This window comes from Brienomyrus brachyistius, chromosome 2 (genome assembly GCF_023856365.1).
Source record: "Brienomyrus brachyistius isolate T26 chromosome 2, BBRACH_0.4, whole genome shotgun sequence".
NCBI lineage: Eukaryota > Metazoa > Chordata > Actinopteri > Osteoglossiformes > Mormyridae > Brienomyrus > Brienomyrus brachyistius.
In genome coordinates, this window is record NC_064534.1 from 26,256,676 (window position 1) to 26,328,764 (window position 72,089).

General features: G+C 40.3%; 2 protein-coding genes and 1 long non-coding RNA gene across 4 annotated transcripts; all 3 read left to right on the top strand.

The window, feature by feature from the left end:
- Positions 1–5,220: 5,220 nt before the first annotated feature.
- LOC125724982 (PHD finger protein 24-like) lies at positions 5,221–30,363 on the top strand. Of its 2 annotated transcripts, XM_049001488.1 has the most exons (9): positions 5,221–5,679; positions 15,045–15,463; positions 17,330–17,515; positions 20,427–20,505; positions 21,869–22,071; positions 22,722–22,888; positions 25,300–25,335; positions 26,468–26,569; positions 26,818–30,363. In XM_049001488.1, exons 2-9 carry the CDS (start codon positions 15,047–15,049, stop codon positions 26,912–26,914), a joined length of 1,287 nt encoding a protein of 428 aa, XP_048857445.1. In that variant the 5' UTR covers positions 5,221–5,679; positions 15,045–15,046; the 3' UTR covers positions 26,915–30,363. The 2 variants fall into 2 exon arrangements, with proteins under 2 accessions (XP_048857445.1, XP_048857453.1); XM_049001496.1 differs by lacking the exon at positions 25,300–25,335.
- A 13,206-nt stretch (positions 30,364–43,569) lies between these two features.
- Positions 43,570–46,755, top strand: ela3l (elastase 3 like). The gene is made up of 8 exons (XM_048993219.1): positions 43,570–43,654; positions 43,806–43,894; positions 44,271–44,368; positions 44,646–44,774; positions 45,275–45,411; positions 45,711–45,856; positions 46,411–46,563; positions 46,682–46,755. Exons 1-8 carry the CDS (start codon positions 43,615–43,617, stop codon positions 46,697–46,699), a joined length of 810 nt encoding a protein of 269 aa, XP_048849176.1. The 5' UTR covers positions 43,570–43,614; the 3' UTR covers positions 46,700–46,755.
- A 7,913-nt stretch (positions 46,756–54,668) lies between these two features.
- On the top strand, positions 54,669–66,078 carry LOC125726319 (uncharacterized). Its single transcript, XR_007388149.1, has 2 exons — positions 54,669–55,549; positions 65,621–66,078. It is a non-coding gene; the product is annotated as an uncharacterized LOC125726319 (long non-coding RNA).
- The last annotated feature ends 6,011 nt before the right edge of the window (positions 66,079–72,089 follow it).

Below are 72,089 nucleotides of genomic sequence, written 5' to 3' on the forward strand. Positions count from 1 at the left end.
TAACTGTTCTCAGCCTCTTAATGCTGACTGGTTGGTCTAAGTAGCCAGGCCTTATCAAGGTAGCTTTGAATAATAGTTCCCACACTCATGTACGGAATGCCTATACAGTACATCCATAAAAAGTTAACACCTTACTCTCCAAAGGGAGCACACAATCCATGCTTGGTTGTGCAAACTGTTATACAGTAAGTTTGGATGGGGAGTTTTGATAGGTAATTCTGTGGAAGAAGGAGAAGACAACTACAAATTTCTTGTATACAGTATGTAGAACTGGTGAGAAAAAAAAATGTCAAATTTCAGATTAAGATAAGATACACAAACATATGCATGCGAATGCAAAAACACTCAGTTAAGAAAAGGCTACAGAATTAATATAATATTTTTATTTCACTTTCTCTTAAAACCTTTTTTTTTTGTGGTAAATGAATGATATCAATATTTTCTGACAGCTAACAAACCTTTATGTTTCAGTAAGACTCCAGGAAAAAAAAAACTTTTTTCCATCCATCCATCCATCCATCCATCCATCCATCCATCCATTATCTACCGCTTTTCCGGGTCGGGTCGCGGGGGCAGCAGCCTAAGTAGGGAAACCCAGACTTCCCTCTCCACGGCCACTTCATCCAGCTCCTATGGGGGAATTCTGAGGCATTCCCAGGCCAGTAGTCTTGTAGTCTCTTCAGCGTGTCCTGGGTCTTCCCCGGGGCCTCCTTCTAGTGGGACATGCCCGGAACACCTCACCAGGGAGACGTCCAGGAAGCATCCTGACCGGATGCCCGAGCCACCTCATCTGGCACCCCTTGATGCAGAGGAGTCCCTCCCGAATGACAGAGCTCCTCACCCTATCTCTAAGGGAGAGCCCAGCCACCCTGCGGAGGAAACCCATTTCACCCGCTTGTATTCGCAACCTCGTTCTTTCGGTCACTACCCATAGCTCATGACCATAGGTGAGGGTAGGAATGTAGATCGACTGGTAAATCGGGAACTTGGCTCAGCTCCTTCTTTACCATGACGGACCGATGCAGCGCCCGCATTACTGCGGACGCTGCACTGATCCTCCTGTGGATCTCCTGCTCCATCCTTCCCTCACCCGTGAACAAGACCCCGAGATACTTAAACTCCTCCACTTAAGGAAGGACCTCCTCCCCGACCCGGAGAGAGCACTCCACCCTTTTTCGGCTGAGGACCATGGTCTCGGATTTGGAGGTGCTGATTTTCATCCCAGCCGCTTCACACTCGGCTGCGAACTGCTCCAGTGCGAGCCGAAGGTCACGGTCTGATGAGGCCAACAGAACCACATCGTCCTGCCCTAAGCCGCCAGATGGTGGACCAGAATCTCCTCGAAGCCATCCGGAGGTCATTCTCCATGGTCTCACCAAACTCCTTCCATACCCGAGTTTTTGCCTCAGTGACCGCCGAAGCCACATTCTGCTTGGCCCGCTTTTACTCATCAGCTGCTTCCGGAGTCCCACAGGCTAAAAAGGCCCGATAGGACTCCTTCTTCAGCTTGACGGCATCCCTCACCACCGGTGTCCACCAGTGGGGTCGGGGATTGCCGCCGCGACAGGAACCGACCACCTTATGGCCACAGGTCTGGTCAACTGCCTCCACAATGGAAGCGCGGAACATGGCCCATTCGGACTCAATGTCCCCTGACCCCCCTGGCACATGGGTGAAGTTCTGCTGGAGGTAGGAGTTGAAGCTTCTTCTGACAAGGGAATCCGCCAGGTGTTCCCAGCAGACCCGCACTATATGCTTGGGCCTACCAGGTCTGACCAGCTTCCACCAGCGGAGCCAACCCACCACCAGGTGGTGATCGGTTGACACCTCCGCCGCTCTCCTCACCTGAGTTTCCAATATTGCGGCCGCAAGTCCGATGACTCGACCACAAAGTCGATCATCGAACTGCGGCCTAGGGCGTCCTGGTGCCAAGTGCACATATGGACACCCTTATGTTTAAACATGGTGTTCATTATGGACAATCCGTAGCGAGCACAGAAGTTCAATAACAAAACACCACTCGGGTTCAGATCAGGGGGGCCGTTCCTCCCAGTCACGCCCTTCCAGGTTTCACTGTCATTGCCCACGTGAGCACTGAAGTCCCCCAACAGAACAATAGAGTCCCCAAGAGGAGCACTTCAACTTTTTTTAGCTTTTTAAATTTTCTGACTCAGATTTGCTGAGCCCTCGGGGGGTCCGGAGCCTGTCCCGGAAGCAATGGGCAGGAGGCAGTGAACAACCCAGGATGGGGGGCCAGCCCATCGCAGGGCACACTCACACACCATTCACTCACACATGCACACCTACGGGCAATTTAGTAACTCCAATTAACCTCAGAATGTTTTTGGACTGTGGGGGGAAACCGGAGTACCCGGAGGAAACCCCACGACGACATGGGGAGAACATGCAAACTCCGCACACATGTGACCCAGGCGGAGACTTGAACTCGGGTCCCAGAGGTGTGAGGCAACAGTGCTAACCACTGCAACACCATGCCGCCCCCTATAGTATTTTAACTAATATAATTTTTTTGGATTTTGCTGCAATAATGTCTATTAAATATACTCATAGGAAACCCATCTGTCCATCCAACCATTTTCCTCATCCACTTGTCCTATGCAGTGTCACAGGGGTCCAAAGCCTATCGTGGAAGCTATTGGTGCAAGCCAAGGAATAATTCAGGATGGTACGTCAACCCCTTACAAGGCACACATGCACATTCACACCTACAGGCAATCTGGCAACTCATAGGAATGTGCTGTACATACCTGTCAAGTTTTGGATTTGAAAATAAGGGAAATTTTCCGGCGCCCACCGCGAGCCTCCCACCACCCCAACCAAGCTCCAGTACATTTTAAGACAGGTGTACAAGAAATCTAAAATAACCACTTGTCATTTACATTTTATTTTCATTACACATTTTCTTTTCATTTCTCATGATCACGCGTGGCTCTCTGGCATTCACTAATGATTTTTATTGCTGACTGATATTGTTCCTTCCCCCGTGGGAGACACTAAAATCGAAGTTACAAATCTTACAGAACGCGTGACTGTGCCCCATCCTGCTCCTCGTTAGGACAGTGAAATTCGCTGTCCCATTTTTCCAAATATTTTCACGACTTCTTTGTTTTTTTGGCAGGAATGCCTTCTCCTTCTTCACATCCATCCATCTCTCTCCTTTGTTGTTCTGTTTTTTTTTCCCCGCTGTCGGCACTAACCTTGTGACAACTGGCACCCAGGCTACTGCAGGTGGCAGTTCTCGCGAGGTTACTGACAGAGTTCAGTTTGGAGATGCAGAGGATTTTTTTTTTTAAATGATATTATAATATGGGAGATTTGCAGGAAAATACTAATACGGGAGGACGGCGGGAAAGAAACGTAAAATACGGTAGTTTCCCGGCCAGAACAGGAGACTTGACAGCTATGGTGCTGTATCATTCACCATCAGCAGTCCTCTGCTGTATCATTCACCATCAGCATGCGCAGTCCTCTGCTGTATCATTCACCATCAGCAGTCCTCTGCTGTATCATTCACCATCAGCATGCGCAGTCCTCTGCTGTATCATTCACCATCAGCAGTCCTCTGCTGTATCATTCACCATCAGCAGTCCTCTGCTGTATCATTCACCATCAGCATGCGCAGTCCTCTGCTGTATCATTCACCATCAGCAGTCCTCTGCTGTATCATTCACCATCAGCATGCACAGTCCTCTGCTGTATCACTCACCATCAGCATGCACAGTCCTCTGCTGTATCACTCACCATCAGCATGCGCAGTCCTCTGCTGTATCATTCACCATCAGCATGCACAGTCCTCTGCTGTATCATTCACCATCATCATGCACAGTCCTCTGCTGTATCACTCACCATCAGCATGCACAGTCCTCTGCTGTATCATTCACCATCAGCATGCGCAGTCCTCTGCTGTATCACTCACCATCAGCATGCACAGTCCTCTGCTGTATTACTGACTGTCAGCATGCAGTCCTCTGCTGTATCATTCATCATCAGCATGCACAGCCCTCTGCTGTATCATTCACCATCAGCATGCGCAGTCCTCTGCTGTATCACTCACCATAAGCATGCACAGTCCTCTGCTGTATTACTGACTGTCAGCATGCAGTCCTCTGCTGTATCATTCATCATCAGCATGCACAGCCCTCTGCTGTATCACTTATCATCAGCATGCACAGTCATATGCTGTATCACTGGCTGTTAGTATGCACAGTCCCAGGGGTGCCAATAGAGACAAATCAGTCCAATCCAATTGCGTTGTAATTTTTTAGTGCCCCTGTCATTCAAAGGCCCTTGGAATAACCCTGAGTTTCAGTACCCCTGTACAGTACTGAAATACTGCAATGTCCAGTAAGATAATGGCACTGACAAGGGAATATGCTTCTGTATAACACAATAAATGAAAATTCATTGGTAATGCACTGTCCAATTCAATCACCCAGTGGAAACTCACCAGGCCCTCCTGCCCACCCCCAGCAGCAGTGTGCAAATCCCACCTCCACGGAATAGCTGTTACCATGTGCTGCATTGCCACAAACACTAGAAAGCAGAAAAACACAACAGAGTAAGAAAATAAGTGTTGAACACAAGCAACTGAACAACATCAACAGTTCACCTCCCAGAATGCCTCTTACCGCCAGAACACAATAGCCCTATAGCGATTGGGTCGGTATAATATCAATAGACTCATGCTTATAGCATACAGATTTGCTTGTGCACTACTAACCGAAAGATATTTAGGTGATGTTCATATTCATCAATAGCATCTTCAGTAAACACAGAACAATACTTTTATGGTCAAAAATATAAAGAAATGTACTAAAGTGATGTTCTTAAAGTGTAATGCTTAAAAACACTGACAGACAATATGACATGGAATTATGCGCGAGGTTTTTTTTTTTACACACAAAGGGAGGTTCGTGTGAAAACTGCAGACCTCCCCCGGTCCGAATACTGCCTATTTGGTTATGCGTATTCATTCATTCTGGCACATTTTGCGTAAAATAGAACCATCAAAAAACAAAATGCAGCATTAAAACACTTTACACAGCAACATAATATGCTGCAATTAGATTAAGGACTTTAAATATCGATCACATGTACTTTCAACACCATAAATATGTAAAATGTGAAATTGTGCTCTGGAGAGCTGAATTGTTATTGGTGTGTGCCGGGAGCAACGTCACTTTTTTCTGGCGTAGTCCAGATCCAGTGAAGAACACTCGTGTTCTACATTGACTACAACTTGCTGAAGACCTCTGAGCTCCCCGATTAATTTGCAAGGCTGTTAGCATCGATCACAGGCGTACTTATATATATGTGCATTCCCTTCATTTCTATACGTGCATATATTTTGTGTCTTTTTTATGCCTGCTGAGCGATATATCGATAGACATCGTAGCCTGGGTGCAGTATCAGCACGGGAGCTGTCCATACAGCGCGTGTATCTACAACATACTTCAACCCAGCAAAACGACGGCATCATTACTTATTATTTTCATTGCAGTTTTTAATTTATTCTCTTTTGATAAATTTTTGGGCTGCCACGGAAAAAACATATGATTATATTTACAAGGCGACTGAAACCTTGAAATGCTGTGGAGACGTCTGTAAGAAGGAGAGAAGAAACCACAAGTCAAGTAGTACGGTGTGAACTATTCACAGGTACGATTTGTTTAATATTACATGCACTGAGTGATTATTTAAAGTCTGATTTTCAGCATGAGCATTGCATTTTTGCAACTGCAGATATTGTCATCGGTGGGCATGTATGACATAACTGTCAGTCATTGGATATATTTTTGCGCTGTGAATGTTGTTTTATTGTATTAGGCTATGAAATGAGAAAACGCAGTTGTCCTGTGTAAATACTGCCTAATTATCTGTCTGAGAGATTCGATACTGAAAAAGCAGTATCAAACCATCCTACACACACTGCCTTTTTCCATACTTTGAATGAATCGTTTGGGTTTAAATGTGTAGTCGTCAATCTTTAATGAAAGCTCAAATGTAAAATTGCGAATCTACGTCTGATGTTTAAAATTCTTTATATCTTAAAAATCATATTTTCTCCACTCGGTTTCAATGACATTTAGATGGTCACTTTTCAGTACCTTTGTTGAGGTCACAGGTTTACACTGACGCCTGTGAGCTGGTTTTGAAGATGCGTTATGACTAATTTAAGGATGTGCCTAACTGGTCAGTTCTGTTCTCTAGATGCGGAGGGTGACAGTTACATTTGGTTACGTTGTGACATACATCAGTTGATATAAACTTCTGGCTGATCAGTTTTGGAAATAAACCAATTTAAACGCCTTTTGTTCTGATGATCATATTCGTCATATGATGTGAACACAAGAGAGGAACAATAACAAAACGTGATCTAATTGTGTTAAAGAGTCAGATGTGCATATTTCAAGTAAAAAAAAATTGAAGTGTATTTAAAGGATGTTGTTGTCAGGATGTTACACTGCAGGGTGTCCAGTACGAGGGGCTAGAGGTGGCATCTCTGCTCTTTACAGATAATGTTGTTCTTTTGGCCTTATTTGACTGGGACCTTCAGCACTCTCTTCAGAGATAATGTACCTACTGGGAAGCAGCAAAGATGAGAACCATTAGCTCCAAATATGAGGCCATTTTCCTCTGTAAGAAAATAGTGGATTTCTGATTTCAGGTTAGGGGGGAGAGTCTGCTTTAGTGAAGGATTTTAATTATCATGGGATCTTGTACGCCAGTTTTTTCCAGACTCATTCCTTGGGGATCCCTAAACAGTCCACGTTTTTGCTCCCTTCCAGCTCCCTGCCAGTTAGTCCATGTTCTTGCTCCCTCCCAGCTCCTGTTAGGTCCTGAAGAACCAAGTTGGGGAACACTGTCATATAGCAGTGAGAGTAAGACGGAATGTGACAGATGAAATGGCTTGAGGGCTACAATTTTGCAGTACAGAGCAGGTCATATTGGTGAAATAGGAGCTAAGTCACTGGACAAAGCTCACATCTTATTGGTCAATGTTTACGTCTTCAGGTACAGTGATAAGCTGCAGGTAATGACCGAATCAATATGGTTGTGAGAGCAAGCATTTGAAATGAGGTTCCTCCGCTAGGTTTGCCAGGTCACTCTCTGGGTGCTTCTGAAGAGTGCTGGGTATATCCCATTGGGTGGAGACCCCAGAGCAGACATCCCATTGGGTGGAGACCCCAGGGCAGAGCCAGGATACACTGGAAGGATTGTATCTCCTGTAGGCTTGGGAACTCTTGGGGATTACCTAGAATGAGCTACAGTCTGAGGCCTTAGAAACATAGGTCTGGTCTGCTCAGAATGATATCATCAAGACCTTCACCCAGAGAACCTAATGTCAGTGAAGTCTGGACTTCAAATTGTATTATAAGCCAGGTTCTCCAATTTCCTTTGTTTTATAACCTATTTATACTGTATTTCCAGACTATATGTGGGTACTCAGCAGAGTTAGATACTCAGCAGAGTCATTGCCTCACAGATTCAGTTTGAATTTGAATATGTCCTCTGCTCTGCAGTTGTCTATCACTCCCCATTGTTGCGTGGCCTCCTTCCTTGACCGAGCACTACACTGTCTTCCATTCACATGCATGTGACACAATCAGCCACACAGACATTGCTGTTTAGGTTATACCAGTGGTTGTAAATTGCCTTTTTTGAGTAAATTTGTATATATATGGAGTTTGTGTGGTGGTTATGTATATATTGTGGGGAACAAAACCTGTTATTTTGACGTTGTTGGGGACCATTTTGCTCAGACCCCACAAAAGGGAACCGGCTTTTATAAGAATCTGCAAATTCAATCAAAACCCTAAAATGGACAGTCCCTACAGAGATAGTGTGTGTGTTTTCTAAGTATTACATTGTGGAGACCAGATTTCCTCACAACATGATGAACACCTCTAACTTTTTACCTTGTGGGGACATTTTTCTGGATTAGCAATTAATGAAAATGTGCAGCTGGACATACAGTCGGACATGTGCATCTGTTTCAAGTTTATTAAATGTTAAGTTGCGAGCATGTGAAAATTTATATTGAAACACTGGGTTCTTACTGGCCCTGGATGACCAACAGCCTGAGCAGAATGGCTGCCAGTGACGCTCAGATCCTGCACCGTCCAGCGGCTCTCCCACACTCTTGCTTCTCTCACATATTTTGTTTTGCTGGAATCTCTCACAGGCTGTGTGCTGGAACACTGTAGCGTAACTGTATGCATTTTCTGCTCCCCCATCACCCCTTCTGTGCACCCCAGAACACAATGAGTGACAAACATCAAGCTTCTGGCATGTTGTGAACAGATTCAGTATGCTGGGCTCCTAAATAATGATGTATCCCCATTACACCTACTACAGCCTCCTTTAGAGCATATTCTGTTAAATAGCACAGAGGAATCATGCATATATACTTAGTTTTCCCTAACTGGATGTGCAGTGTCTAGACATTTTCTTACAGTGCAAAATTAGGTTATGCAGTGGTTAACTTGCCATGAATGATTGAAGATTCTGAGACCAATCAGAAATGAAACAAACCTAAATAAATCAAGTACATTAAATGAATGGTAACTTGTGTTATGTTTAGGAAATACTGTTCTTGACGTTAATATGAACATTTACGTGTTATGCAGTCACTCAGATCCACATTCAGCTGTAGTGAAGGAAAAGCAGTCAGGACAACATTAAAGGTTATTCCAAGGGTTTCGTATGCGAGAACCCATTGGAACAAAATCTACAAGGTTGCAAACATGAAGATTGTGGAACCACAGAATTTGTTTTTCCTCTTCTGTTTGTCTTCACTGTACTTACTTCTGGTACCATATTTCCTTTTTATGTACATGTCTAAGTTTATAGCTTTTTATTTTATATTATCTTCTCTATATCTTTTGCACCCACTTTATTAATTGATTGAAATATACTGTAAACTGGAGCAATCTAATTTATTTAATTCTTATTCTGTTTATTTGACTGCTCCTTTACCTTTTTATTTAGGACATATTTGTTTGTTTCTTGTGTAGATTTACTGAATTGCTGCACTATTCTGTCAATGCTCAGCAGTGTCATGCTGCTGTAACACTGCAAGGTCTACTGCACTTTGACATGTTCACGGTGACATGACCTGCGCAAAATATTGAGTTTCCCTTTAAGGATTAGCAATCTACCTAAATACCTATCCTGAGCTAAACAGTTTACTCTTGGCAGAGAAGTACATGGAAAAGGAAAACTTGGGAATTAAATGGACTACCTCCAGATAGGAATAATCATATATTATATAAGTGCTACCCACTTAACTCTGCAGTATTGGGTTGGTACCACCCCCCAACTTTCAGGAACTCTTTTTAAAAACTGTATTTATTTATTATTCTTAATATTTTTAATATCTATAAATATTCACAATATAAATACACTGTAAAATATATCAACTGTTGTTTAATGTAACATCAGATTCAAAAAATATAAGCAGTAGACCACTACAGACAGATTCTTATAAAAAACACATAGTATTATGATTTGACTTCAGAAGTTTACATAAAAGAAAAAAATCATTATAGCCATTGATTTTATTATTGTGCCAGTTATTTTTTTCCACAATACACTCATCCTTGAATACGTTGTTGTAGTGTTGCTGTCTTAAATGCCAGCTTTGCTTATGTAAATTGATGGCAGGTTTTTTAGTGTTTGCATGGCCTGTCGTCACAGTCATCCCTTGAAATTTTTGTATTGCTTTCATCATTGTGTCTCATGTTTCATGCAAAATTTGCATCAGTTGAACAGGTTTAACCATACATTGAGTCCCCTGACTCTACAGTTCTTAAGAAGTCTATTTTTGGCTTGCATATTAGATTAAGTATTTTGTAATCCTAAATATTCTGACTTACATTGCTTATCCAAGAAAAAAAAACATTTTAATATTTTTATAAGGTTTCTAAACATTTCTAATCATTATTGAGCTTCTAACTTGAATGTTCATCTAATAGTCTTCCATGCTGTTTTGATGTGTAGCGTGGGCTTGGATTCAGACTCGCTAATATAACTCAGACATGCACTTATTTGTGATAAACAGTATATTGTTCTAAGCCTATTATGAAGTATATAGTATTTATGTAAGAAAAAAAAACTTAACATTATGCAGTGTTATCAAACTAGCCTAACAAGCTTATGGTATCCCATCATTCAAGCAGGCGGAGGTTATTAGCTACACTGTAATCAGAATCAGAATTGGCTTTAGTCAGCAAGTACTTTGTTGTGTGCAGGTTCTCAGGGCTAAGAAATATACCGATATTAAAAGCTAACAAGATCTGTATAATAATTGATGCTAATATCCAGAATACTAAGACATCAGCAATCTGCAATACCTGCAGAAAGAAGATGGATGAAAAACATCAAACTACATCCATTTCTTCTCTCGAGATCATCCTGAAAAGTACTTTGTGGATTAGCAATATCAATTGTATGCTGGTGGCATAGAATGCCCAAAAGATTGGCACTTTTAGCCAACCATATGCAGGAAAAAAATAAACAAATTTTATCAATTAAGATTTTTAATATACAATGTAGAACCTTCAATGTGAACAAACTTTAAAGATTTTACATTAATAAATTTAATTTTGAGGGCTTATTCTGGTGATGGCGACAGTGAAATTTACTGATCAACATCCTACACTTAAGCTTCTGAGATAAATTATTTACTGTCCATCCACCCCCAGTACAAGATCAATTGAGGTGATAAATAGAAGTGCATAATCTCATCAAATGCTCCAAGAGTGCATGTGTAATAACAGACATCTAGAGTGATGAAATCTTTCATAGGTGTATCAGCTTACATTATGCAGACTGACCCAAAGAGACAATAAATGCAACTGTGCTTCCATCTGCTTCCCTGTTAAAGGATCCAGGACAAACACAGGGACATGACTGGAGCAGTTTTTGGGGGAATTGCAGAAGAAGAAAAGAAAGAAAGAAAAGTCACATATATAATTACAGACAATGGCACTAACACGAAGAAGGCTTTCATCAATTCCTTCTCTTTAAAGCAGGGGCTTTTTTGTAATAAACCAAGGACCTAAAAATGAACCTAGATCAAAGCTAAGGACCTTCGGGCCCTTAATGTGTGATGACATAAGTACCGTACTTCACTTCCACAGCCTTAAATGGCTATGTGGAGGATTGGGGGGTCAGATGCATTGTGTTATTTCGAGCAGGAATGGCCTAGATGGATAAGACCTTTGCAATGGACACTGGCTTTGAAAATGTGAAAAGTCACCTCTCTGTCAGAGAAGTAGCCAGAGGAAGTACAAGATATAGAAAGGTATCGGCCAGATGCAGTCAGCCTCACTTCCATGTACAGTGTGGGCTCTGGCAACTTCAGTTAGGAAACTGATAATGAGACCACTAAAGAGGAGAAGGTTGGAGAAATCTGGAGAAACTAAGATTCTTGTGGTCTCATTGGACGATTTGTTATGACTGCCTTCAGATCTGGATGCTATAGATGAAAACAACCCCGCATTGCCCGCATGAGGTTTGGCTTTAAAGAGTATATTCGCACCAGTTAAATCACTGAGTCCATACTGGCGCTGAGATGCAGCTGGTATGTTTTCAGGAACAACTGTAGCATTTCCCCACTGTTGTGGATGGAGTGCTTTTAGTGTTTATAAATTTAATAATGTTCTGGGTGAAGTGTGTTCTCGGAATGGGTGACAGAAAACTCTCGATGAGTGTACAGCAGGAAAAGTAACCTCTTTATGTGGTTGATGCATGTCTTCAATGTAGCATGGAATGCAGTACTGCTGTACTGAAAAAGGGGCTGGTGGTTCCAATTTATAAAGCGGAAGACCGGAGGAACTTGGCTTCCTTGGGAAAGCCTGTGTCTGGCTACTGGAGAGGAGACTCCACCCTATGGTTGATTCAGGAACAATGTTATTTTTCCGTGGCCCTGGAACAGCAGACCTAGTCTTTTCCCTCACTCAGCTATCTGAGGGTGTGTGGGAATATGTTAACACAGTCCACCTGTGCTTTGTAGGCTTGGAGAAGGCATTTGACTGCAAGCCCCAGGGCATAGTATGGGAGATGGGATTCCAGGGATGTGGGATTCCAGGACCAGTACCGTGTGCTGTTTGGTCTCTGTATGAGTGCAGTATGAGATGTGTCTGCATCCTTAGCATAAACCTCAAGCCGTTCAGAGTGAGTTTTGATGTCCATCAAAGGTCATACCAGTCATACTTTTTACGTCAACCGAGAAGGATATCAGACAGCGCTTGAGTAGAAGTGGATCATGTTTGTGGCTGCTTTGTGAGCACCACGGAGGCCTGCAGTGGTAAAGCGGGAATTAAGCTGTAAGACAAAATTTGCAGTTTACCAGTCAATCTACTGTATGTTCTTATACTCACCTGTGGTCATGGGCTGTGGGTAACGATTTAAAGAACAACGTCACAAGTATAAATGGCAGAAATGAGGTTTCTCTGCAGGGTTGCTGGACTCACATTTAGTGAAAGGGTGCGGAATTCAGTCCAGAGTGACCTTAAAGCAGAGCTGCTCCTTCCTCCAGCTGTAAGGATTGGAGCTGTTCTGGGTATATCTCACTAGGCAGAGGCCCCAGGGCAGACTGAAGGCACACTGGAGGGATTATTTCTCCTGGCTAACTTGGCATCTTCTAGAGATCCCCGGAATGAGCTACTCTATGAACATAGAATCAGAATTTGAATACTTTTACTAAATGATGTATAGAATGAAGATGTTTGGCAGGTTGCCGCATCCCTCACCTGGAGAAGTGGAGGGAAAATGATGATTTTATATTCATTACATGAAATTCACTTCCTTAGTTGAGAAGAATATGTCAGATCAACCATGTTGACTTTGATTCCGGATTTGAACTAGATATTGCAGAAATGTAAAGCAAATTAAACGAGATAGCTTTAGCTTTAAAGTAATCATTACTGCATGGATCTGCAAATATTGTCACTTAATATGAGTGAGCTCAGCATGTGCCTTTGCTTCAGTACTTACATCGTTGTCATTCTGAATGTCATTCTGAAGTCACCCAGAACTGGAGATGTTTACAGGGTCGGATGAGTCATACACAGAATACAATCATTTCCATTTCTTGAGTATTTTTTTTTTTTACACGAGGCACTTCGGAGTATACATAGGTTATGTATAATTAAGGAAACTCTGACAACCTGCCAAATCGCTGCCCTTTGGGAAACCTAATGCAATGACATGACTGAGATAGATCAGAGGAGACCGTGTCCCTAATTGCTCATCTCAGACTGCACAGAAATGCATTAGGGTAAATTCTAATGGCTCAGATAAAAATTATGGCTCCGGGACAGAATGGTTACATAATCTGTAAATATGCAATGTGCAGCATTACAGTGGCACAAGTGCAGGCATTGAATGAGACGTGTTTACAGGCTGTTTACTGTAGTTTATTTCACAGTAGAGCTGTCATGGTGTGCATCCCTTATCACTGAAGCAAATCTTTAATAAAATTTAAAAATAGACTTTGATTCAAAGTCCTCATTCAGGTCTCCTGCACTCAGCTCTGGACACATACTATGTAAGAACTTTCTTCAAAGCAGGAATGTAATTCTCCTTGAAAACACATTGAGGAAAGATAACAGTCAAGAGATAGTAAGCAATGGTCATCTGGTCAATCTACAGTATAGTTAGTTTGTTGAGTAAAGCTTATTGAAATATTTAAAGGTGAGATGCAGTGGGGTTTAGGCAAGGTAAGGTGCCACTGACTTTAAGCCCAGTCACTGGAATGTAACTCAGAATGTTTCCTTGTCTCTGTGATACTTAGTGGCTGTGAGTAAACTGTCCGATGAACTTCAGTGTTGCCATAGAAAGGATTCACAGCATAGTGAGACAGCCCTAGGCTGTCTGCTGAAATAGAATGACTGCACATTACTGTGATGTGATTTTAAGAATGTTGCACATTTAAAACCACACTATATTGCACATTATGTTTTTTTTAGCTTCTCAGCGTCAAATCTATGACCTTCAGAGTGCCAGGTTTGTACAGTAAGAGCTGGTATTTAAAGGAAGATACAATATGTATTTTACGTTATGAGTGATTAATACTTGTATCATTAGATAGTAGCTTATGACTGGGAAGTACCCTCTTCAGTACCTTGCACTGATATTGTCTTCTTTACAGAACATACTTTGAATTATTGTGTACCTGACTGCCATGATCTAAACAAACTCTACACATAAAAGTTTCACGTATGAAGTTGTGCTGAATTTTGAATGCAATTAAAATGCATATTTGTGGGAAGAAACATATTTATTGACTAAATAATGGTGAAATATAATCTCATTCAAAACTTCAAAACTAGGGCAACACTGGGTTATTAAAAATTAAATTAAATTTTATTATTAAATATAAGAATAACAATGTTCTCCACAGACCCCACCTCTACCAATGGCTATTATCTGGCTGCCAGTCCAGCATCTGCCAGCCTTATTCATTTATGGTGTCATTTCAAGTCTTAGCAACTTCTAGTGTCAGGATATATTTTTGATCCATCTCAAAGTTTGGGAAGGGAGGCACAGAGACTGACATTGTTGCCTTACGACGCTGAGGCTGATTTGCTGGGCTTTCCGGTTTCTTCCTGCGCTGTGTGGGCAACCTCCCGTGCTCCAAAGACATGCAATTAGATGGACAGTCGTCTTAAAATTGCACTTTCTGGGTGAGTGTGTCTTGTGATGGATTCACATCCTGTGCAGGGTGTCCCTGTCCTATGCTGTCTGGGATTGTCTCCATGTTTCCCTATGTACTAGCTTGTATTGGCCAAGCGGCTGGAAAATAGATGAATTAAAGTTAGTTTCACAGTCTCTTTGCTGTCCTAAAAAAACAGAGTTATTTGGATTCATTGTGGAGATGCATGAAGATAAATGAGTGTGCTGGTTCTCCCAAGCCTGTTGTCTGTTGAGCTGAATGATGAATGATGGTAAATGTATTCTAGATGTATTCCAGATGTATTCTAGATGTGAGCCGCTCCATCTTTTCCCTGTTTCAGTCATGGGTGTCCTGATGTCGAAAAAGCAGCAGGTGGATAAGGTGCAGAAGTGCAGTGCTGTGGTTTCCGCTTTCAAAGAGGGTTTGAAGGAGCGCCCTCTCCCAGCTCACCGGGCCCAGAACACTGCAGAACCCGAGGAGGATCCTGTTGAGTGCTCTGCTGAAACCGCATCCTCAGGGAAGGGGCGGGAGGAGGGGCAACTGCCGGAACAGGGCAAAAAGGTCTCCGCTTCCCTGGAGAAGGAAGGCGACTCTAAAGTGAACCAGGAGGCGTGGTCCCGGCTGCGTGATGGAAAGGGGGTGGAGCCTGAAGATCTCAACAAGGCGGCTCATCAACTCACCCCTCCGGCATTTGATCGTCCCAAGAGAGAAACTAATGACGATGAACCTGTGGAAATTGTACTGGATCAGAGAGAGCAGGTGGGCAAATTACTGAGAAATAAGTGTTTTTTTTCCTCATTTCATTTTTTCATTCACTGTCTACTTATATATGTATATTTATATTCATAAATAAGGCATGAATTATACATGCATATGAATGAAGCTCAATATTATTTCTGCCGTTTTTATTTGGTTTGGTAATGCCATCATGACATTGAACCTGACCTAAGAATTTGATAAATTAATAGAAAATTGAAAAATTTCAAATTATACTCTACTCAACATATACAACTCTGGAAAAAATTAAGCAACCGCTCTATTTGAAAAAAAATCTGCATTTTTATATCCTGGTTTAATCCTGCATGTGCTGTTAGAAGACTAAATTGCACAGCATACTGCTTCGAGGCTCAAAATATCTAAGACCGCAGTATGCAAGAACAAGGTGAAGCAGGAGACACTGGAAACGACCAGAAACTAGCCAGGTAAAGGGCAGAAGCAACTTTCTAAAGCCAGAGATGACCTTATCAACCTATACGGCAGTGCCTCATAAGTCAGAGGGTGACCTCAGATGACCTTCAAAAAGAATGGGAAACATTAATTGGTTTGAAGTGCACTGCTAGGGCAACTCATAAGGCTCCTAGAAGACCCAGGATGAAGCCCTTCATCATTGAGAAGCAGAGAAGAGCCAGAGTTTCCAAATATATGCATATTTTACACAGAAGCACACCCATAAATTGAGAAATGAGTGAAACTGAAAATTTTGTTGTGGTCTCTTAGTTTTTTCCAGAGCTGTATTTTCCAGTGAGACAATTTTTTACAGTGCATAACTTAGATAACTGACAGTGTAATGGCTTCAGCATTCCTGTATCTGGGTATCTGCTGAAGAAAACTAGTACAGGTGCCTTACTTAAAAGTTAGACTTGCTGTGCTTTCACTATGAATGAAACATATTTGTCTGTCACTCCAGATGCTGAAATGGCACTCCAGAACTACCCAAAAGTGCACTTAATTCAAGAGTGCACTTTATTGATTTTAGCTCTGAATGTTTCGCTGTACAAACCATAATACTTTCAGATTCCAGTCTCTGTCCATTATTTGAATTGTTGGAGAAAATTTGCAACCTTTTTCGTGTTCTTCATGATTAGACATGCACGGCGCAACAAATTTAGAACTGTCAAATGTGCTGCAGAAAATCTGGGCTTAAGATTTAAACTAGCCAGTCTGCATTATTTACATTTTTGCTACACTCGGTATTGATAACGTATCTTGTATTTAATATATTCCGAGCACAAATTGATTCTTACATGTTGGCATGATTCTCATATGATTTACTATAGAGTCATCTTGGGTTTGTATAAAAAGAGCAAATATGGGTAAGATCTAGTTAGAGAGAATTTGTGTTTTTTAGATCTGTTCATTTTTTGTCTATACCTACAGACAATTGCCATTATCTCCCAGTGGTAACACATTGTAATTGCGTTCAGCACCCTGCTTACAATCGAGCTGCCCATTCCAGTAACAGCATCATTCTTTAAGCACATGCCTCATACATCCCATAATGAGACTTTGGTTAATAGACAGCCATTGCTCTCCAAGAAGTGCCAGCCTTTATCTCTCACACTTCAAAAGGAACATAAAGGAGGAGATATTTGCCTTTGTAGTTACACATTTGCTTTTTACACTGCATCATTAAACCAGCAAGGTCCAGCAGGGGAAGAGTTTCACTGCATAAAATTCTACAAGATGATCGTGGTTTACTGTTAGCTGCAGTAGTTGTAAGTGCCATATATTTTCACACCAATGTTAATAATTACAGGAAAATCCTGCATGATAAATGGCAAACCTCCGTGTAAGTAAAAAACCTGTGCAGAATTCACACCCTCACTGTGACGGCTCTTCCTGTAGCCGGCCAATGACGAGATGTGCGAAATCTGTGAGGTGTGGACGGCAGATGACTTGTTCCCCTGCCGGATATGCACGCGAGTGTTCCATGATGGCTGCCTGCAGGAGATGGGCTATCTTTGCAAGGACAGCCTACAGCAGATGAGGGACACTGCCCACACTTCCACAGGCTGGAGCTGCTATTATTGCGTGAGTCTTTGCAATGTCGTACCCCTAGGCTAGGCCAGCAAAGTTACACTACATCAATGCCATTTACTAAAATTTTATTTAAATTAAAAAGTCAGTTCAGTATGAGGACAGATTAATAGCTGTTGTATATTGTATGTATAAATTATTTGTGATGCATATATTACCTGCATTATACCCGTTTGTCAGACGGACAAGGATTTCAAAATGTAAAGGGTCAGTTTGGGAAAAGGAGTCTATGCTAAGAGAAGCTTGTGGCACTTAGAGGAACATCAAAAGTCCCTTGCTGTCATAACATTTGAATGGCATTACATCCTGGGAGTACGGCCAAATGGTCATTAGTGTATTATTGCTGTCAAGGATCCACGCGGGTTTGGCACGAGGCGTGGCATCATACAGGCAAGGAACAGAAAGTGGATGACCCACTTGCGGCTCACGGGAATATAGGGGTTTATTAAACAAAACTGAAGACACTCGAAACACTTACAAAAAACAAACACAGACCACAAGGGGTCAAAAGTAAAAGGGGGTAAACAAAAACTAATTACAAATCGGTCAAGGCAGGCAGGCGGGCTACAAACAACACAACTAACCAAACTAACATCAAACAATGACCCACTGGGGAACTGATGTCAGGCAGAAACTTAAATATGAAAACTGAACTGGGTAGTGAGACAAGTGGGAGTGAGACATAGACAATCAACCAATCAGGGAGGGTGCAGGACAAGGAGCAATCAGGAAAACAAACAAGATCAGGCACAAGAACAGGCAACAGGTCGAACTAATAATTAACTCAGCGAGTGGGAGGGGAAAACTAAGACACTGACAGAAACAAGGAAACAGAATCTACAATAAAGGAATAACGGACAGGTAAAAACACAAGCATGGGCACAAACAATGAAACCAATACTAAATACAAATCACAAGACATAGGAACTAGAAAAATTCATGCAAATGAAAGGGTTAGGCAGGGGAAACACTACAGACTAAGACAACGGGGGAAGACAGGATGGCCAGCGACACCTGCTGGCCAAACGGGGAGAAGACGTAAGACTGGGACATAACAGGTGCTGACCCTGATGGTTGTACTCATAACCCCATTCTAAAGGGAAGGTTATCGAAGATAGTCATTCAAAGATGCTAGGTCAATATCTAAGGGTCATATTTCCAAACTGACGAAATCACAATATTTAACCTGTGTTGAAGGATTATCTATTTTATTTTTTCATGTAGCATTGCATCAAGTTTATTAACAATGCAAGGACAAATTACACTGTTTCACAAACACAGAATACATCCATCCATCTTCTAGCCAGCTATACTAAGAAGAGCCACAGGCGCCTGGAGCCTATCCCAGGCAGCATAGGGTGCAAGGCTGGGGTTCACCCTGGGCAGGATTCCAGTTCATGGTGAGGGACATTCACATACACACTACAGAGACACCAATTAGCATAACTGCTTCGGACTGTGGGAGGAAACCACAGTAGCTGGAGAAAGCCCATGTTACACCGGGAGAAACTCCACACAAACAGAGCAGAGGTGTGATTCAAACCTCCAGTCCTGGATGGTGAGGCAACAGTGCTACCATAGTAGTAGTAGTGAATTAATGGTGTTTCTCAGCCCAGTATTCAGGGACCCCCCAGGCTCACAGCTGAGAGTGAGCAAAAAATGTGGACTTTCTGGCATGAGGCTTGGGGGGAACAAAAACGTGGAGCAGCTGGCAGTCCCTGAGGACCAGGTTAAGGAACACAAGTGTACAATGCAGTAGGTCTATTGCGGCAAGTTAATATCAAACAGAAAAATTCATATTAAAAGCCACACATGTGAATCTCCCCCCAAAAAATTAAACAAGAACAACCGATGAAAAAATAACTAGGTAGCAAAGTGCAAATTATTTTGCTTTAGGAAGTTGAGAAGAACACTTCTAGAGACTAAAAGCTTTACAGGTCTTACCGCAAGTGCATAACAACTTCTTGTTTATCCATGGGAAGCACAGTGTGCCAAATCAATAGGAATTGCTTACAGTATAATTACATTTTTAATCTGCACAGACCACCTACTTATGGTCGGTAGAAATTCATTTCTCCACAGGATATATTTCCATTTCTGATGGATTCATCTGTCCTAATAACATTTTCAGTAATGGGCTTTCAGATGACTTTCATGACAGTGAAATCCAGTACCAATTCTACAACATTCTGAAAGATGAAAATATGAAAGCTGTTTTGTGTTCTGTAACGAGCCACAAGGGAACTTATTTTTAATTAAACATATGAAGAATTGTATTGTCCAATGATATAATATTAATATAAATCTAAGTTTGTAATACATATTGTGTCACGGTGCGGGAAACAGGGAGGCAAAGGCAGGCATCAGGGAAAGACCAAGGGGCTTTATTAAAGTGAAACACAGCTGGTAAGGTGAAAGGATATGGACCACGAGGGGTCAAAACTGGGCAGGGAGAACGAGGAGGATGCACAGGGCGCAGGGCAAACAGAGGGGGACAAGCAGTCGGTAACATAACACATGTAACAATACAATGACCGGACTGGGGAGTTCAGGACAAGGAGGCACTATATACACCACAGATAAGGGAGCAGATGAGAGGTACCTGGGATCATCCATACCTGAAATGATAGCCACAGTTAAACGAGGAATGGGTGTGGCTCGTTAGTGCCACACCACTGAGAACACAGGGGAAAAAGGCATGGGCGTGGCATATTGTAATGCCTATTCTATTTGTAATGCATAAAATAAAGAATAAACACATATTGAATAGTTATTAAATTTAATTCATGGCTTCCAGAATAGAACATACATGTCAGTGTTTGGAGTCTGCTAACTGCTTTGGAAATGCTGCTGTATCTTCTTGTGGAAATATCACAGTGTTGCTTATTGATTTGTGACCCTGCAGGACAATGTGAACCTACTTCTTACTGAGGAAGAGATGTATAGTCTCACAGAGACCTTCAAGCAGTGCAAGATCATTCCAGGTTAGCACATCTGTCAGCTTATTGTAAATATGTACACAGTCAGCACCTGTCAGCCATCCCTCCCTCCGTCTTTCCCATTAAAACACGTGCAATCCTGCACATACATTCACAATGTATCCAGCTGTAGCGCCCCTTTGTGCATGAAAAGTAACACGGGAGCTACCCTGAATTCTTTTCCCTCTATACTTCTGATATTTAGGGTCACCAATCCATTCTCTTTAAAGCCCAAACACAAATACATACATCACTTTACACAAAAGAACATAATCAACACAGTAATACAATCAAACGTAAATGGTAATATTTACTCATTTATGACAGTTTATAAAAGACATTTCACTCGGGAGCAAATAGTACATTTTCATCCCTTTAACCCGAAACGGAAAAGTCCCAAAACCCTAAAGGTTCCAAAATAAAATAAACGATGGCCGGCAGATTCAAGTAAAGAAAAAACACCGCTCCCTTACGGCGCAGGCCTGTTGTGAAGCTCGGGCACGTTGTAGCCAAACAAAATGAAAAAAGGCTGCTTCACGCTTGTGAGCTACAAGCGCAACGTAAAATAAAGCAAACCACACTCACGATATCTCTGGGTGTCGTCCCGTGCAGAGTGGATCCGGCAGTTAGGTGCACCCTTCTGCGCTCGGTCTCTCCCCTGAGCGTACGATCCAGGAGCTTTCGGTGGATTGGTGGGCTTCTACCCACGGGCAGGCAAAGTTACTCTCGGAGGCTAGCTCTCAGCTTTCCCGAAATTCGCTTTCACAAGACTCCTTACTATAAACTTAATACGTCATCTGGTCGACGATATTGCTATTTTCATGAAATGCGTGAGCTACACATTTCAGCCACAGTTCTCCGCCATTACAGCACCTTCTTTTTTCCCGCTCTCTTCCCGCGCCTCGCTCAACTTTGACCCTCAGCGTTCATTGGACCACACCTCACCCAGATGAATACATGAATAAATTATAACATGCCCGCTTTACAATAATACAAGATATCAACACAGCACATATACAAACATAAGAATTTCCTTTTCTTCTTTACCTCAAAAGTTCAACATTTAATACATGAACATAATAAAGAAATACAAAAAAACCCCAAACATTTTTAACAACTGGGTTACACAGTGTTCCAAAGTCTCAACATATTTTTAAGTACAGGGTATTCAGTGTGTGAGATCAACAATTATAAACAATAACCGTAATTCACAAGATTGCGTAACATGGTGCATCATTATATTATCAGCATATTGTTGTAGCATAGAATTCAAAATGTTGCAGAAGAGATGATTGCCCTCAGTATTTTGTTATTCATCACATTTACAAAGGATTTGGTAATTATACTCTTTATCTGGCCTGCCCTGCAGAATCCTGCTTGGGGTCTGAGGAATTCCTCCAGTACAAGCACTTTGTGTCCAAGCAGCTCTCTGAACGAGACCTGGCTGATGACCAGGAGGAGGAGGTTCTGGCCCAGTTCTCTGTTCTGGACCCTGAACAGAAGGGACAGATGGAGTGGACTGACTTCCTGTACCATGAATCTCTGGGAGTGCTCAATAAATTCCGCTCTAAGGTACTAAAGGCACATTGCATTACTGTATGTTACACATCTGTCGGACACATTACTGAATCCCCGCTTCTTTGAATATGTTTGAGAAGATCAGCCATCTTCTAACTGCATATCCCGGTCAGGGTGATGGAGTGGCATGAATCCTATCTTAGGCAGCATATTCACCAGCAAGGCAGGGGGATACCCTAGAAAGAATCCCAGGCCATAGCAGAGTACAAACACACACACACACACACACATACACACACACACACACACACACACACACGCACACACACACACACAAACACACAGACTACAGGCAATCTGCATATCTTTAGACTGTGAGAGGATACTGGAGTTGCTCAAAAGGGCAAGCTAGCGTCAGAAAACAAGTCACAAGCGAAAGATCCAGAGTCCAAATTAGTAATCCATAGGACAGGGTGAACATCGCAGACAAAGGTCGTAATGACAAGAAAGGCAAATGCAATGAGGCATGACTAAGGGCTAGCAGAGTATAAATATAAAATCTCACAAGGGTTTCTCTTTGCCCTGGTCATTTCTTATCATGTTGTGTTCCAAGGTTACCTGTCAGTATATCGATTAATTTGCATTAAAAATAAACGTATTTCCCCATGTTTCATGTAATTCATTAACATCCATTTCTTCCCCAGAATTCTCTTGTACGACTGCTGACCGCAAAAGAAAGGGACCGGGCACGCTCGGTGTACTTGAGTTTAAATCAAGACAATGATGGTCTTGTTCTTAGTGGGGAGGTGCGGAGATCCCAACAGTCGTGGTTCCAGAAACATACCAAAGAAGCGCAGTCCTGCAATGTCAGGTACAGTACAGCTTATGGAACATAAATCCTGCTCTGCTCTTCTGCAGAGCAGAACATCAGATGTATTGACAGTGACCCACTGAGACAAAAAATAAGTGCTGTGTCAGTGGATGTTGTTACTCTCTTTTAATGAAAAATAAAATAATATCAGCAAATTCCCTTGCCTGGGAATATAGTCATTATTGCCCTCATGGGTATACAATAGAATAAATGTTAAAACATATCTTGCAAGTTAGCCAGTTCATTAATGAATTATTTAAAAAAAATAAACTAGGGAAAGACCTGTAGCAGGTACAAATATTTTTTAGAAATGCCTACATTTCTGTTACTGAATTTGGCAGTTTCACCTAAATCACCTGACGTCTATCTAAAAAATCTGTGTAATTTCTGTTGCACGCTATGAATGGTCCATGATGAATGTATACAAATAGTGTATGCAGTCATAAGCTTTTCAGCTTTAATAAGCAACATAGAAACACTCAGAATACCAAATTTAATTAAATGTATCCGTAGATGTAAGTTCAATATTAGTTGCTACTTATTTGGATTTGTTCAGAATCCATGTAATGCATTTTTCTGTTTTAATGCATTACTGTATCTTTATTTTTAAAAGTTCTGTCTTCAGTGCTGCAGTTTTATATCTACAGTTCTATACTGAAAATCAATAAGAATACTGTAATAACACAGAACAACAATTTTAAAAGAAATGATAGGAGATTTTCTTGTATATGTACTTACTGCTCAGAATATTGTTTGGAAATTTTGCCGTACTTGCTATTAAAACAAACTAAAGTCACTATAATTGTTGGGTTTAATATATTCAAGCAGTGTATAATTTTTGAGTTTGTTGAACCTTCAAGATGTTTATTAAGCAGGTGTTATTTCTGGTTAATTGCTAGAAATCACCCGAACTGTAAAATATCACATTTTAGGGAGCACATTTGGAAAGATGAAATGATAATTGCTGGCAATAAAAATAGAAAGATGGAGACAGACGGAGGTAGAACCTGGTGCATTGAAACAGGGGGATGTTGTTTTCCTGACAGAAATATGTTTGAATATGACAAAAAACAAGAATTAAGGATATAAATCATGCATGCAATATAGGCATGGATTCTCCATGAAATTAGTCTCTTTGATATTTACCCAAAAAAGGAATAAACAATCTTAAACCAATGCACTATCCCTATATTTACTTTACATTAATTAAAATAATAGCAGTACTGCAGGGTCAGTGTGATTACACTGCGTACAGTATTTGCAGTATATGAATGCAATAGCAACAGCAGCAGGCCTTATTCTAAATATAACTAAATAAGCAGAACATGGTGCAAAGCTGCAGTCTACATAATCAGAGCCTGATGCAAAGCTGCAGTCTACATAATCAGAACCTGATGCAAAGCTGCAGTCTACATAATCAGAGCCTGATGCAAAGCTGCAGTCTGCGTAATCAGACCATGATGGAAAGCTGCAGTCTGCGTAATCAGACCATGATGCAAAGCTGCAGTCTGCATAATCAGAGCATGATGGAAAGCTGCAGTCTGCATAGTCAGACCATGATGCAAATCTGCAGTCTACATAATCAGAGCCTGATGCAAAGCTGCAGTCTGCGTAATCAGACCATGATGGAAAACTGCAGTCTGCGTAATCAGACCATGATGCAAAGCTGCAGTCTGCATAATCAGAGCATGATGGAAAGCTGCAGTCTGCGTAATCAGACCATGATGCAAAGCTGCAGTCTGCATAATCAGAGCATGATGCAAAGCTGCAGTCTGCATAGTCAGACCATGATGCAAAGCTGCAGTCTGCATAGTCAGACTATGATGCAAAGCTGCAGTCTGCATAATCAGAGTCAGATGCAAAGTTAAAGTTGTATTAGGTTGGGATAAAAATCAACAGTAAAACAGGATCAATTATAGCCCAGAAACTAATGCTGCCTGCCCCCCCCCCCCCCCCCCAAAAAAAAAATAAAGCATGGAAAGCTACCCCTGTATGTGTTCTTTAGATTGGAAACATATACAAGAAATATACATTATACACGTTATTTTTTATGGCAGAGAAGATAAGATCATCACCCACGCAGCAATTTAATATCAAATTTACATGTATAGTGAATCATTTGTAAGAGGGTAGGTGGTAAATTACAGTACAAACTGAAACACAATAGAAATTATCATGGTGAGAGATGAAAAGCAGCAGCTAAAGTGGGCTGACAATGTTAATAATGCAGAGCTTGGCTTAGCAGGTAGAACGCACAGGTGGGTTTTGCATGGTTGCTCTGCATTGTAACATTCACACTGCAGTGATTAATGAGTGATACAGTATTATAAATGCCACGGAATGTTTTACATATAAATGGTTAAGTGACCAATGGAGGTGCCACACATGCAGTGTGTACTCTTCCCTAACAGACTCATGGGACTGTGTTCCACAATAACAAATCTAAGGTAAGTCTGAATTTACAAAAGGGAATTGCATGTGTGTGTATTTATGTATATTCTGTATATTCTGAATGTTCCTTGCGTTACTATACAGTTTCAAACAAATGGTGTAAACTCAGATCATAGCTATGGAAAAGGCTTTGCAACTCACAATTATAAGATTCATGATCCTCAAAAAAATTTTCAAAACCGATATTAAATGTGGGCATTTGATTCAGTTTTACAATAAATATTATTATCTATTGATTCTTTTTAATGTAAGCCTGTAACGATGTACTCTGTTAAAACTGCTTGGAAAAAAAACAGCATGAGCAACAGCAGGGATGTCAAAGCAGATGATCACCCTGGTTATGATGCATGCAGCAGAGATCACACGTCTAAATGCTGGCTTAAGCTAAGAGTCTGCCTGTCCTCCCCACAGGGCAGAAATATAGTACTAGGTGATGCATTTCTCTGACTCTAATTAGCAAGCCGTAATGCACCTAAAAGTGCTTTGTTGTTTACCACAGCATTCCCTTCGTATCCCATTCCTCATAGCCTGCCTGCTAGGGTGGATCCCGGTGAATGTCTCTGTCTTTGTTACTTTAATCTGTCTTGTGCCCTACAACCCTCACTGGTTTTTTGGAGACAAAGGCAAATTCCATGCATATGTCAATGAAACAGTACATCACTGTTTTATCGACATATATCATCTTAGAATTTTAGCAGTACAGCAGGTATGAGTTGTACAATATACTATATATACAGTATATACTATATATACAGCATATACTATACATATACAGTATATACTATATATATACAGTATGCACTATATATATACAGTATATACTATGTATGTATATATATATATAAACAAACTTTATAGGTTTATATTTCTTTATTCTGTATTTATATTCATTTATTCTAATTTATTGATCTTCCTGTGGAGAATGCAGTACTACTGAATAAAACAATAAATAGGTTTTGGTGATACTTTGTGCTGATTTAACTGTGGCAATGATATAGACAAACTACCCCTTCTTACTGAGCATGTTAAGGTGTTTGAAATATTAAATTTGCAGGATACTGTCAGCAGGACAATGAATAGTGTGTGAAAGACATGTGCATGGATCTGAAGTGTTCCTCTTTTTTTAAGCATCAGCCATGTTGGGCCGATATCGGAGAGCAGCCCCGCAAGTTCCGGAAGCAACAAAAGTCGCGAGAAGAGTCCAATTTCATCTGGGAAGGATGACAAAAGGTTGTTGTCATGTTGCACTCACTCCTGGTCATTTAGCTATAGATATGATACACTCAAGCCCATAGGCTGGATAACATAAAAAGGAAAACATCCAACCAACACTGCAGATGTTTTGATGTTTGAAACCATTTAAAAACCCTTTTAATTTCCTACCAGGCATCAGGCTGCCGTCAGGTTGAGTTACCAGTCATGTCAGTTATTCAGCAGGAAATACTCATGATCATGCATCTCTTCATCTGTTCCTGCAGGCAAATGAACTGGCAGGAGTTCTTGATGGAGAGCGCCATCTACATTTTGGCCGCCCGCCCAAACAGTGCTGCAGTGCATCTCCGCCCCCCACTATAGCCCTATAACAGAACATCTCTAGTCCTTGGGGTGAAAGAGAGACAGGGAGAGAGAGACAGAGAGAGAGAGAGAGAGAAGATGATGATGCTCTGCAGATTGATGAGAAAGATTAGAAAACAAGCTTGAGGCTTTTCCTCTCAAGGGGATGCTAAAGTCCATCCAAAGACCTTTTGAGCTGCCTGCAATTAGTTCTTGTACCAAACAGAAATAAATTACATTGATATGTTGCATTTATCCTCAATTTCGTACCCCGAGCAAGAAAAGCAGCTCTCCTTAAAATATTTGAAAATAACACGCTTAATGTCCTGAAAATGTTATCTAAACACTTGATTGGCAGTGAACTCTGCACATCTCCCTAACAAAACACGATGCACTGAAAACTTCTGTAATGCAGCGAAAGTTGTCAAGACTTACATTCTGTAATACTGTACAAGCACACTGCAATGCTGGCCGGAATAACTGCTGGAAAGGTGGGTGGATGGATGGATTAAAGCACAAAATTTAAACTAACAATATAACCTATGGATGTTCTTATTGAAAGGGATGAAAAGTAATTATACCGATGTTTTAAGTTTTGCAAAATTAAAAAATAATGCAAAATGCATCCCTGTATGGCAGTTTTCTTCTATGAAAGATATAAATGCATAAATGATATAAAAGACTCAGTACTTTAGACTGAACGATATACTGTAGTCATCATGTTTTTCCAATGAAATGTGGAATTTCAGTTGTATTACTTAGTTATATAATTTTTTCTTACCTTTTCATAAACTATCATAGCTGTAATGTTTAGATCATGTTGCACTTAAAATGGGTGATTTACATCATTTTTATTTTAATTAGTGCTGTTGATTTTAGTATTCAGTTTATTTATATAATTTACATGGATCTTCCTAAACCATGTTTGCCTAAAGAGTTTAAGCACATGATGCTGGAAAATACCCAAATGAAACATTTTGTCAAAAACATCAAGAAGTTGTACTTGTAATACTTGTATAATCATGCCTTGTAAATTTACTGTAATTGTATTATTAGTAGTAGTGCTATTAATAGTAAGACTCTGGCTTCTTAAACTATACCTGAAGTGGTTTGGAAGAAGTTTCTGTTATTTCTTTGTTACCTGAGGACAATTGTAAAGCCGTTACAGCTGAACCGTTTCACAAACCTTGAAATAATGAATTCCAAACAGTTTTGAAGAGATTATGAACTAGAGGAGGGAGGTTGTGTAACTGAACAAGATAAACTGTGACACAAGCCATGTAACACGACTGTTTTACCAAAGAGTGAGATCAGAATGCAGCACCCCCATCACAAAGAGGACAGAGAGAAGGACAGGCCTGGGTATACTAGGAAAAGGGCCAATTTGAAGCTTGATGCTCTTCTGTAAGGTCTCTCAATGCGGGATTCAAGGCCAAAGACATGCCAACTGTGGTGAACATGGCGGATTAAAGAAATCTTCATGTTGCTCCTTTCAGACATAATTAAGAATATGGTGTTTGTTAGTCTATTAAGACCTGTACACCCTAGCAGAGACTGAAATGCTAAAGACATTTGTACTGGGGGGCAAGCAGAAGTATTAATAGTAGCATACTCCCTTGGAATCATGGGTATAGTTACATACAGTATTGACCACACTGGCAAGTAAACGTGCTGAAAATGCACATAGTAAATCAGAACTTAGCACTTTGCTGCAGCCAGCAGTGAGAAATACAAGGAATAAATAAAGGTTGATAAAGTATTAAAAACACTGGTTACTCCGCAGCGGTCTTTAGGGTTGATTACAGATTATGTATTTAATGAAAAGCCCTCTTGGCCTCAGTTTTCTTATGACACAAAATATACTAAATCATTCTGATCTTTTCATCTCAAATTGTTGCTCTGTATCATTCTCATCAACTGGTTGTTCATGATATTTTATTGTCACAGTGAATTAAAATAATATCTGGCAAAATTATCTTATTAACCCTCACTAAAAAAGAATGGTCTGCTGTTTGTCCATCCATCTATCCATCCATCCATGATCCCATCCGTTCATCGATCAATTCCATTTTGTTTTAAAATCCTAATTTAATTCAGGGATACAGTAACACTGGATCATAGTGAATAAGAATTATGTTATCAAGTGCTGTAGACTGTTGGGAAACAGAAATATAATACCTGCAAAATACCAGCCACATTATATGGACCTTCTCATCATTATGACTGTCTGTACTCAGATCAGTTTCAAGGATCCAGTGATACTTCTGGATTAATTCTGGAGACGTATCAAGACAAATGAGTTTTTCCTAAGCTATGGTGGACTAGGTACTGCAAGTAAAAGTGGAAGCTGCTCGATTTTACATTAATTAATTAATTAATTACTTTTCAGACATGGGTGAATCCACCTAAACCATTTCTTATTCAACATAGGAGGAAAGCAAGCGCTTGGCGAAAACCCCCGTGAACATGGGGAGAGGATGCAACCTTGGGATGAGTGGGGGGCACTGTACTGGATATGTATTTGGGGAATGAATGGCTGTTACATTTATTGTGCTTCTGCACGTAATATTTTAGTGCACAATTAAAACTAATCTGACAATGATGTTTCAGGCTTTGGAGTATTTAAGAAAGTAACAACAATTTGTATCCTGGCTTGCATGCTACAGTAACATTGCTCCTACTGCACAGCTGCTCACATTTTATGGTAACCAGTTTGTGCTGCTCCTAGACTGCAGAGCAGCCTGTATTGCATAAAGGAAAAAAAAAGGTAATCATCTTGGCATGTACATACAGGAAGCAACCAGGGGTAGCTTATCCAGTACATGGTCATGGGGGGAGACCTGGAGCCTATCCCAGGCAGCACATGGTGCAAGGCATGGCAACACACACACACTGGGTAACTCACCTGAGGAAACAGGAGTACTCGGCATATACAGCGAGGAGTGAGATATTAATTAGTACTACCTATCGCACCACCCCCAGCCAATATGTTATTTTTCATTTGCAGCTTATTGCTAGGCGATATATCTCATCACTGATACCTTACTATGTTGTGTGGTGAAAGAAGAGAATAAAAACAGTAGCCTTCAACAATTAATATACCTCACTTAATGACAATACTCTGCACTTATTATGAGCAATTACTTTAAGATGAGTTAAGACAAGATTTATACCACTACTGCCACTCCTAATAATAATACAGTTATAATTAAATGTTATTTGTATGGTCTGCAAATATTGGATCGGTGGTGAAGGAGGATGAATCAATGGATGGATGAAAATTGCAAGCTCAATACCAGAACACTTGCTTCTGCATCCATTATCATAGTACTTATCCTGAATTGTTTCTATTAATAGCTAAGCATATAGATCTATAGAAAGTAAAAGATATTGACACATTGTAACAGCCCATATTGGAATATAATCTAAAAGGTGTCGACCAAATGATATTTTCTGACATCACACTTACAATAAAGCTATCAATTCAACTTTGTTCAGTTTTGTCATTTGTTCTCTCCTTTTTTTTTAAAAAAAAGGACTAAGTTACTGTAATAAACAGCAGCACTGGCCCTAATAATCACCTGGGTAACACACATGTTAGAAGAGAAATGGCAAAGAATCATTTTCTATGTTGGAAATGTTCTAAACATTTTAAGTATAAAAAATGGAAAATTAAACCATAAATATACCAAAGGTATTTCAAGGTCACTGCAACCTTCTTTGTAAATAATGTAACGACCACAGTATGTTTGCTGTGTTGCACCTGCTGTCACAGAGACCTTGATAGATTGAAAAAAAAAAAGTTTCCAACAGTTCTTGACGCTGGGCAGATTTCCATATGACAGATTAATGGCCAGTTCTACATGCCATTGGCTTGGCCCCGGATGTCTGACAGCATTGGGAGACCGGAGGCCTTCATTGCTGTCAAAGACTGCACAGCACACAGCTTGTAACCCATTATAGAATACATACATGTAACACTTTTTAAATTATTCTATTAATTGACAATTATACCTTTAAAGGTCTGCTGTCTGATATGTTAAGAGTGAAAGCAAATCAAAAGCTGCAGTATATGGAAAGGCTTAAATTTGTATTTTAAGCCAAGTCTGAGAATAGTAAAGGTTTATCCTGACCTACCATATTTATAAATATGTGCACTCTTCCTTCCAGCTGCGGCTCACTCTTTTTTCCCCTTTTCTGGCTACTTCATGAAATATTGAAGTTGTAAAAGACCTCCAGTATTAGACAATGTACTCACCACATCCCCCTATGTAGGCACGCCTCATTTTAGTACCATATTTAGAGGCAGAAAATAGCACAAAAGGTTGTACACTACATTGTGCCTTTAAATACCTCTGCCCTAATTATACAACATGCTAAAAAAAACTGACAACCAGCAATCTGAAAACCAGCCAGGCCTTAACCATAATAAAATGTGAAGGTGAGAGAAGGAAGTAGCAAAACCTCAGAATGAACAATGTATATTAAATATGAGTGTGAATATTATTTACTATAAATAAAAAATAAGGCTATATAAATAAAATGTGTAAACTGAAAATGTACAAGTTATTTTCTGTATGTACCCATACCCAGATCTTATTGAGTATTGATTGGAATATTGCATATGATTAGAAATGGATATTCATTTGTTGTTAAAGTAAATATTGGTAGTTAAATAGCAAAATGTGAATTTAATTGTTCGTTCTACCATTATTTTCTATTACAACCCACTGGTTAAAGAACCATTAATAGGATAAGTTTCAACATTCCATATATTCATAAAAAATTTTTTCCTCTGAAATGTTCGTGTTGAAGATAAATGTTGCATGACCTGGCATTTTGACCCCACAGCCTGTTTAAACTTGTGAAAAAAATATCTAAATGATCTCTTTCAGCTGTAATTTGGTAACTTTGGGAACTATGGGAATGCTGCTGCTACAGATTTTGCAGGTCCCCCCCCCCCCCCCCCCATGTGACCTAAAGAGATAAAGAGATACAAGTTTACACAAAGAAGAAAAATCATGTGGCTGTTTTGGTGAAGCTGTACGACGTTAAGTGGTTCACATCAATTTTGATGGATTTTCTCTGCATTTAGGGAAGCTTGACAACCTGAAACATCCATCCATCCATCCATTTTCCAAACCGCTTATCCTACTGGGTTGCGGGGGGTCCGGAGCATATCCCGGAAGCAATGGTCACGAGGCAGGGAACAACCCAGGATGGGGGGCAGCCCATCGCAGGGCACATTCACACACCATACATTCACACATGCACACCTACGGGCAATTTAGTAACTCCAATTAGCCTCAGCAAGTTTTTGGACTGTGGGGGGAAACCGGAGAACCCGGAGGAAACCCCATGACGACATGGGGAGAACATGCAAACTCCACACACATGTAACCCAGGCAGGGACTCGAGACCTCAATCACATTAAATTTTTTTTTCATATCTAAAATATGATATAAGATCCAAGACTATACAATATAAAAAGTAATAAAAATGAAAGAAAAAACACTTTAAACACCTGCAACACACTATTGTACCTTTGATTGTGTCTGAAGTCAGTTGTGCCTACATGTTTACTTAGTTTGATCGAGGAACTGCTTTAAAGCTTTTTTTATTATAATATATTTGCCTATTGCCGTGGAAACTCAGTGATATTCTAGTTCAGTACACCAGTACAATAATAATACAGCCTAAGGCTGGGCGATATATGTTGAGTTTTTAAGGTATATATTGATATATTTTCAAATGAGATATAGGATGAGACAATATCGTTTATATCAATATAGTTTATGTTGCTTTAAAATTATGCAGTTAAAGTCTATGTTCTGTCAATTTTACCTTGTGTTTTACCTGTGCTTACTGTAATGCATTTCAACAGATATATTGGTCTGTGCCACCCTAATGAAAAATGCTACCGTCATTTTTATGGGGTGAAACTGAAACTGAAAGCAGATGGTCCAAGAAAAACAAACAAGTAAATAAAGCTCTGACTTGGATCTGTCTTTTTGCTATCTCTTCATGGAAAAAAATCAAGATATATATTGTATATCGCCGTTCAGCTAAAAAATATTGAGATATGATTTTTGGCCCATATCGCCCAGTACTAATACAGCCTTTACTGGTCACAATTACACCTGCACCTCCACGAATAAACAGGGCAAACATTTTAAATGTTTTTATAATATAAACATGAATCAAAAGACAAATGGGTCTATTTATATGCTGCTGTTAAATTATCATGTGGGAGACATGATGGCATGGTTGACTGCAAGACCAGGTAGTCGAGTTACTGACCAATGATGTTCTAGGTCCTAGAATCTAGGGGTCTTTGAAACTAATGAAGAGGAGGAACCTTCAGAGGAAGAAGATAATGTTGAAGAAAACTCTGACAGCAAAGAAGATTCTGAGCAGGATGTGGAGGAAGAGACATTTTTGTCCCAAAAGGGGGAAATCTGTTGGGTCTCTCTGCCAAGTGCACAAGAATTAAGAATTAATAAAATTCTCATAGTCGAAACATGGTTTCAAGGTAAGAGAACATTTGTTGCCCAGTGGGGAGTGTGGTGATCTTTCTCTTCCAACCATAGGGGTTCAATCCCCTCTTTGCTCTGTGCATGCAATGTTTGCATGTTCTCCTGATGTTTTCACAGATTTCCTCTGGTTTTCTGCCTCTCCTAAATCACTTACTCCAAATTTAATGTGTGTGTTTGCCTTAATTTGCATGAGTGTTTCCGGTAGTAGACTGGCACCTTGTCTAAGGTGGCACAATGCTCCCTGCCTCTTTAAAGAGGTTCCAAGCTAGTTATAACCCTATATTGGGCATCTCATTTCAAAACATGAATAAATCTAAATACTCCTTTTTTATAAATTTCATAAAATATTGAAGATATTCTGAAAGACCTCCAGTATTAAAAGAATACACTAACCACATCCTCCTACATAGACCCAACTGATTTTAGCACCATATTTAGAGGCAGACGTGGCACAATAGGTTGTGTTATAACAGCAGTCATATTGTGCCTTTAAATACATTATGCTTATTGTTATAGCCAGTATCTATAGTAGCACTATTAAAATACCCCCATGGTTTACTATTACAAACCACTGGTTAAACAACCGATAATAGAATAAATTCACTCAGTTTTTGAAGACAAATGCTGTATGGGTTAGCATTCCATTTAACATGAACCACCCAAAGAAGCCTTAGTGCCCCTTCAAATGCCTCCCATCACGGACATCTTTGTTTTATTTTTATTGTATTTTTTAATATAGGCATTCATCATAAAAAATAAGCCCTGACTCTCCCTGGATCATGACTAAATCGTCTGCTTACCCCAACACCCACTCCTCACCATCATTACTTATATAAACAACCATTAAAGGAATACATTCTGATATTCCAGATATCAAACCAACTTTATTTATTTCATTTTTCTCCCTCTGAGTTACTCATGTTGAAGAAACTTATATAACGTGATTTTCGTGTGCATACATATGATAAAATTTAATTAATATATTACGCATAGTAAGACATTACCAACGTTACATACAGTAATAATAAAGTAAATTGTACATTATTATACACTACTCCACAGTAGTGTACTCTCTCAAATAAAAGAGATTCGGATGTTTTGCTGTAGTGCTCAAAAAATGATAGAGCAATGAAAAAACAGTATGTATGAAGGAATGATGGATCAATGGAAATTATACCGTGCAAATAACTAAGAAACAATGAAAAAACATATTGTTATACATTTTATATATTTTTCCGGAACACAGCAAACCATGGATAAATACAACTGCGGTTACTGATACTGTAGGTACAGAGGGGCTACGGTATATGCGTGTGTGTGTGTGTCTATGTGTGTGTGTGTGTGTGTGTGGAATAGGTTTATATTACATTGTGGGGACCGAATGTCCCAAATAATATGATAAAATTCTGTTATTCTGATACCATGCCGACCATTTTCAGGTCCCCACAAAGATCTGTGCATACCATCAAAAAATTTAAAATGCCTAAAGTCTCTTATTCTGTCTGGTTACTTATGGTTAAGGTTAGGGCTGGGTGGGGGTTCAGGTTAGGGCTGGGTGGGGGTTCAGGTTAGGGCTGGGTGGGGGTTCAGGTTAGGGCTGGGTGGGGGTTCAGGTTAGGGCTGGGTGGGGGTTCAGGTCGTCATGTTGGGAGTAGAGTTTCCCCATAGAAATGAATGGAGAGACTCCAAAAAGATATAATTACAAACCTGTGTGTGTGTGTGTGTGTGTGTGTGTGTGTGTGTACCAAAATGCTCTTTATTTTCCTACACTAGTTCTTTTCTTAGCCCCGAAGAGATTCTGAAATTACATTTCAGTTAGCTGATGCACTCTCTGGGACAACCTGCTCCAAACTGCTTTACTAAAATTACATACCATGCTCAGTATAAGTATCATATATCAGAGGTGGGCATGGTGAGGTCTTGGGTTTAGTCAGGGGGTTTCCCATTTCTGTGGCAACTGATCATCACCCCCTATTCCAAAGGTCTTACTCTACTTATACTTATTATGTTGTTAGAAAGAAATACGGCTAGTTCTATCTATTTCTATACTTCTTCAGTCTGAGAATGAAAGGAAAATTTTCCGGAATATCGGGATAGAGAGATGCTTAGAACCAGTCATGTTTCTGTTTGGTGGCTTACTTTCCCCCATTCGCCTTCTCCACGAAAAACAACTGAGCAGTGGTGGCTAAATGTTTAGGGAAGCACACTTGCAAGAAAAAAATTGCCTGTTCGAATCCCTGCCCAGCAAGGCATCACTGAGGTACCCTGAGCAAGGTGCCGCCCACAGGCACAGCTCCCCGGGCGCTGAATAGCTGCCCCCTGCTATGTCACATATGGGTTAAATGCAGAGGACACATTTCATTGTGGTGTGTCAAGTTCAAATACAGTGTCTTTTGGTACAGTATTGGCTATATTTAACTTTTTTATATAAGACCTCAAAAAGAGCTTTTATTATTATTATTATTATTATTATTAACAGTTATTTCCACCTTGACCTGATACAGGATAAGTATTATGAATGATTGATAGATGGGTGGATGGATGGATGGATGGATGAATGGATGGATGGATGGATCATTTCCTCATGGGATCCAGACCATACAACGCATGATTTAGTCAAGTGAGTTTTACTTTTCAGGGATGCCCTCCAGGATGTCCTAGCTAGGGATAGATGGAACATCTCCTTCTATACAATGGACTTCTGCCGCACCTGCCATAGATCTCTAGGATTGCAGTCCTGAAGAACCAGTCAAACGGGTTTGTCAAGGAGTTCTGTTTCTCTAGTCTCAGATGTTTGTCATGCTTAGCCATGCACCATCAAAGCTGTTGATCGTCTAGGTTGTTTTCCGCTTCCTATTTCAGCACACAGTCTACCGAATCCTGGTGCAAGATCGTCCGGTTCAGTCTGGGAGTTTGAGCAGTCTGTGAGTTTTGCCCTCTGATTACTACCTGCTTTTCTATCTCTAGATTCTGATTTTCTGCCCTGCTTACCTGCCTGTCCTCTACGCCTTGCCTGACATTTGTCTGTCCCTCAACCTCTATTTTATCCTCTGATTTTGCTGGTGAATGTTTCTGCCCTACCTGGTTTTCGACCCTGGAATGTTTGACGGTCTCCTTTTTTGACTGTTGTTGATTGAAGACACTCTTTTGAGCAGTTTGCAAGTCTGCACATGAATTCTTTTTGGCCCACAAAATTAGAGTATGAATTTGGCAGAAGATGGATTAATCAGACCCCAGTGAGAATAAGCAGCTGATTGAGGCACTCAGCAAGCAGGGGGTCTTGCTGGGTTGGTATCAGTCCTAGTTAGTTACCATCAATGAATTGGTGGAATCATTTGGAAGCAAAATGACTGAATTGGCTCAGCAGATTCAGTACCTCACTCTCGCTCAGCCTGCTGCTGCTTCTCCCCTGCAACATCCTTCAGGGAGTCCCACCTTTCTCCTGCTGAGAATTGCAGTGGAGCTCTGGTCTGTCACTAAGGTGCTCAGTCTTCTACATTCCCACCTGAATGATCTCGAGTTTGTTATCACACTGCTGACTGGTCCAGCATGCGAATGAGTGATACCAACATGGGACAACCATCAGCCAGCCTGTCATAAATTCAGCAGCTTCACTGAAGAAATTAAGAGGATCTCTGACTGCTCTAGAGCTCCTTGCCTCTACCAAGGAAGTCAGTCAGTGTCAGAACATGCTATAGCATTTGGTCTCTGGCCAGCGGCTGGGAGAAGTGATGCCTTCTACTATGGTGTAGGAGATTAAAGATGAGCTGGCCACCGTTGACATCCCCGAATCAATGGGCTCATTCATCTGGCAATTAAGGTGGACAACCAGATTAACCAGCGAAGCAGCAAGCAGTGGAGTTGAGAGGATTATACTAGGTTTATGCTGCTGGCACTGGGTAATCCTCAGCCTGCAGCGACTGCTCTGGAACCCATACAAGGTAGACTAGACCTGCCTTTCACCTAAGTAGCAATGTCATTTCCAGAAGAAAACATGTATACTGTGGACAGAATGGACATTTTATGGCAACCTGCCCATTGAAAGCACATGCCCGCCAGAGATCAGGGATACCCTCTACATGCAGAACCTGCCTGGTCATGATTCTGTCCTGGGAAGCCCATCGTGAGTCTCCAGCTGCCTTGCTGGATACAGGGGCTGATGAGAGTTTCATGGATACACCACTAATGGAACAATGGGAGATCTGAGTCATCCGGTTAAAGATTTTCGTCAGGCTTTCACCCCCGGACAAATAGACAGGCAGAATGGTCTGGCCACGACCTGGGACACATGCTGCAGTGCTTGTCTTCCCAGTCCTCATCCTTGGAGAGGAAGATTGTGGTCCCTTCTGCCCAGCACTTCCTGTTGATGGCAGAGTACCTGAAAGCAGCCCTGGGTCATTTTTCTGCTATGCCAACGTTGGATGGAGAGGTATGCAAATGGGTGCTGTACAGGAGTTCCTCTCTACTGTGTTGGACAGAGAGTTTGGCTCTCCACCAGCTTTGTGGTACCTTTTTTTCATCACTAAGGTGCTCAGTCCCATTGAAATGCACCTGAAGTTGCCCCTATCCATATACTGAGTGCATCCCTCTTTTCACATGTCCTTGATGAAGTCCACTGCTGTCAGCCCCATGGTGACACCACCGTTACGACCTCTACCTTCTTAGATGAATGATGAGGGTGAGACTTACACAGTCCACCACCTCCTGGATGTCTGGTTTTAGGTTCGAGGTCTGCAGTACCTGGTGAACTGGAAGGGCTATGGTCCAGACAAGCAGTTGTGGGTACCAGCCTGGCACATTTTTTTTTTACCCAGCTTGTTTCAGCCAACCCCCCCCCCCCCCCCCCCGATGGTCTTCCGCTAGGTATGCCCTCTGAGATGTCCTGTCTATGCCCTCTCCTTCTGTATGGACAACTCCTGTTGTACCCGCAATGTATCTAGGATAGCAGTCCTGAAGAACCAGACCAAGCAGTTTAGCAAAGGACTTCGTTTCTCTAGTTTGAGGTGGTTCTCAGGCCTAGCCATCCCCCCCAGCTGCCGATCGTCTTGGTTGTTTGCCATTCCCTATTTTAGTACACCATCTACTAAACCCTTGTGTCAGATAATCCAGGGCTGCCTGAGAGCTTGAGCAGTGTTTGTGAGCTTAGCCTCCAGGTTACTACCGGTATTTCTGTCCCTAGACTGTAATTTTCTGCTCTGCCACCCTGTCTGTACTGCCTTACTGTTGCCTTTTTGTCTTTGACTGAAGACATTCTTTTGAGTGCTTTGTAAGGCTGCACATTTTGCCCCAGACCATAACATTACCATTTGCATGGTTTGACGTTATATGCCAGGGGTCCTAATCCATGCTCCTGGAGATGTACCACCCTGCCAAGATTAGGTGCAGCCCTATTTAACAGGGATTGGGGACCCCTGTTACAGGGTTTATTCCATCCCAAATATAGTCCAACTTAGTCCTTTACCATTACAATTTATTTTCATATTTTGATGATGAAGTTGATTATATTGTTTGTCTTAGACTTTAGCTATTCTTTTCTTCTAGAGTAAAATCAAATCAGGACATATGATAGGTCAACAGCATTCCAGTTCATACGTATGTATATTTTCATTACATCTATACAGTACGCTTGTATTAATACCTCACCATTGTCTCTCACTGTCAGTTTTTGAATAAGAAATTGGGTCTTCAAAAAGTAAATCGTGATTTATAGGAAAGTTGCTAGATTGATGAAGGGATAATGAGCAGTATAATTTTAGAGAGAAAAAAAAACACGTTTTGGTGGGTGAATTTTATCAAAGTGGTTGTAATATATGCTACAATAAATCCTTCCTGATGAAATGAAACTATTTATTGCCTTAAATATACAATTATCTAATTATTATGATTAAAATGTATCAGGTTGATTTGAACTGTCCTAGCAGTGCACTTCACACCTGCACTTAATGTTTCCCATTGCTTTTAAAGGCCACTTGGTGCCATTGTGTGATTCATGAAAACTGTTGGATTACTTGGTGGTCATCTCTGGCTTTTTCCCTTTACCTAACTGGTTTCTGGTTGTTCCCAGTGTCTCCTGCTTCACCTTATTCTTGTATAATGGTGTCTTAGTAAATGTTGAATCTTGAGGATTGCTGTTGCTCAGCTAAGCCTTCTGCCAGCAGAACCAGGATTAAACCAGGATTTAAGAATACAGATTTGTTTAAAAATATTTTTTAATATTAAAAGTTTTTCCTCAGCTGTACTTTAGAGTGCATCAGAGTAGGACGGTAAGACAGAAATTTTGAAAGTATGTTGCCTGCTAACCAAATATGTAAATGCAAATTCAAATCACATTTTATTAATATGTATTACTATTAATGCAATCACACATACCGGCATTCCATCCAGGGTGTACCCCTGACCAGAATGAACCATTCAAAGCTGGATGGATGGATGGATGGATGGATCATGCATATTTTCCCCTAACTAATGCAATTTCACCACAGGGTTAGAATTTAAATTATGATAAAGAGACTTCTAAAACCCTCTATAAATAATGTATTTATTATGCTGAAACATGCGGTGAAAGTGCATTGTAATCTTATACAACCACATTGAAAGTGCAGAAATTAATTGCTTCTACAGAACAGAATAAACAGACTTGATTCAACTATGGAAGTGAGTTATTTGGCTGGTTCTATATATATGGATGTTACATGTAGCACAAACCCGTAAGAATAAGTGAAAGCAGCCATTTATAAAAAAAAAAGGAAAAAGAAAATGCAACTTCATACTTGTCCAAACCATGCATCCATCATCTCAGTTTCCATTTCCGCTTCAGACAGATTATGGAATCTGTCCAAAAGAGGAAACTCTGTGGACAGTACAAGGCTTGTGTCTGACCTAATGGCAGGTGATTTATAGAGAGATATTCGGCAGTGGCAGGGGGGATATGAAACAGGTCAGGCCAGCCGATTGCATTATTGCTTTGTTCACTTTCTCTCTTTTAAATGTTTCTTGACTAAAGTTACAGCCAGATGGTTATAATGATCTTTGTAAACACAAACCATGATAGGGGAATTAATAACTAATCAAGTTGTTTAACTAATTGAGTTATTAATCTGATGTTGAAATTTCACTAACACTTTGAATGGTTAGTGTGCCCCTGAAGAGAGGTTTGGAAACTGTTGTGGTGTTCTTGGTCATAGAAGATATCAGTATTAGTAGAATCATATGAGATATCAGTAACTTAAGACTATAGTAGGGGGCCGGAGTGGTGGCTCTGTGCTAGCAACTGGATGGTGGCTGGTTCAAATCCCGTGAATGCCTGTAGTAATTCTACTCCATTGGGCCCTTGAGCAAGGTCCTTAACCTGCAGTTGCTTCATCCTGGGTATGATGTTACTCTACATCCAGCCCAGCAAGGAGGTCCTAACTTATAGGGAAATTTGGGGGGTTGCTGGCAGGATTGGCACTCCAGCCACTGGGGAAAAAACTAGTGTGGTGCTGAGGTATCACCCGCCACATGGCTGCACTTAGGCTCTCATTCCTGAGGTGGTTGGTCATGTGGTGGTTGCAGCAACATGCTGTAATCAGTTCACGCTCCTTACCTCTCCAACACAATATTGGTGTAATTGTAAGGTGAAGGTCCTTTTCCACACTAATAAACAGCTTTAAACATTATTTAAAGGTCTAAGACTTTTGAACAGTACTGTATAAATGTATGTGTGTTATATATCTACGTACACATTCAGTAGCCAGTTTATTAGGTACATCTGTTTATTAACTCAAACATCCTGCTACGCCAAACAATGACTATATCTAAATATCTAGCATACAGACAGAATCAAGAGGTTCATTGACTTTGTGTGTGAAGCATGAGAGGTTTACAGAGAATGCTGTAATAAATAAAATTACATCCAGACAGGGGCAGATTTGTTCAAGAAAACAGTAAATAACAAAGTTCAGAGGAGAAAGGGCAAACTCATTAAAGCTAGCGGGAAGGGTGCGGAATAGGTACAGCAGTGTTTGGCAGAAAGTCATGTCTGAACACACAACTTATCAACCCTTGAAGTATTACTAGGAACAAAAATGGGGTCCTAGGCAGTATTACCTGGGGGTTTCTAATAAATCACCCATGTACAAATAGTTCATATTTTTTCAACAATAATCAAGTTCAGGAAATTTGTTGGAAAATCCTACATATCGTATAGTTGTATCAATGCTTAACTCATTCCTGTAAATGATGTTTCATGTGAATATGAAATAAAATATATCTACCAAATAATAGAATAATATATCAAATATAAGTCCCATCGGACTGATAAACTAATAGAAAGACTCAGGCAAACCCAGTTCATCACCCTATACCACAGGAATGGCTGCTCACGGTTTTTGTTTTTACCTGGTAGTCTGGGAGAAGACTGCTTTCAGCACTCTCACTGGACACTGCTAGTACATGGTTCTACCTTTTGAGCCAATGAGGCACTGATCACCTACCATAAGATTTGAGATTCCGTCAGACATACACCGTCAGACATACACCGTCAGACATACACCGTCAGACATACACCGCTGCCTCTTCTGCGATATGGTGGATCATTCAGAGACCCGGGCTGTAAACCTCAGATGGTTACAAGGGGTGCTGGATAATCTGCAGACCTCACCACCAATTCTATGAAGTGCCCTCTATTACTTAAAGAGTCTCATTACCTGAGGCTTTGAATTGAAAAATGGCTTCATGAAACTGTAGAAGAAGAAGATCTCCATCAAGAACACCCCAAGTCAACTGACAAAAAAAACCTAGGTACTATACCCACATTTACTTACATTCCTGGGTTTGTTTGGGAATTACAGGCAGATTCTTCCCTCTTTTTGATGTCTCTGGGCTAAAGGAAGAAGGTGATCTGGATCCTGGAAACAGAAACTATGCTCCAGACCTTAAAAATAACCTCGAAACTCAGACTTACGGCTCAGAACTTAAGAACTTAACTTAAGAGCCCCTGACTGCCACTTGCAAGACACACTCCAATTGGATGCATTGGATAGTGACCAAGGAGTTTGAGGTGCTGTACCTTTGCCATGAGTTGATCCCTTACGCAGACAAGGTACTCTGCAGTGGAGAAGGATCCACTTAAGTGAGCAGTGACCAAGCTCAAGGCAGGTGACCGATCATGCACACCTGCATTATATAGCACTGGCAAAGGGCACCAATACCCATATTTCTTCTCTCTCAACCACTACTCTTTCATTGGGATAGGTAGGGGCCACACCAGGTCCCACTCACGCATGCATGCCTTGTGATCTGCTTCCTGTTAGAGGTCCGGAGCTGCTCTTGGGGAGGAGGCATCAGGACACCTCTGGGATGCTTGCATGCTTGACACCATGATGGACTGACAGGCCGCCATACACAAGCTGCAGAAGCCACCTGTTAAATGTTCAGCACTCGTGATTTGCACAGCCGCCTGCACTCAGCACTGATGCTCCAACTCTAATGTTGAATTGCTGGATACAATTGAATGCTCCAGCTGCAACTGCCCCCCCCCCCCCCCCACATGAGCACTTCTTTCAAAACTACTCCCTCCATCAAAGCGGGTCCTACCCCCGACTAACTGGCCACAGCTATCAGCCAGCCCCCTTGTCGCTGTGGGTGATCTCCGGTTGGTTTTCTCTTTATTCTGGTCCTTTTCTTCCGACTCTTGCTTGCTCTCTCTCTCTCTCTCTCTCTCTCTCTCTCTTCCATACTCCTTAGTTCCCCCTGGTTGTGCAGAATAAAAATTGCCTTTCTGGGGTCAAATCTTCAGCTAAAATTACTGCCGCATGCGTGTTCATTGTCACACCCCACTACGCAGGAAATTAAAAAGCATTCAAAGTATAATGATAAGCTCAGCGTGAGACCTTCACCCAAACCAGTAAAGAGTGATCTTACACAGCTGCTCCTTTCCCCGTAGCTGTAAGCCCTGCCATGTGACCATAAGTATGACGTGACATTAAGAGTGTGAAGGTCGTGGGAACAGATCTCATCGTGACATCTGCTTTGTAGGCCAGACTGTCCAACTTTTTCTGAGTAAAAGTTTGTATTTTATTATCGATGGTTTAATGATTTCTATAGCACACCAATAAAATGAACCAGACTTATCCAAAGATAAGACTTAGTGACTATTTAAAAAGCATCATAGGTAACGGAGCACAGCAGCATCAACTAACCAAGATGATCCCAATTGTGCTAGTATCCATCTTCTTTGCCAGCGGTAAGAAGGAGCTGTGATTGTGTTTTGCTTTGATATTAACGTCTTTGAAAGTGACTTGAATATCGGATCAGCATAAGACCTTATTTACAGTCGTGTGCTATATCATGAAAAACTATTGATGATTTCCCACAACACCTCTCTATTTCTTAAGCCTATGGGTGTGGCCGTCCCCCAATTGAACCAGTTGTCACCCGTGTGGTCAATGGTGTGGATGCCCGTCCCTACAGTTGGCCTTGGCAGGTATAAACAACTCCGTCTGATATATGAATCTCTCTGATGTTTTCATAGGAAATGAACTTTGGATAGGGATTCGAATGTGCTGTGAATTATTGGGTGTAAAACGGCACAAAAATGCTATGTTCATTTAATATGCAGAATCATATTGGCCTTGAGGTCAACGAAATATGTAAAAACAAGTTCACTATTATATTAACAAAATAAAAAAAATAGACCCTGAAATAGTTGCATTTGTATGAGGGCGGTAGATGAAGTTTTGGACAGTTTTGAGCTGCTCTTCGGCATGACACTGCTGAGCAGTGCGGATATAATAAACAGCTCTATGAAAGTCTAGTAGACTATTAGATTAAAATCTTGTTTAAATTGTATTTCTCTCTAGATCTCACTGCAATACTTAAAAGATGATGAGTGGAGACACACTTGCGGAGGGTCTCTGATTGCCACCAACTGGGTTATGACTGCTGCTCACTGCATTAAGTATGAACATTTATGTGGAAAAAAACTCACCACACACATATTAAGCAGAATATTACATGTTTTATTATGTGTTTAGTCTGTCATTATATATTCAATGGATCCTATTTTGCCTCTATCACAGTGTCATGCTTGCAAATGCTCATGTCTAACTGTTGTGTTTTTTTATTAAATACACTGGTTTTCTTAAATTTCCTTAAAAAGGGGGCTGAATGTGAAAAAAACCCAGCAATGCTGGAGCTGCCTGAAAGATGACAGTCATGTCCTGTTTTCCGTGTAGCACCAAGCTGACCTACAGGGTGTATGTTGGCAAGTACAACCTGGCTGTAGAAGAAACTGGTTCCTATGCCATCACAACCGAGAAGCTGATTGTGAATGAGAAGTGGAACCCCCTGCTGGTCGCCCTGGGGTATGACTTCCTGCAGCCGACCGCTTATGAAATTCCATGATGAAGCAGATGGTACGCCTGTGGATTTCCTGCAGTAATTCTCAGTACTGTTATCTATAAACACACACATTTTTACCATTCTGAAACATATCTTATACATAAATACACTATAAATGAATTTATGTGAGTGTTACATTACAGTTATTCATACAAGCATTTATTGTACGTTTCTTCTTTACAAAAAGGAAGAGCTCTGCATAGTGTACTTCTCCCTTGTCTGACGTTCCTCCTCTGCTTCAGTTAATTATAGAGTGATAGAAGGGTGAACTGAACAGCTGGAAGACAATAGAAAAGTTAGAGTGAACCTCGTGTGCTGATTAGAATTCAAACCTTGAATTTTATTTTACAGACTATTTTTTTCATGCAATGCAACCAAGAGCATAGATCAAGTGCATTACAACCAATCTATTCCATATTGATATATCCACACGGCTTATATGTTTTCTCCTCATCACACACAGTAATGACATCGCCCTGATCAAGCTGTCAGAGCATGTGACTCTGAGTGACCAGATTCAGCTTGGCTGCATCCCACCTGCTGGGTCTATCCTGCCTAACGCCTACCCCTGCTACATCACCGGATGGGGTAGACTGTACAGTAAGTACTTCCTGTCGCTTGACAGAGAGTGGCAGAAGATTTTCGTGTTTTTGTGTTCATATGTGGTTAAGTAGAGCACATGTAAAATAATTATATTTGATTCTGTATCATTTAAAATATTTATTGATTAATACCCTTAATTTTTGTAATAGAGTGCAAATAAATATTGTACAGCAAATGAGGTCATAATGATTTACAGCAGTTTTCAGAATAGTCCAGTAAAAATTCTTATTTTTAATACAGCACAGGGAGTGTAAATATCTGCCTTTATAAGTCTGTTCTGCCGTTCTTTCCTAAAGCCAACGGTCCCATTGCTGATAAGCTGCAGCAGGCTTTGATGCCAGTGGTGGATCACGCCATCTGCTCTCAGCCTGACTGGTGGGGTGTCGCTGTCAGAACGACCATGGTGTGCGCTGGTGGAGATGGTATCGTCGCCGGCTGCAACGTGAGTGCTGTTTTTATATCTAATATATATGCATATGGCTACATGTGCGTTACTGCCGAGGTCAGTTATCGAATAACGGTACAGGGAAGATCATGATTTTTTGTGATACGTGTGGTCGTATGTGTAATGTGTGAATGTTTAATAATGCTGTCTGTGCATTTTGTGAACTAAACGCATAAAAGTCAAAATCATTTCAGGTATAGCTATCTGTTTACAGCAAAGGGAAATGGAATCTCCTATTGAAATATAGACCCAATAACAAAATAATACCAGTGTATCACATTTCAAAACAAATATGAATTTTACATGGAAATGTGAATTTTAGCATAGACCAAACATGAATTTTAACATGGAACAAATAAATTTTTTTACATGGAAATGTATAATGTGCATCTGCTGTGAAGGCAGTCACTGATACCACTGACAGATTATTAATGCCATACTAGCATATCGATTGCACTGGGGGAAGGAGCTTATAACGTGATTGGTGTGCCGGTGAGACTTCTGTACGCTAGGAAGCCACGCCCCCTCACCCGCTGTGCTGCTTATTCCAGGGCGATTCCGGCGGCCCCCTGAACTGCAAGAGCGCTGACGGCGTGTGGGAGGTGCACGGCATCGCCAGCTTTGTCTCCGGCCTGGGATGCAACTATGAGAAAAAGCCCACAGTATTCTCCCGCGTCTCTGCTTACAACAGCTGGATCGACCAGGTAATGCAGTGATATCAATGCAGCGAGCGCCTCAGCGGGGGAGGGGGGTGCAGACAGGGGGTGCATGGATACTGTCCGGTAATATCTACCAGACTAAGGGTGCTTTGTTTCTTTTCAGGTTATGATGGAGAACTGAGAGTTTCTCAGCCACATTTTCGGCAAATAAATGACAAACCAATGTGCAAAAACCAATGTTATCCCGTGTGTGATTTTTTTTTTAGCATAACTACCCATCCACCACTCTTCAAACTGCATGTTTTCCCAGCAGCTTAAATTCAATGGCTTATCATTATAACATTATTAAAAAAATCCTTGATTAAATAGGTCTTTAGATTTATTTTCGTAAAATAACATAGCATATTTTAAGTGTGTTTTGTAGCATATATATTTTTTTATTTCTGGCAAGCCAATTTAAAATTAAACCAATGAAAATCAATCCATCCATCCATCCATCCATTTTGAACCTGTACCAGTCAGGGTGGAGGGGTGGGGGGGTGGCTGGAGCGTATCCCAGACAGCATAGGACACACTGGGGTCCAGAATGCTGGTCCATCACCGGGACACATACAGTACATATACACACTCTATCACACTATGGGCGATTTAGACACCTCAGTCTACTGTGTCTTTAGTTTTTAAACTGTCAGGAGATCCATGTGGCACAGGCTCTCTTTATGTGTCTGCCTGTCTGTCTCTCTGTCTGTCTGTCTGTCTGTCTCTCTCTCTCTGTCTGTCTGTCTGCCTGCCTGTCTCTCTCTCTCTGTCTGTCTGCCTGCCTGTCTGCCTCTATCTGTCTCTCTCTATCTGTCTGTCTGCCTGTCTGTCTCTCGCTCTCTCTCTCTGTCTGCCTCTCTCTCTCTCTCTCTCTCTCTCTGTCTGCCTCTATCTGTCTCTCTCTATCTGTCTGACTCCCTGTCTGTCTCTCTCTCTCTCTGCCTGTCTGGCTCTCTCTGTCTACCTGTCTGTCTCTCTCTAACTGACTGCCTGTATGTCTGTCTCTCTCTCTGTCTCTCTCACACACACACAGTGGAGGCAGGATTCTATCTCACTGAGCCACCTTACAATTAAACATACTTCAAAGTTCAAATTTTGTTTGATATACACTATTTATTGTTTTAACATTAGTTTTGCATTTTTGCTTGTGAAAACTGTATAATATAACAGAATGTCCAAAAATCACAAAAAAATTGTTTTGTATAAAAATCGTTTTTCAAAAACAATTATTTAAAATGGTTATTCCACAATCAACCACTAGATGTCGGGCGATGCTTAATAACCAGTTTCAACCGTTAAGTTCGAATGTATCTAGACATTTTAATACCTTCCCTATGGAAATAAAATTATAAAGTTATAAAATTTTAAGGACCCGGTTTGGCCTTTGTTACATGCATTGAAGAATTATATTTTATACTGCTATATGACTTATTCAAATAGCACTTATTAGCACTTCAGCAGTTTTTAATATCTTTTATTGTCTTTATGTCTTTTATTACACTGTCTTTATTATTTAACAAACCATCCATCAATAAATCCATTCAGCTTCCACCTGCTCATGCAGTACAAGGCCACATGGCAGAGGGTGGGTAGCTTAAACTTTAGTGACAGTTTTACCTATGAAAACAGTGCAACAAAATTCATCCGTTTAAACACAATGCTTCGCAAGGCATCTTTTAAAAAATAAGGCAAATCTATGAGGTAAGACCATATTTATTTTTTGTTTGTTTATTGGACATTGCATTTTCATTCTTGTGTCACCCTTGACTAGGTTCAAGTCTGTTTCACCAAAAAAGGCACCGTTTTACAAGGCCCCTTTTGCCACTTATAAAAGGCATTAATTCATTAATAAAAAGAAAAATGTGTTTTGCCTTGTTTATAATTGTTTATTAATGATTTACAAAATGTTACAACCTAATTAGTAACCTGATTGTGAACCATTCATAAACTCCTATTGTAAAGTGGTACCAAACAAACCTGTTGCCCATGGTATCTCGTTGTAGCTCATTCCACAGTCCCACGTCCTCTGAAGCAAATCTTCTCTGTTTTTTTCCGCACTCATATCCACTCCTGTACCTAAAGGAACCATTCCACCTGTCTCTTGGCCCAGCCAGAGATCTTACATTGTGTGTTTAGTAGACATATACTCATCATCTCTCCTGTCTCCTGGCCCAACCAGAGATATCACATTGTGTGTTTAATAGACATCTACTCATCATCTCTCCTGTCTCCTGGCCCAACCAGAGATCTCACATTGTGTGTTTAGTAGACATCTACTCATCATCTCTCCTGTCTCCTGGCCCAACCAGAGATCTCACATTGTGTGTTTAGTAGACATCTACTCATCATCTCTCCTATCTCCTGCTTCAGGCTACTACACCAACAGCAGCTCAGCAGCTTTATGAAAAGTATTTAAAATGGAAATCTTTGGGGGTCAAAAATCACAATTCATTCTAATTCATACCAACATGTTACTGTAGGAGTAGTTCACAGTCTCCAAAATAAGCTTATCAGACACCATAGTCTCAAAAATTGGACCACAGGGAACTACTTTATTTCTTTCCATCGGAATATTCCATTATACAACAGAACTTCATAATATTTTATTAAACCAGCAAAACTGATCAGCATGTCAAATATCAGCTCCCTTAATAATTCCTATAACATACTCCACTGGCCTAAGGTTTCATATGCCCATAGCCGCCTGCCATTACAAGATCACAGAAGAGACCTAGCAAACTATTTATAAACTTTTAGCTGTAAACAAATATCTTCAGCTTCTCTTGATTGAATATTTGCATTGAAGTCAATGAAATTTTAAAAGCATTCACTGATTGCATTAACTTTTTTTTCAAGCTTCTGGATCATGGTGTGAAGAAGTAAATAGAATATGTTTGATAACCACACAATTATAGCAGTATGAAGGTAACATGGAGGAGAAGTTCACCATGAGCTCCTCAACTGACACCATCAGCTTGGCATATAGTACACAGACTGCCATTTCTTGATGGTCTACAGAGAGAGCAATATTCAGTATTATAGGGTTGCATATGGTGCATGGGGGATATCTCTCCAAACGCTCAACCAAGGAACATCTTGATTCCTGCTGTGTCACTTTTTAACAATAAGTGAATATTTACTCGATTTAGACGTAATATTCTGCTTGGTTTGCTTTTGTTTCACCAACTTCTCTTGACCCAATCAGGATTGGGATTCCTTGTTGTTGCAACTGAGCACCCTGCCTGACACAATAAGCTACAAGATTTATAGAGGTAATACTAAAGAAGTACATGTTCATTGTTTCATATTGATTTTAGCAGTGCATAACAGGTATTCAGCAAGGTCTTTGAATTTAATGGTCTTTGCGTGCCATTTGAAACTTCACTTACAGTAATTGTTTTTTTTTTCTTTTAAACAGTATGATTTCAGTATAGCTTTATCATTTTTATGTTCATGGTTTTCTTAAATTTGAAAATAATTTTAAGAAGCAAGTAAGTGGTTCTGGGAAAATGATGTTTGTTTTATTCAAAGATTAATGTAGCCGGTGGGCAATGAGCCACTGTATTTCTGTAATTGTAGGAGGGTGAATTCATTTTGAACAAAATCCAGACATGTGACAGGAAAAGTATTACACAGGATTGGTGGAGGGCCTTTCCATGCAGCCATGTATGATGGCTTGACTGCTTAAATCTTTATAGCCAGATATAGTACTATATAGAATATAACCAGTATTATTTAAGCATGTGGGATATGCAAGAGCATCACTAAGAGTAGCACCTGGCATGTTTTGGTATGTTGAGTGTATTTATTGAATTTTAAGTCTGTTTTGTATACTTTCGTTGCAAGAAATTTTGCATGATTTACATATACAAAACAATGTCCAACAGCAACTAATTTGCAAGTCTAAAAACACATTTGGGAATTTTTGTGCAGAAAAATCTTGTTAATCATATTAACACTGGTCAGACCTCACAGTAATCCAGACATGTAACATAATTCTGATAGATTGTGAAGTGATAATTATTTCTTTATCTTTAAAAATGTTTAAAATTTCAAAAGGTCAAGTGAAATACTTTGACATTACTGCATACAATAATGCATTACGATACCTTTTAAATGTAACAAAGTACAATAAAATATGAAACACTGTGAATTATGCTTTTTCAGTTTTAATCATTCAAATGATTTACTGGCTTATATACAAAATTCCATCCATTCATCCATCTATCCATCCATCCTTTCATCCGTCCATCCATTCCATTTCTTATGGGAACTTATTCATAAGAGTCACAGTGAGCCGGGAGCTCATCCCACGAAAGGATGGGATACCACATATGCCAGTCAATCACAGATCACATACACAAAAGTGCATGCTGCATAGTGCAGCAGATATGAGCCATAATTCTATGCAAATAAACCCTGAACCTCACTAAAGTCAGGGGTAACTATATGCCAACACGAATAATACACACACACACACACATAGTGTGCATATATATATATATAGCCTATCTATATGATTTTGATGTTCATCTGCATGCTCATTCTCATCACTCCCCCGTTATGCATTCATTTGTAAGACACCACCTTTTAAAAATCTATTCAGTGTATCGTTCCCACCCATTCCTGTGGATTGTTTTATCTCCGGTTCACATCCTATCCTCAGAAAAACAGTTGCATTGCCTTTGGTCTCCCGACCAAGGCTCCTAACTCCCAGGAAATGCTCCTGGGTGCCGGATAAATGGCTGACCCAGTACTCATGCTTGCCCCAATGACCAATAAATCCCTGTTTCATTCATTCCTCCCTGCCTGTTTCCTCTTCTTCTTTGTTTTAGCTTCACGCCTCTGTTTTGTAAAACCTGTTCCTCCAAAATAATTTGTTGCTTGAATCTGTTGACTCCCAAATCAAGTAAGTCATACATAGGCAAAAACTATCAGTCTATGAAACACAGATAGAATTAAATATTTACTATAGCAAATTTCAGTGAAGGGGGGCAGTATGGTGGCATTGTTTCCTCATGCATCTGGGACCAGACTTCGGCCACGACTCTATGTGTGTGAGGTTTGCAAGTTCTCCCAGTGTCATCAGGGGGTTTCCTCTGGGCACTCCCAACCCAGTCTAAGAAAATGCTAAAATGAATTTCAATTACCAGTGTGAATGGTGTGTGAGTGAGCCCTGCGATGGGCTCCCATAGCTTTCGGCATAGGCTCTGGATCCCTGTAACCCTCCATAGGATAAGAGGGAACAGAAAATGGATAGATGGATGGATGGCAGTTAAAACGATCTAATAACGATGTTGCACAACTTGCAAAGCCATTTAAAGCAGAAATTCGTTTAAGTATAGAATAAAGAAAAGTAGACTTTATAGACTGTTAATCCAAATGTAAAATTAATTAAAAATAAACAAAGGACACACTGCTAATAACAATGTTTACCCAAGTTCCTCCTTATATCCAACAGGAATTTTAATCAGCCTCCACCACTGAACTGAAAGTTAGCTCATATAATAAGATTATTTTGTAAACGCAAACAATGCTACAAAGAAACAGAGTCACTCACCTGGAAGTGAGCTGTCTTTAGCAGTGTCAGAGAAATGCTGGAGGCACAGGAAAGGTTAGAAACACGAGGCAGACCATTCATTTTCCTGAGGACAATGCAGAAAAAAGCCATATCCCATTAAGTTTCTTTCCTTTGGTTAATTAAACAATGATTTGTGCATAAGCGCAGTGAAGATGAGCGCACAATCAATGGGATATATTTACTAAATAGATTGTTTGGAATGCATTTGGTTTAGCAAATTGCTTTGATAATATTTGTTTTATAAAACAACACAAGTAATAATAAGGCAGCCATCAATCTTCTTAGGCAAATAAGAAATACAGCATAAAACCTTAAAATATGACGTCCAAGTTATGATGACCACAGAGGAACTAAACAAAACAAGTAATGCAAAACATGTTTGACTCTATGAAGAAGAGTCTTACCAGTAGTAGAAGGCAGTTCCTAATGAAGGTTGGGCTCCCCCTTTGAGTCTGGTTAGGGTTAGGGCTTCCTCTGCTGCCCCCTGGAGGATGGGCTCCCCCTTTGAGTATGGTTAGGGTTAGGGCTTCCTCTGCTGCCCCCTGGAGGATGGGCTCCCCCTTTGAGTCTGGTTAGGGTTAGGGCTTCCTCTGCTGCCCCCTGGAGGATGGGCTCCCCCTTTGAGTATGGTCCCTCCCAAGGTTTCTTCCTCTAGGGAGTTTTTCCTTGCCACTGTCGCCTCTCATTTGGTCTCTGGGGCTTTAGGGCAGGAATAATGTTTAGTGCTTAGAGAAAACAGTATGTTGTAAGAATGGGCTATACAGTACAAATAAAACTGAATTGAACTGAATACTTGTGTGCTGGTGTTTCCGTGTTGCTCTGCAATTACGCTGCCAAAATGCTAGTTTGGTTGAGCGTGGGAGGTTTACGTTTTGCTAAAACATTTTTACTCATAGGAAACAAAACATTGCAATTTTAATGATTGCTCATTATACAATCGCAGTCATTGTGGTCTGTGTCACCGTGACGTGTAGTAAAGACCGATTAACACTTCTGCGTAGAATCTACGCCATTAGTACTGCATAGGGAGGTACTACTAGGGCTAGCCTTGTACCCTATGCTGTAACCTGTGTCGTGGCCTGATGCATTCCTCCCAGAAATGTAACTACAGGCGTCAGACTACGCTGTAGGTTTGAGTACGTTGCTAACGATGGCGAAGATTCTACAGAGAAGTAAAAGTCAGAATTTACATTTAAATAGTTACATTTTGGGGGAAGGTGCATGTGAGGCTGTGGTACAGGGTACATGCCTGCACCATACGTACTGTATAGACAGGGTTGCAAACTCTCATGCAGACTAAAAAAAAAAAGTTCTTTTACTTGTATCTAGGCAACTCTCATTAGAAGTTAACGTGAAGGAATGTTCTGTCCACTATGGCACATGTATGAAAGAAGGCATTGTTCACTTCATGACACAAAAGCATTTTGTGCTCCTCTAAAGTGATTGGTGGAGTCATTGTGGCAAGACACCAAGGAAAAACAGAGCATGATGGGAAGTCATAATACTTGATATCTGGTAAACATCCAAGTGCATTTAAGGGAAATGTCCTTAATTTGTTTTAGAAATTACTTCTTATAGGCTACCCAGTTTGTGTTGGTCACATAAAATATGTAGTCATTATGTCTGCACTAAATATATAAAAAAACAGACAGACACCATAAACATTTATGACTAAGAATTTAAGCCGATATATTTAATTAAAAGTTTCTCTGTTAAGTATTGGATAGTCTTAATATTTAATTAAAAAAATCATAGAATCCTTAATACATCCATCTATTCATGTGTAACACTGTCAATCTAAAAGTACCAGCAGTTACAGTTGTTTTCACTGCTTACTCTGGTCTTCTTTGAAATAAACCAGTAATGGATACATCTAAAATAATGTATCGCCTATCAATACCATGTGTCACCTATTTTGTATCTCTCCAGTATATGCATTTGCATTCCCTCAAACTCCACCCAGACATTAAGATACCATCAGATATTAGAGTAATGACTGTACCCTAACACAGTGGAGATTATCATGTTTCATCAGTGCAATCGGGGTTAATCTCTACTTTACTGGACTGGACACTGTAGGGTGATTAGGTTTTATGGTGAGAAAGAGAAGACAAACATGTCTATGCTAAAGGTAAATTTACTATGAAATTAAACAGTTACAGGTGAGACATTCTAGCTACTTGATGGTTTCATCACTTTACATTCATTAGACTGGCAGAAGTGAATGTAATAGCTTCAAAATAAATAAATCTATAGATGCATGGTGCACATACTTTCGTGAACTATGAACCCTTCAAAGATGAGGTGTCAACTACTCTCATCAAACTTTTCTTTGATGCTTTCTTTGCACAAGATGGAAGGATTTGCAAATTAGTAGAGTGTCATCCTATACAGAAAGTACTCCTGCATCATGCCAGGAAACATTGGAAGTTGGGAACTGGATGGATGGAGAATTTATAGTGAGATTTGATTTACAACAGTAAGCAATTAAACATATATGGTATTAGATCATGTATCCCTCAAACTGGGTGCTATGGACCAGAATGTTCTATTTTGCCAATTTAACGTATGGTATTTGTAAGGAAATGAAGATTCTACAACAAGTTCCTGATTTTCCACGGCTTTTATAGCCAAATAATGGAGTACATGGCTATGTGGTCTTAATGGATTCAGGAGCGAAGACTTTAACCCTAAAATTGGCTACATCAAAAGCGTTGTGGCAATTTGTAAACCGTACAGACTATTTACAAGGAAATAAAACTCTGACATACATGTAAATGCAATGCAGACTTATCTCGAACTGAAACTCTCATGGTAACCAGCTGACCAAAGCTGGCAACCCTGAAATGTCAAATTTGAAAGTGCAGTGTTTAGTCTAAAAACGCTTGTAAAAACTGGACAGGAAACTAACACTTTAATTTCCAAGATTAGGAAACCATTTTCTTGCATTTATGTCGGCCGGGCTGGTGATGAGATAAGCGGCATGCATGAGCTGGACAGAAAGGGCTGGAGAGAAAGGGGAGCACAGGCAGCCCACGTCGGGGACGGAACTGCGCTCCGCTTCACCGGCGAACTCCGCTTCGCGCAGCGCGTCAGTCAGTAACAGTAGCAGCGTGGAAGTAACAGGCGAAGCTACGGCAGTCACATCCATGCTGCTTTATTGCCGGTTCCTTCAGCCCACTTTTTAACGGTTATATTTGTAAATAATCTGCTGGAAATACGTGCTTAGATCCCCAGCAGGAGACAGCGAGACCTTGGTTAGTTCCCAGGAAAAAGACCTTCGTCCTTTACTGTCCTGATTTTATTCCTTTACCTTGTCAGTATTATTTTTTTTTCGTGAATTTGACACAAAGACCACAAAAAATACAGAAGAGGACTGTGCAAATATTCCAAGGCATTAACTCGTAACGGGTAAGTGAATATGGTATGTGACTTCCTTCGTCTGACATCGCAATTTAATTTAATATTTAGAACAACTCTGATGAAAAAGGGAATCACAGCTTTTTACCGAACACAAGATAAACAACTTTCTTTGGGTCACCTTCGACATACCTGCTGCATTTTATTTTATTTGTTTCATAACTAGCATCCAGAAACGTTAGATCGCTACTGTAATAGAAACGCGGCATTAAGTGGCCGAATTTAAACGCATTGAAGTGTAAAACCGCAAATTCTTCGTAGCAACGTTCAGTTAATCTTTATCCTTAATTTTTATAAAACGTCCCGTGTTGTACCATGTATGTAGAGAAGGATTTTCGATCATGGTGGAAAATATACTGGTTACTGCTTTTTAAATTCACTGGATATTTTATTGTGGTCAACAAGTATAATAACGTGATAAACTTTCATGGGATACTCTCGTTAGACAAGGAAATGCAGCGTGTATTTTTGTTCAACAAGCAGAACAGTATGTTACATACTATGGTATGGGAGGAAAGGGAAATGCAGACTGTTTTTGCTCTGCGTCCTCGCTATGATCATAATTTTAAATATATTAACACCTAAGGTGACCACATTATCCATTTCAGGAAGACATTTTAAGCTACTATAGATTTTACAAACTAATTTAAAACTGAAAGATCTTGTGCTTGGTTAAATAGTTCGTCTTGAGCTTTGACTGGTTTATTTCCTTGACTGAAAGACTCATCCAGCTGTTTTACATTAACATTAGTGACACATACTTGATTATTGGAGACTGATCAAATTAGCATGCAGCAAGAAGTCAGTGCGCAAGTGAAATCCAGGTCATTGTAACTCTTCGGACATCTTGGCTGACATTTCAGTTATGCTGACATTTCATTCATGCTGTTCAGGTAAATGAAGAGTTAATGTCTATAATTGCAAACATAAGTGAAATCGAATAAAACAAAATCAGCGAACATTATTCTGACTGTGAAGCCACTCTCAAATGCCCACAGAAGAGTTGAAGCGTTTCAGATGCTGTATTTATAAAATATAACATGACAATTCAGACTTAATTTTCAAGGGGAAAAGGTCAGTCCCTCTTTCCCAGCACATACACAGCACCTAGATAATTTTCACAGCTTTAAAGTAAACATCTTCCTGGGTTGTTGGTTCAGTGCCTCGGGAACTCTAACAGTCATACACTAACATTTTTTTTTTGATAAATTACCTTTTATGTTTAACATTTGTCCCAAGCAGTAAAATCCCAGTGTTACAGTAGATGGAACGATTGCACTACAAACTAATTACTCTACATTCAGAAACCTCTGTATGTAATCTGTTCGGGTACTTTACACTGGAAAATTGCGCTATTTTTACCGAGTCGACATATTTATATGTTCAACAGTGTAAACTTAATATTTGTTTTTGTTTCCTGGTCATGACAGACCTGAATTGTCCATGAACCATGCAATCCCAATAAGAGCATGGTATTGCCTGATCAGACTACAAACCAAGAATAAACAAGCCCTTTATCACATTGATCTGTCTTTAACTTTCATCTTTCTCAATAATAATAATAAACAAGGCATTCTCCGAAGACTAGTTTCTACTGAAATAAGATTTAGATCATAAACACTAGACTGTTTAAAAAAGTACAACTTTTGGCCAAACTCTGTGGACTTTCAGTGCTTCTTGGGCTTTTCTTGAATTGTTCCATCTGGGTTTAACCGTGGTGCTGAAAGGTAGAAAAGATCATCATTCAAACATTTTAAAATGATTGTATAGTTGTGTTATAAACCATATACATTTATTTGACTGTTTTGATTTCTCTTTTCCAGCTACAAGAAAAGGGGGGGGGGGGGGGGGCGCAAATTAACTGAAAATCAAGGGACAAATACATTTTAATTAAAAAAATATGCTTGTAATGAATGATGAAGTTACTCACTTTCTTCTGGTAAATGTATAACGGACCATGTGATGTAAAATCTTGTCATTAACTCTGCATTTAATTTTTTTTGTTAATGAGTAAAGGGCCCGAGAAAGGAATTTGCTCATCACCCTTGTTTGTTAACATGATGGGATTTCACAGTGCCTCCTCATTTTCATTATACCTAACAATGGAAGTGAGGTTACCTCAGTTCCGATCAGGACCTGCAGGCGAAACAGTGAGCTCTCATACCCCTGGCACATGGTTTTCCGAGAAACAGGATATAAAGAAGTGCAGTGTTTTATTACTCCGGATTGTGGAGTTGGCAGCGGCCAAAATCATGCTGTGTTAGAGATTTCAAATGCAACTTATTTAGACAATTGTATCCTGGATATTGAATGTAATGAGGTTGTGTTATGATCTGCAGAAATTCACGTGATCAGCAGCTCTCATTAACGTTATTACTTGCACTGAGTTTTCAGTTATGATACAGTTAGTTCTTGTCTACATAAAACATAATTTATGAGTTTATTTTATTAATATATGCTTTTAAATTGGCTCTTTTTAAAACTGAGTTTTACTAAATAGTTCTTTTTTAAATTTTACTGTAGAATGTGATGTCATGACGTTGGTTGGCTTGGAATTTGTACATTAGGTCACTACAATAGTTTGCAGCTGCTTTTTGGGAAACAAATTCTGTAATATTACGCTACCTCAAAATAAAGCTTTCCAGTCTTATACTAAATGATATAGTATCAAAAATAGGTGATTCAAACCAGGACCTTGCAGCTTCCAGACTGACGGGCCTGCTTTTATCAGCCAGACAGTGACTGTGGATATTAACGACAACTTAAATTGTATTACGGACTTTGTTTCCCAGAAAGCAGCTGCAAATGAATGTGACCCAAGGTAAAAATTCCAAGCCAACCAACCATCCTATGCTAGGGCAAGATGGCGCTACACTTGGCTGAAAAACCCTGGGTTACATAAACTTGGATTAAATATTATTTTCAGTGCAGTTTCACCAGTTAAACTTGTAAGGATTTTTAGTGGGGATCCATCTTCTAAATGATGCTAACTACATCTTGTGTTTCATGTCCCCTTTAATCACAGGCTGTGTTCAGTTTGCTTTATTAGTAGAAATCTTTGAAATATCAGACATGAAGAAGGTAATATGCCAAATAAACATCATTTCTCGGTTTGGCCGTTAGGTTTATATTTTTATAAAAGATACTAAGTAAGTTAGGTTTCAGGGACTTTCGCTTATCCTGTTGCCGCACTCGCATTTTCTATACCCAGATTGTATCCAAAATATGTTCTGTAACATGCTTTTCTGGTAGCAGTAATGCATTTCTGGACCGGACCTCTGGCTAGAAATTGCAAGAATATTTTAAGTTTCCTTGCATTAATAGAATATCCATCCATCTGTTTTCCAGCTGCTGAGTGTTTTGTGCAATTGGCTCACTCAATATTAAGTAGAATAGTGCAGGGAAAGGCAGTTATGTGAAAATCATTGACTGACCTATTTGTAGTGTCGTTAATATGCGACACTTCCAGTTGAACAAGACTTATCTATCCAGTCACTGATACACTTGAGCTAGTGATTGATTTAAATGAAAGACCAGGTAATCGTGCATTTCCTGAACATTCAGTAATAATAGATTTTTCACAATATCTCTTTTTCTCTATTGCTCTTCCAACTGATTGTTTCAATTTTGATCTGAATTGCTACCGAAGAGATGTTTTTTAAAGAAAGCAGTTTGGCAAAAGAAATATAAAATGACTTTTTTGCAACACAAAAGGTATTGTTGTATGCCTGTCTAAGCTTCAGTGCAGAAAGTACTGACAAAGTGAAGAAAGTAATAAAAACAAACAATATACTGTTTTGAAAATATAATATTTTTTTTGTTGTAAACTGCCATGTACTGTACAGAAAATAAGTGTCGTTTATTCTGGTTTCATTCCATTATTAACTGACCATCTGATGCACTGAAATCTATGGTAAATACTAAAGGATGGATGACATGTCGCACAAATTTTCTATATTCACCCAGAGCTTCACTCAAGTACTGAAAGACTGAGACCTGTCGCATAAATTGTTTTCTACATATTCACTCAAACCTTCAAGGTGGTCAGATATTTTCAGCAGCTCTTTATCCAGCATTTTCCAGAGCGAAGAAGCAGGAAGTGTAGGAGAATAATGGATTTCGCATTTTAGATTGGACACCAGTTTATCATAGACACCCGTCAATACACACATCGACAAATTATGGGTAAATAAGATGCAGCATTGCCTTTGAAATTACAGGAATGGCAAACGTGCAATCAGGTCTAGCTCTACAGGGAGCCGACAAATGCTAAGCAATCACTGGTTATTTTTTTGTAAATAGGAAGGAATCAAGTAGAACAAGAAAAACAAAAACTTGTTAAGACAAAGTATTACCCTCAGACATCCCGTGGCTCCTCCAGTCCCACCCTACATCATAGATGGAGCCATGCTTGGTGTTAACTCCTAAAAGACGAGCCAGGACTTATACCTGTAACTCTGTAACTCTAACGTGTGCTTAAATAGCGCACGTCACAGAACTGAACACAATTCTAACCATTCATAGTCTAACCAGTAGTCTTTTAAGAATGGCCAACCTACCCTCAACAAATGCACAGTAAGGTTTATTGATATAGTGAAGCACGTCACATGCTACGGTTTCGGTAATATTGTAGAAATTAGTGTTTCCTTAGAGGAAACTACAAGTGTCGCAGCATCTTTATGAAAATAGATATTATGGATGAACAAGGTGAAAAGACGTTGTTGATCTGGCGGTACATTTTGCAGTCTAAAGTCTGACCTGCAATACACTGGTGCTGTGTACTGCAAACTCTGCTGAAAACTCGCGGCAAATACTGCAAACTTATTTCACCATGTGAAGCATTGTCATCCAGTAGAACATCCAGAGAATGCATATTTTTCTCTGTGGAATGGGTGACAACTCTACCAGGAATCTCAAACCCGTTGCCCTGGAGCAAACGACAAAGCTGGAAAAAAACAGCAACAAACCACACTGTCAGTGTTTTCTAGTGTTGGGTCCTACGACTATTTACTATAGTTTATTTTCATGTTATGAGTGTGTTTTAGGGCAATTCTATGTCATGACTGACGCGGAACGGAGAGCAGGTTAGGGGTAAATAAAAGGGTTTTAATGGGAAAAGGAGCAAGACAGACATATAGACTTCAAGGACCGGACTGGGAAAAACATACCTAACTAAATACATTCACCAACGACAGTAACAGGAAACAGCTGGTGAACACGGGGAATTCACATGGGATTAATGGGGTGGGCGTGGCACACAGGAGGATTGGACGAGCGGGTCATGACATTTTAATGAAACTGCAAGCAAAAATTGGAGCCTTAAAGAAATAATGAACCAAATTATATTGTGAAAATTATTGATATTAATTGTATGATAAAATAATCCCTATCGCCAAGCCCTACGAGGAGACCCTCTAGGCTGGCCCTCCCCCAATAGCCTAAACAACATGTGTTTCTTGTCATTGCATCCTCTGTCTAAGCCAATCCTCAGTGGTATGTATTAACAGCAAACACTTTGTTAAATACATGGACAAACTGAAAATAATTCTTTTTTGAGGCTGACATGGAAGCAGAAATTCCACATTGCAGAAGTCTGCCTTCTTATGCGCTGTCATCTATTGCTCCTCGCTCCTGTCCATCTCCATTCACTTGCCACCTTAAATAGACACTCCAGTCACTCTTAATCTTGTCAGGCAATCTGCTTGACCACAGCTACTGGCTAATGTTCTGCCCTTAAGATCACTAGAAATTACTCCAAGGCATAATAATTTAGCATTGACCTGGCAGCCCCCTCTATCCAGTACTGCGCAATAGGCTTGGGCTGCCAAAGAAAATTGTTTAAATAATCTTTATGTTGGTGTTTTTATGTGTGTCAAAGAATTTTAGCATGGCTCTCTCAAAACCTGTCCTAAACTCACTTCCATATTTTTAGTAACCGTCCACTATACCCATGTATATGTTGGTTCAGCTACTATACCATGTCTGGCTAATTAACTTTGTAATAAATACATGGAGTGACTAAGGTGCCTCTGAGGAGAGGTTTTGGAACTGAAGCGTTGCATTTCTAGCCATCCAAGAAGACATCAGCAACTGTTTGGAGAACAGAATGAGTCTTTGTTGTTTTTTTATTGTGTCATTGATCATTTGCATATATTCTTCATTTTTTCAAAGCAAAAATGCACTTACTACCCAGATAAAAACATGTTCTTTAAAACATATTCTTTGATGACCAAAGACTTGCACAGTACTGTACAGTGACTGTGATGCACCAAAATATTATTGAGTAGAAACTAACAGGTAATAGACTGAACCATAAAACTAGGTCAAATACCCTAAATTACAAAGTTGCTTCAAACACTGTCTACTATTAAGCATCATCTGATGCATACTGATGATAGTCTAGTACAAGTTAGGGCAGGGTCCCCCGGTTCTTGCTCTGGAGGGCCAGAATCCAACATAGTTTTCCTGATTTCCAAGTTCGAAAGAACCTACTAAACTTGCTAATTAGCAGGTTAGCTTGAAAATCTGCAAACTGTGTTGTATTCTGGCCCTCTAGGACCAGAATTGGGGTACCCTGGGTTAGGGATTGAGCTGGCAAAGGTAGCGTTTTTTTGTTTGTCTTTCAGAGAAATCCTACATGCTGTAGCTGGTTCTAATGTGACATTTAGTACATGTCCATGCTCCTTTTGGTACAGTAGGATTCCGTGGTTCTTTTTACAACTTTATACTACATGACAGACCCTAGATATTGTAATAACAGTGGCAATTTTGCAAGGATAACAATTCTCTTATATCGTTAACAGTAATTTATTCCTGTACTGAATCAACTCTTTCTCCTGAGGCAAGAACCAGGTTTCATTATTTGATGTTTTTTTTTTCCTGGAAGCAAGTTTCCCTAATGAGGTACTTTGTAAGCATCAGTTGGTGGAGGATCTACTGTCAGGGTGAGGTCAATGTCTGTTCCCTTTTTAAAAGGCTGAGTGATAGTTAAGTGCTGTTATGTGAAGCAAAGCAGGAACTGGGCAGCCGATTATCCTGACTGATCGTTTATAAATAGAAAGCAATCGAGCTGTAATCTTTGTGTTGTTTTGTATTTAACGGACATAGAAAAGGTTACCCACTACATAGCTTATCACACATTTTTATGCATCTTTGTTTTGTATGTTGTCTGACTATTTTCCCCATTTTTGGGGTGCACGGCAGAAGCATTCTGTCAGTTGATGAGGTCCAACAAAGGACCTTGAGATCCTCACAGGAACAATAATCCAAGCCTCAAAAAAACAGTACGTGATTACATTGGCTGTATGAAACCCAGAATTAAATTCTCAGTACTATACAATTGTATTTACTCCAGGGATCCTTTAATATATTCTCCTAATTGATTAGAGATGCTATGTTTTTCGCCCATAAAAAAATAAAAAAATAAAAACATTTTAATAGACATTAACATATTCATTAAATAGTGAATATTCCTTTTTTAGCGCAGGACATCCTGTCATTGCTGTAAAAGGCATATAGACATACTTCTGTTGTACGTTGTGGCCTTAAAAAGCAGATCAGTCACACACACAAAGGCACAGACATAGAACTGGGGGAGAAAGTGTGTAGAACCGCCAAAAGTGAATCTACAGAGCTTGGCCATTGGAAGCCCCGCTAATCTAGAACAGCAAAAACTTGAAAAGTAAAATAAGTTAACAGGATGCGAGTGTACACTTTCAAGAGTGGTCTTTCATTTTATGCTTAAGCAATGAATGTATTTCAGAATTATTGTTTGTGTTCACCCCCACGACCCTGTAGGATAAGCGGTTTGGAAAATGGGTGGATGGATGGATGTTTGCGTTCATAGACAGAACACAATGTATTTTTCCTTTAGATAATTATGTAGGATTATTCAGGATTTAGTTCCTAATTTTAGGCTACGGCAGCTGGGGATGTGGTTCAGCAGAGTGAGCTTTGCCTTAAGATGCTCGTCAGTGTGCCACTGTCACCTCCATGGGGTCAGAGTGATCACCCCTGCAGCAGAGTGAGCTTTGCCTTAAGATGCTCCTCAGTGTGCCACTGTCACCTCCATGGGGTCAGAGTGATCACCCCTGCAGCAGAGTGGATCCTCCAGCTGTGGAACAAGGCTGTAAACATGCCCTGTTTTTTAAGTGCCTCATTAGAAAGGAATGCCTTCATTGTCATTGCACGGATGAAATCAAGTACAAGACATTCAGTCTTTGCATATCCCTTTCTGTTCTCCTATGGGACACACACTTTACATGATGATGACGTTTGAGGTCAGAGTGCAGAGTCAGCTCTGAATCAGTTATTAAGGTAAGGGCCTTGGTGAAGGTCCCCACACTGTACTGGTTATTTAGCCATGGCCACAGAGCCACACACATCGTGGTTATAGTCTCACATAATGCGTTCAGGCTTTTACTTGAAAGATTGACAGGAAAAGTGTTTGCAGCCAATTATTTGTGTTCTAATTTTAGCAATCAACAGAAATGTCAGGTTTATTCCTGGTCTTGGCTTGTACAGCACTTTTTGTGTCAGCAATTTTCCTAACACTTCCAAATCAATGCATCTCCACAGCAAATAGTATTACTGTCATTGAAAGAATATCTGTTTTGCTGTTGTCAAATCACTGCTGAAGGCCAATCAGAGCTGCGCTCAGTAATCCATTATTCAGTGTATTCATTGTGTTATCATGGCACTAATAATTTGGGGGAAAAAACTACCAGGACCAACACACTTATGTTGCAATGGTATGAGCTCCTTGACCAATTAAATTTAATAGATTAATAGATGAAAATTGGGATCATGTGGGAGCAAATTGTGTAATAAACACTGTGCATGCACTGGAACTGGAATTGTGTCCAAGTATTTTCTAAATGTAGGACAGGTAAGTGGTATTACATTCAATTGATATTGTATGGCTTCATCAGTATTACAGCTATTCACATTGTGTGTGTCTGATTGTACAGTATTTCAAAGTTCTTAGCATTTTTTGCTAGTATGTAGTTTCCTTTTCATTAACATAACTATAAAATATAAGTATAAATAATTAGTCACTTAATTTTGTCCCAGAATTCAGTTTAGTGAGCAGCCAGACCTAGCATATGGTCACTTTCTGTAAGAAAAGCTGCCAATGGGCTTCTGCGAGTAAATAATTGAAGACAATGAACTCGTTTCTTTGCTCATGTTCTAAGAGACATTCTATGGAACAAATATGTATCATTGTGTGGATTGTAAACATTCCCTTTCATGTTTTTTACCCATAAAATGATAATAATACGTTTCAAATATTACTGTGAGTTAAATGCATTTTTCTTACATGCATAAGCTTAGAAAATGGATATCTGTCTGCGTGTGTGACTGTGTGACTTCTTAATGGTTATCTCTGCCTGCTCACTGTGTTTCTTATCACTACTAATAGTGGTGATATATATATATATATATATGTGTGTGTGTGTGTGTGTGTGTACACATACACACACACTACCAGTGCAAAGGATTTTTTTTTTATCACTTTTCCATTTATTTTCTAAAATGCATATTTTATATTCATGTTAAGCGTTAGAAAGTTGAGTCAACAACTATCAATCAAAATAAACCGATTTTCCTTTATTATTCCTTTATATCATGGAAAAAGTATGTAACAGTTCATGGCTGACATCTGGTTGTGTGGTGATGGCATAGTCAAATTCTAGCCTGTCCTTTAAATGAACCAGTTACAGTTTCATCCCATGAAACAGACCAGTATTTGTTGTCCTTTGTAGAAAGACCGCCTCAAATTTTCTCTGCTGTTATGACTGCTAGAGGAGGCCACTTTGATGAATCAAAGATATGACATATTCTTACTAATAAAGTTTGTGATGCTGGAATTTGAGTTTTCCCTACATAAATTAATGACAATTCCCCACAAAGAAATAATTACAAACGTGTGTGTGTGTATGCGTCATACTGTATGTATGTAGTTGATATATGTACTGTATGGTGTAAAGTGTATATTTTGCACAGATAATTTGGATTTAATTAACTCATACCAATTATATGCCCTTCATTTTCTATTTCCAGGAACTTGGAGCAAGCAAACATCAGAACGGGCTCTTCTCTTCTTTCACACTTACCCTGGATGTGCACCTTCCCCTCATAGCAGCAGTTATTTTTACAAGCACACAACAAGCTCTTTGGATTATAATATAAGTTCGTATAACATTGAGCTGACAGTTGAAAGACTTCTTGTTGTGATACAGTTCCTCTTCTAACTGTAAACCACACCATTCATATAATGAAAAAGAAGTAAAACATTTATATGTCTGAAGCACATTGAATATGCGTATGTGGGGCGAACAATCTCTGTCATTGCCATTTCATCCTGACGCCTTAGTTAGCTGCTGGAAAAGAGCCTAAGACCTGCTGCATTTAATAATCACACCAGACTTCCATTTTTTTTTTTCCTGGTTGAAGGAAACGTTTTGTAACTGCCATATTGGAGAAATAAAAGTCAGACCTGTGACATCATGGGTAGAAGTGACCTCTCCCCTGCAGCCATTGTGGCCATTGCCTGCAACTCCGTGGTTGGCCTCTTAATTCTTATCCTGTTTGTCATCTTGTACAAGGCATGCAAGGTGCCCTCCCGTCCAGAGAAGCCCCCTGCGTTGGCGATGATGCCAGAGCAGCAGATGAATGAGCAGAAGTACCTACTTGCCAGACCCTGAGTGGATGTTTCCAGCCAATTCATTTCACAGCTGGGAGAGCTGTCTTGATAGTTTACCAGCTGGTGTAACGTGGATTTTAAGTACAAATTAAAATAACACTTCATCAGACAACAGACCAATTAAACTTTGGTACTTTCCAAGAAGTTTTTATTCAGTCAGAAGGTACAGCTTTAAAATGAGGTGCAACTCACTTTCATGCATTCTCGCACAAGCATACTAAACAAAGTTGGATTATGGTGAGGCAGAGCAAATTTGGTAGGCGTTTTGGAGAGGTCTGTAGACTTAGGTGCAGATAATCGGGCCCTTCAGGTGCATCTCAGTATCAGAGGGTAGCATTAGCTGTAACATAGCTGACTATAGTACTTATCTGTATCAGGTTTTTTAAATTAGGGCTTCATCTAAGGGGTGGTGGATCCCAAGGAGGAGGGATGGTGACCACTGCTGTGCAAGATGCAGGTTAGGTAATGAAAAGTGCTGCTAAACTCCCACTGTTTACCTGAATATACATCAGCCAGTAGTTCATTACCACTAGAAAAGTAGCGAGTGGTAAAAAATACTTGTGTTTTAAACTTGTCACTGTGGTAAAAGTAATAATACCTTTGATAACCTGCCCTCCCATAAATCTACCAAATGCAGGACAGACACTAATATACCAAAAGCCTAAAATACTTGCACTTTGCAAGGTAGTGAGAAGTCGCGGAGAATGCTGAAGTCGGTCACCACCCTGGTCCGGTACCAAACAGTTGATATCAGCTGTTGTAGCGACCTGCTGTGTATAGAAGTGTACTTCTCTTTTTCTGGTAGAAAAGCAATAAAGTTTCTTGAAAGATTTTGTGTCATGATTAAGTAATATAGTGATAAACGGACAGTAGCGATTCCAGGTTCGCAGCACTATGAAGAAGCAACCATTTTTTAAAATTATACTTCATACTGAAGTGATCAATGATGGGAGTCACCAGATATGGGGGGTCACAAATTCAGCCTTTCACACATATGCATGATGTCACACATATCTTTTATGTAAATTTTAATATAAATTTTATGTATAATTTTAACATATTTAAGGGCCCCCGTAAAGCGCCGGGCCTCCTGAATCTGTCAGGGCATCCATGCCCCTCTGATGCCCCTGCCAGGGAGTCACATGGCATATCTTTGATTATGGGCATCCCTAGGGGAGCCGGCATGCTGCATGCACAAGCCAATGGTGCATCAATAAGACTTGGTATGACTCTGATGGAAATGAGTGCAGGCCTTCATCATCATACACGTGTATGTTGGAAAAAAATTAATCAGGATCAATGAAAAAAAAAGTGCAATAAAATGAGAAATTGAACAATATTTGGTGTGAAGATCTGTGATATTCTGGCCTAACCCCCCTCACCCCATCCCCCCTCAATAAAATGTATCTAGTGCCCCCAGTCTGAAAGGATTGTGCAAACTGAGAAAAAGATTAAATAGCTTTTGATTCTTCAAATAAAAAACTAAAAATATATACTGCCCTGTCGCAGAAAGAATAATATCCTGTGAAGCGAGATAATGCCTGCAGAAGACAAGGCGTGGCAACATGCCAAGACCCATCTGCTGGTAGCACCTAAGAAGGCTGCTCTCTTCTATAAGTGGGTGATTCCACTGTCTGAAGCTGAGTGGGAATTACTGGCCTGCAGGAAACTGCATGTGCCTTCAGCCATCCAAAATGTCCATTACAAACTTGCAAGTGGCAAGTTAGAGGCTGAGGGATTTGACAGATGTGGGGTGAAACTAGACTGGGAGCTTTTGAATTATACCATTATGCCTTTGTTGAAATGGAACAATGGTTCTGATGGTCTCTGGGGCATTCATTCCTGCCAAACTGGAAATTCTGTCCACACAGGTCAAGTGTTGTCTGACCCGTGACATTGCCTCATGGGTGCTTAGTGTAAATCATTGTCCTGAAAGACACATGTGGCTTGGTCAGTGTGACTTTCCAATCTGATCAAGAATTATAGAGGAGAAATATGACCCATTCCATTTAAAGAGAGTGACAGCTTGGTAAGGAAGTATGGTCACTGGAAAGATTTTAATTTTGACAGGCCTCTTCATCTTCCCACCCGCTCCTCACTTGAATGTATAAAGTGGACATTTCTCACTACCCTAAAATAATGGCATCGGTGCCGTATTTCTTCCCAAAGACACGTTCCTTCTGTCCCCTAATATTGAGGATTAACTACTTAATACGTATCACAGCAGCAGCAGCATGAATTCCATTGATGAATTACACCAATGACAGATTGGTCTTCATACCTAGCCACCTGTCGACAGCCATTGAAACATCATCTGTGGCAATGATCTGCCCATGTCATCCAATGGGCTGTTACAGATGTGAGGCACCAGAGTCAGAAGATTCCCCGTCTCCTTCTTATGAAATTATATTGCATGTCATCCTTTTTGAAATTGCTTCTCAGCTTTTGGAATGTCATCTCCACTTTCATTCTTGCCTCTGAGAATATCACAGTTCCGCCAGTGATGCTGCCGTGAGCCATGGAAGCAGTTTCCCTGGACCTAAAAGAGTCTCCCTTTGTCTTTGATGAAATTGCTAAGGTGTAAACAGACCTGACAGAGCCGGGCCCAGACATTCAGCATCTCATGAAAGAGTCACCAGCCCTTTGAGACGCTGCAGAGTTGTTTCAAGCACCTGGTCACCTTGGGACACAGCATTAGTTAGTTTTGAATGTGTTCTCAGAGTCCTTTGCTGAGGTGTGCCATTGGTACAGTTTGAGACACACACACACACACACACACATAATGTATGTGTATATATATATATATATATATCCATCCATCCATTTTCCAAACCGCTTATCCTACTGGGTCGCGGGGGGTCCGGAGCCTATCCCGGAAGCAATGGGCATGAGGCAGGGAACAACCCAGGATAGGGGGCCAGCCCATCACAGGGCACACTCACACACCATTCACTCACGCATGCACACCTACGGGCAATTTAGCAAGTCCGATTAGCCTCAGCATGTCTTTGGACTGTGGGGGGAAACCGGAGTACCCAGAGGAAACCCCACGACGACATGGGGAGAACATGCAAACTCCACACACATGTGACCCAGGCGGAGACTCAAACACTGGTCCCAGAGGTGTGAGGCAACAGTGCTAACCACTGCACCACCATGCTGCCCCATATATGTATAAATTGTGTGTGTGCGTATGTGTGGATTAGGTTTCTATTACATTGTAGGGAACACATACTCTCCACAATGTAATACAAATGTGTTTTTTTATGTTGTACAGACCAGGTTCCCACAAAGATATTATTACAAACCTGCATGGAGTGTGCGTGTGTGCGTGTGTGTGTGTGTACTTAAAAATAAGGTCTACATGCACGTTACAAAAACGCTCATTATAGAGAGCTTCAAACCTGTTTTAACTGAAGGCAAAATTCCCATCAAGTTACAGACAGTTACGCAAACAAACCTTTTAGAAGCTTTATTATAAAAACATAAAAGTACCATGTTAACTCCGGTATTGAATTTAAAGCTTCTTTCATACAAAGATTTCACTGAATGCTGAAGGAAAGAATCTACAGATACATCACAGCAGCAAAAAAGGCAATACTTTGATATTTTAGACAGCTTCATAAAGAGATACAAGAAATCTTTTCAGAGCTGCATTGAATTGGAACTTTTGGAACTTACCACCGCTAACATTAAGCTATTATTTGAGAATTCGTAAAGTACTCGACCACCTTCTTTGAGATTTAAGATCAGTGACACCATCAGAGCACAGAGAGCAGACAATCACCACGAGTCCTTCATTATTTGTGAACATGTCCTCAGATCGCCATCGGTATATAATTTGATGGATGCAAGCAGTGAAATACTCCAGCATACATGCTACCAAGTGAATAGATTAGAGACAGTAAAACAGGAAACAATGAGAAGCAGGATTCTAGTGTGCTGACAGGGCTTCCCTTTAGTGTGTGGTTGATGGAGGACATCAGGTGTTTCATTCAGACCCATTGCCACAGGTGTATAAAATTAATCACCCGGCCATGCGGTCAGGTTTACAAACATTTGTGAAAGAATTGGTCGCTCCGAAGAGCTCAGTGAATTAAAGTGTGGTGCAGTCATTGGATGCTGCCTTCGCAGTAAGTCAGTTCGGGAAATTTCTTCCCTGCTAGATATTCAATAATCAACTGTGAGTGGCATTATTGCAAAGTGGAAGTTTAAGAACAAAAGAAACTCAGCCACGAAGTGGGAGACCACATAAAGTAAAAGAGCGGGGTCGCCGAGTGCTGAGGTGCGTAGTGCATAAAAGTCGCCAACGCTCTGTTTACTCAATAACTGAGTTCCAAACTTCCTCTGGCATTAACTCCAGCACAAAAACTGGGCAACAGGACCTTCATGGAATGGGCTTCCATAGTTGAGGAGCTGCATGCAAGTCGCTGTGCCAAGCATCAAATGGAGTGGTGTAAAGCATGCTGTCACTGGACTCTGAAGAGTGGAAATATATTTTGTGGCATGACAAACCATGCTTCTGTTTCTGATGGATTAGTCTGGGTTTGGCAGATGCCATGAGAACATTACCTGCCTGACTGTTTTGTACCAACTGTAGAGTTTGGTGGAGGAGGTATAATGGTATGGGGTTGTTTTTCATGGGTTAGGTTAAGCCCCTTAGAAGGGAACTCTTAATGCTTCAACATACCAAGACATTTTGGACAATTGTACACTTCCAACTTTGTAGAACATTTTGGGGAAGACCATTTTCTGTTCCAGCATGACTGTCCCTCAGTGCACAAAGCAAGGTCCATAATGACATGGTTAGGTGAGTTTGGCCTGCACAGAGCCCTGACCTCAACCCCACTGAAAGCCTTTGAGATGAACTACAACAGAGATTGCGAGTCAGGCCTTCACATCCAACATTAGTGCCTGACCTCACAAATGTTCTTTTGGATGAATGGGTAAAAATTCCCACAGATACATTCCAAAAGTTTGTGGAAAGCCTTCCCACCTGTCATAACTGCAAAGGGCGGACCAATGTCTATGGATTTAGAATGGGATGTCATAAAAATTCCTGTAGATGTATCCAATACTTTTGTCTGTATATTGTATGTAAGTGGAGCCATAACACAGTAGAACCCTAATGTGAGGGAATTAAAATCTTGTTAATCTCTTCTTAGAACTTTTTAAAAACACAGATGGTCAGTTTCATACAACAAGCTGCACCACATGTCATGATAGTGAAGTAGCACAACCCAGGAGCAGCTGTAGGAGAAACTGAAAGAGGCGTTACTCAAACTGTTACATCAAAAACTGAAAACAAAAGACCACAAGGGGTTAAAACATCTGGTAGGGAGGAACAGCGAGGAACAGCTTGAGTGGGGAGCTGAACAAAGGAAACAGAAAAGGGCTAAGAGGAGCACTGACTATAGCACAGGGGAACTGGAGAACACTGGTGCAGTGGACAGAAAAGATGACAACAATGGCTGGACTGGGGAGCACAAGATAAGCACATACTGTTATACAGTGACTAAGGTTGATAGAATGAAAGGTAGGAGTAATTTATTAGACCCAACAGTGAGGACACAGTATGGACGACAGCTGGCCATCTGCTGGCCAAGCGGGAGGATGACAGACAGATCCTGACACTACGGACAAGTACACAATCAAAAAATTCAGAATCTTCACATTAAAAGATGAAGTGGTCATTACAAAATGATTAATTTCATTAACAGAAAAAAAAAATCATCAAAATGCACTTTCATCCAGTCATAGATTCTTGTATCAAAATGTTTCTCCACAAGCCACAGAGGTTTCTTCAGTCCTGTACAAAGCAGGCAG

Coding starts and splice junctions, on each gene's coding strand:
- LOC125724982 (XM_049001488.1), top strand. CDS start 15,047: ATGGGTGTCCTGATGTCGAAAAAGCAGCAGGTGGATAAGGTGCAGAAG. Junction 25,336..26,467: donor TCCACAATAACAAATCTAAG/GTAAGTCTGAAT, acceptor TCTTTTTTTAAG/CATCAGCCATGTTGGGCCGA. Junction 26,570..26,817: donor TCTGGGAAGGATGACAAAAG/GTTGTTGTCATG, acceptor CTGTTCCTGCAG/GCAAATGAACTGGCAGGAGT.
- ela3l (XM_048993219.1), top strand. CDS start 43,615: ATGATCCCAATTGTGCTAGTATCCATCTTCTTTGCCAGCG. Junction 43,895..44,270: donor CCTACAGTTGGCCTTGGCAG/GTATAAACAACT, acceptor ATTTCTCTCTAG/ATCTCACTGCAATACTTAAA. Junction 44,369..44,645: donor ACTGCTGCTCACTGCATTAA/GTATGAACATTT, acceptor TTTTCCGTGTAG/CACCAAGCTGACCTACAGGG.